The sequence below is a fragment of the Lathamus discolor genome, chromosome 15 (assembly GCF_037157495.1).
Source record: "Lathamus discolor isolate bLatDis1 chromosome 15, bLatDis1.hap1, whole genome shotgun sequence".
Taxonomy (NCBI): Eukaryota; Metazoa; Chordata; class Aves; order Psittaciformes; family Psittacidae; genus Lathamus; species Lathamus discolor.
In genome coordinates this window covers 7,573,443-7,645,531 of record NC_088898.1, presented here as the reverse complement: position 1 = coordinate 7,645,531, position 72,089 = coordinate 7,573,443, and the positions used below count along the sequence as shown (strand labels likewise).

The 72,089-nt window shown below is 43.3% G+C and overlaps 1 long non-coding RNA gene across 2 annotated transcripts; it reads left to right on the top strand.

The window, feature by feature from the left end:
• The first annotated feature begins 22,811 nt into the window (after positions 1 to 22,811).
• LOC136022468 (uncharacterized) lies at positions 22,812 to 60,627 on the top strand. Of its 2 annotated transcripts, XR_010616179.1 has the most exons (4): positions 22,812 to 24,042; positions 35,500 to 35,668; positions 52,406 to 52,787; positions 56,690 to 60,627. It is a non-coding gene; the product is annotated as an uncharacterized LOC136022468 (long non-coding RNA). The 2 variants fall into 2 exon arrangements; XR_010616178.1 differs by lacking the exon at positions 35,500 to 35,668.
• The last annotated feature ends 11,462 nt before the right edge of the window (positions 60,628 to 72,089 follow it).

The window sequence follows — 72,089 nt, the reverse complement described above, 5'->3', positions numbered from 1 at the left end:
GATTCCTTCAACATCAGACATAAAAAGAAAATCGTTGAGGCTAACAGGCAAAAGTGTCTTCCATGTTGTCGTGGTTTAAACCCAACCACAAAGCTCGTTCACTCACTCCCCCCCTTTTTTTCTCCCTCTTTCTTTCCTTCCCCCTGCCCAGACCCTCCCCACTCCCGGAGGGATGGGGAGGAGAATTGAGAGAATGTAACTCCCACGGGTTGAGACAAGAACAGCCCAGTAACTAAGGTCTAACACAAACCACTACTGCTACTGCCAATGATAATAATGATAAGAGAAAATAACGAGAGAAGAGAATACGATACCAATGCTAAGCGAGTGCAACTACCCCCCGAAGAGAGACCGTGCCCTTCCGGGTAACTCCCGGTTACCTCCCTGGGCATGACGTGCTGTGGTATGGAATACCTCTTTGGCTAGCTTGGGTCAGGTGTCCTGTCTCTGCTTCCTCCCGGCCTCCCCTCATCCCCGGCAGAGCATGAGGCTCACAAAGTCCTTGGCCAGAATAAACATTACTTAGCAACAATTAAAAACAATCGGTGTTATCAGCTCTCTGCCCAGGCTGGAAGTCAAAACACAGAGCTTGCAACAGCTACTAAGAAGGAGAAAAACGGCTACTGGTAAACCCAGGACACATATGCTGGGAGAAACACACAGAAGAAAGGGAGTTAGATCTCTCAAAGACAATTGTTAAACTGAATAGTGTAATACTTGTTAGTTTGCCATGCAAGTAAGGCTAGCATCACTACAGCAACTCAGATGATGGTCCAGTCCCTCAGAAGAGGAATTGATGGAAGAAACTCAGAACAAGGATTTTGAAAAGCAGTTTAGATGCAGTTCCCTGCTCTACATAAAATGTTCTGTTGGAGGGTGTGTTGTGAACGCCTGAAGCTGACTTCACTCAGTCCCAGGCTGAGACACTCAGTTTAAGTGAGACTTTAAAGTACCATAGTCCTACTTTGCTCCTCCACTTTCAGTTCTGACTTCACTTTAGGCTTGGGCCTCTGTCCAAGGATCCCGGACACACACTGTTCTTCCCCTTCTTATTTTGCCATTTTCCATTTGGTCAGCACTGATTGCTTTTCCCTCTTGTGTTTCTTGTTATGGTGCTGGCTGATCCATCTTTTTCTTGTGTGCCAGCCTCATCAGTAATGCTGTCAGTGAGTCGCTGGCACCAGTTGTGAGAGTAAGGCTTGTGTTTAGCTTGTGTTAAATGAGAGAAGACTGTCCCCAGCCATCCCATAAATCCAGGACTCTCCTTGCTTTGAGATCTCAAACACATGGGAAAAGCAGATGTTAGTGTCCAAGAAGTTATAACCGATGTAGTTGGGAAAACTCTTTCCTCCACTCTGAAAGCAGATACTCATAGTGATGAAGTCACATACACGAGCCAAGTTTGTTAGATTTTTCTGTAGGCACATTGCCTCTGCATAAAGCAATATGTCCTATAAAAAATAAAGTGCGTTTGGCTTTCTAAGTATTTTATTGATACAAATGTGGACTGGAACAATCCCATGTGGAGAACCCTGAGCCATGTGGAGAAACCTGAACTGGGTAAGATGAAGTTTGAAGGCAGCAAATTATGATGGGAGGTTGTTGTTTTATTTTAAGCTTCAAATCCCATGCTCGGAGATGCGTAGCACAGCTCCTTTTTATGATATAATTAATCATCATTCCATTCAGTGTAGTAAGAGGATCTAATGGGATATATTGTCCCATTTTAATGATAAGCACGTCAGATAACATAAATAGGTCAATTGACGTAATTGCAGTAAATACAGGAAAAAACCCTCAATATTTCAAGATGAATTATGTAATTTACATAATTATGGCTAAAAATGGCATGTCACCACTGAGTGTACCCATCTAGCCCTACCCTCTGCTTCCCTCTTTCCCGTTCGGCAGCAATGCACTGCTAGATGTTGTCATATGTGACTGGAAATCTCTCCAGGTTCTCCAGCTTTGTCAGAGCTGTTTAATGTTGTTTAGACAGGAGCATTAGCTGGACTCACTGCATGCAAGGACATGACAGACTCCCAAGCAGAGCTTTCAGCCCTTGTGTGATGCGTCAGGGGGCTGAGTGCAGGCGGTGGCTGTCTGAAGCATGAAGGTGCACACTGGAGGATGGTAATGAGGGATGGCACTTCAGCCAAGAATGGGATCTCCTCATAGTACCTGGAAGAGCGGAGCACTTGCGACATTCTATTTTTCCAAGCCATGTCGCTTACGCTGATGGGAATGAAAGAAAGGTGACAGGGAAGCACAGAGCAGCCTGTGGCTGAGCCCTGCAGTGGAACTCGCTGTCTTCAACAACTGCAACCACAGCAGCCCTGAGCAGGGGAGTTCCTTTTCATGTGGTGAAGGTTTCTGCAGGAAAAATAATGCAGTCATGTTAAAATATTAATTTGCTGCAAAGAAAACAAATGGATCAAAATGACTGATGCCGAGGTGCCCAGCAGGAAAGACTTCATTAAACCCACTTTGTGGACAATGTCCAGGCAGCTATCGACAAGCTTGGGGTGCTGCCAGCCTGCTGTCCCCCCAGCGCTGTTAGTTCATGCTGTGTGATTTCCATGATCTCAACAGTCTTTTCCAACCTAAATGATTCTGTGATTTGCAGCTGGTTACAGACCCCAAATTCCCCAGAGGAAACAGGAAAAAGGCTGCACCAGACTTCAGTGTGCTTCTCTCCAGATGAAATTGCCTTGTGCAGAATAGGGAGGAAAAGGCTGGCGAGTCTCTGTTATTAGAACAGCTTCCCCCACGTTATTCCACACTTCGGTTCAACAGCACACTGTTGAACATGCAACACCTCTAGTACCCCACTAAGCCTGGATTTGTCTCCTTCTCCTGCCTGGGTTATTCAAAGAGGATTGACCCTCATGGATGTTTTAGTTCAAGTACATCCTTAAAGCCAGAAATCCAGGATTTGGACTAGTGGGAGACCCTAATGGGGGAAAGAGGAAATTTTTTACCTGTGTAAGAATGAAGATAACGTGATTCAGATCTCAGACTATTTAGAGAATTAGTTATCTGGGATGAAAAGCCCCTAAATCATGTTTAAAGCTTAGGCAGACAGGTTGACACAGTCTGCCTCTTGTAGCATGTACAGCTGAAGTCTCTCTCCTGAAGGAAGAGAATGGGGTGAATGAAGCCAGCATCCACCCCCCTTCCCTATTTGCTGCTCCTGTTCGCTTTCTCTTCCCCCTGCCAGTCTCTGGACTTGTCCTTGTTCAGTTCGCTGTGCAGAGAAAGCCATTTTCATTGCCCCTGTACCTTTTACCCAGGCACGTCTGAGAATCAGGAGAGAGAACTCCAGCTGCTGAAGTGCACAATTTGCTCTTAGCTACAGTCCAGTAATTGAAAACTGTCATTCTGTGGGAAAATGGCAATGCCGTGCCGGAGCAGGAGCAGCCTGGGCTTTGTCACGCTGCTTCTTGAGCTGCTGGAACTAGTTTGAGCTGAACTTTTCCCCCTCTGGGCTCCAATAGCTCGCCTGCTATTTACCAGCCCCTAGGAGAATTGCTTTAGTTATTTCGCTGTTGAAATCCTTCGGAGGTTGTTATGTTTGTTTACACTTCTGTTTGTTTTCCAGGGCCCAGGCAAAGGCAGGGGGAGCGGAAGCTGGGTTTAAAGGGGGGAATTTGGGCTAGTTCAAGATTGCTGTGAAGTTCAGCATTTGTTTCTAAGTACAGATGGACACTGGAGGTGCCAACGAGCCATAATACAGGATCAGTTATATGAAATACCTTTGATTTTTGTTTGTGTGATGAAGGTTGTATAATAATATGAAGGCTGTATAATAATACAGCATAATAAGGCTGGGGAAGCAGCGACATCTGGGAAGCGCCATAGCTCCAAGGAATGTGAAGTCTGAAGACATGGGTCCTGCAGAGCAGCTACATGATCCTTGTTTAGCTACTTCTTACGCTAGACAGTAAGAAAATACATCTTTAACAGCAAAATAGAAACCTCTCCCCTTTTGCTTGCTCTGAGGAGCAGAGGGTCTGATGTCTGATTGACTTCTGTGATTATGTTTTCTTAGGGTTTTGCTAAGATGTCTTTCTTGGGCTCAAAACAGAAGCTATAGAATATGCTGTGACAGCGGGAACTAAACTGGTAACTCTGAGTGACAAGTCCTCACACATCCTTTACAGCCACATGCTTCCCTTAGCCACCATCAAACTGAGGATGCTTAGCTGGGCCTTCTTTTCAGACTCTGATGGTTGTTCTTACACTCCTACAACCTGCAGCCCATGACGTTCTGGGACCCACAATGACCTTGTCTCACCCTGGAGGTGTCCTAATGTCCTTCTCCTTCTCCTAAGGGATCCTTTATCTTCCAGAAATAAGTGCTTTCTTTGCAAGTTCCCTGCATTCTTGAAGATGCTGCTTGTTGACATGCTTCCTTCATGACTGTTCTGCCACAACACTTGTGTGCTTTTGCATACTTTATCTCTTCATTCTGAACCAGTTATGTTATGAGAAGGTCTGGGTCTCACAACTACCTGCTTTGAGCTGTATTTCATCTGGATCATGGAATCATAGAATGGTTTGGGTTGGAAAGGACCTTAAGATCATCCAGTTCCAACCCCCCTGCCATGGGCAAGGATGCCTCACACTAGACCATATCTCCCAAGGCTCTGTCCACCCTGGTCTTGAACACTGACATCATGCTTGTTATTTAAACAAGAAAGTCATATTCTTCTGCACTATAGAAGCAGCTTGTAAAAGCCACTATAAATAGTATCCCTGAATGAAAAGTTACCAATTCCAAGTTGAGATGGAGCAGCTTTATATTTTCTTTCTTTGCTAAATAACTTGGGGTGTTTGGTTTTAAATATTTGGCTGGAAATCGGTTTCACAGCAAAATTTCATCATTTAATTTTTCAAAGTGGAAAAAAAAAAACAACAAAAAAACAAGAGAAAACTTTGAAACAGAACCATCTTTCCTACCTTTAATGATAAGTGGCCACCTATCTGGGGAGCTGCCAAGCTATGACACCAAGTGCCAGGCGATGTCTGTTCAATTCCACGCAACACTCGTGATAATGTCATTTCTCCAGCTTGAAGTATTGATCACAATTGATGTTGCTTACAACTTTCCTGCCTTTTTTGATTAAAAAGCAGAAATTTATGATCTGATCCAGATTTTTATACAGACAGTTATCTTTTATTTTTTAACTTTGGCAAAGAAGTGGATGAATAATTTTCTCTCTTATTTTGCTGAAACTGACTCAGTGCTGGTCTATGGTAACATCATGGGTTTTAGTCAAACAGTCTGGCCAGTCCCCTCTGTCATGGGAATTCGTCTCAGTCCCAGAGTGTGTGGCAAATATTATAAGTGAATAATGAATAGTTAATATTAACCTTCTGGGTTGTCTTCTCACATGAATACTCATTGTGTTCTCCACAACCTGTCCATAGTGGGGCTGCCTGTTAAACCCCTTTTGAGTTATAACCATCTGCTCTGCTTCTGGCAGAGGCAAAACACACAGAAGCAACCTGAAAAGCCCCCCAAAACAAGGCATGAATCTACCGTCTGGTACCAGGACTGGTGGACCATGAATGTTACTGTGTCACCTTGAAAACCTGTGTATTTTCCTGAAAACAGAAGGGAAAACTCTCAACAGTCTCAAATATTGGGATTAAAGGGAAGTGCAGAAGGGAGCAGCCTTAGCAGGGACCTCATGTCTTGCTAAGATGGTTTTCTGCATTTATATCAGAGCTGCTCTGTTTTGGTTCACAGGTAGGGCTGGGCTGAGATTTAATGGGATTGGAGGATGTACCTTCCTGTACATACCAAAGAGAACTGATGAAAGAGCTACAGATCTATTAGGTCCTCCATGTAAGTCACCTCAGAGCCTGACTGGAAAAGACTGCTGGGCTGCATGAAATGGCTTTGGGCTGAATCTCTCACTGAGATGTGTTCCTCTTTAAGACATCAGGGTTAGACCTAAGGATAAAAGTAAGTAAGGAATATAACCCCACGTACACAAACTATTTGTAAGATCATTACCCTTAACACATGAAATCTGAAGCTTCTAGCCTGTGGAGGGAATAGATCTAAACAGGCTGATCTCGGCTACATGGTGCCTCGGGCTGCAGAAGGTTGGAGCCTGGGGGAGCAGTGCAAGTTTTGGATTATCAAAAACATTCCTCCAAGGCCAGCTGTATCAAAATCCAGGCTGCTGCAGCTCCTCACGTTATTTCCCTAACTCTCAACAACTGTTTTCTCCCTGCTTCTTGGAGCGCACTCGTGGCACATAGGATGAGGACCAACAGGTTGCCTTCTGAAGTGTCATTCACTGTGAAGGAGAGATATGGCTGGCTAATGCGCGATAGCTCTTCTCTGATAGAATAAAAAGGCTTTGCCAGCTTGCTAAGCAGGGATCAGGGAGAAGAGGTTTTGTACAGCCTTTAAAAGTTCCCTATCTTGAGAGCTAAAGTGGTCCTGGTTGCCTTCTACACTGTTTTGCCATCTCCATTCCCCACATACTATGAACAAAAATTACTTCTAGTGCTGCAGTTGCTGTCTGCATGCAGGTGAGTGCTTTTTCCTCTATCAACACTTTCTTCTCCCTGCAGACCTGAAGTGGCCCTTTTGTTCTTCACCGGGGACAGTAAGTAAATCCTACCTATAATCAGGGGAAGGAGGCAAGACAAATAGAAAGGCTCTGGCAGGAACCTGGAGGAACAGAAGGTGATGCTCTGTGACAGATGCCTTTTGTGATGCTGTTTGTTAAACACTCTGCCACTTCCTTTTGTTCAATTCCCAACTTACCTGTGTGCTCCCGACATCTGCATGGCCCAGGCAAGACAACCACTTTCCAGAGCTAAAGAGAAGAAAGGGACTTCTTGCACTCGCCTCTCACCATCCCATCCCAGTAGCTGAGTTAATGCAAACTTCCTGCCTTCCTTATCATCTCATGTGGTCTATAGGTAGGTACCCCCCCCCACCCCTTTTTGGTAAAACCTCCTCTCCTGTAAATGTTCTGCTATTTAGTTGCACAACTATCCCCTTCAGGAGAAGTTCTGCCTTTGGATGTGACTATATTCCGTCCATGCGTGTCTCTTTCTGAGCTCTAGCTCAGAGGATGTTCAGTGCCTCTTGCTGCCCCATGGCAGACAAATCACTGCCAGCCAAAGCAGAGGTGCTGGGAAAAGGCGCAAGTGGCTGCCTCTGTCCTTTCCTTCCTCCTCCTTCACACTTTGGGGAACACAGAGGAAAATAGCCACTGTGGCTGGCACCAAGGCAGATGGCAGCACTAAAACTAAGAGCATTAATTACTACTATTATTTTTAGCAGAAACATATTGTAAGCAGCGTGATTCAGAGCTGTCCAAGCCCCTGCAAGAGGCTGAGCACTCAGAGCTGAGCAGGAGGCAGCTGGCAAGAGCAGGGAGAAGGGAGTGGTTGCTCCTCTGAAACTTCGGGACACCATCCTTTATCCACACTGGACCCTCAAACAATTTCTAGGAACAGATGTGCCTTGGATCTGAATTCAAAATGGGAAAGCTCTTGTATTCCCACTGTTAGAAAATCAAAGCTTGGGTGGGATCATGCTGCTGCTTTCACTGGCATGTTTCCATGGGCATCAGCAATGTTCCTTTAGATGTACAGCTTTGGTGCTGTAAGTGGGAGACAAATCAGTCCGTGTATTTTAATCTCTAACATTTTATTGGCTTCATAAAACACGGGATGAGGTGCTGTACGAACAAGAAGTGAGCAACAGTCTTGGCTTAAAGAATTTACAACCAGAAAGATAAGACAATGGTTGGTAGGAAAGGGAATGCTCATTTTATAGCTTGAGAGCTGAGGGACACTAGGGATGGTTCAAAGACATTTGTGCAGCTCCTAAGCACAGGAAACATGGAAATCATCTGCAGCTTGTGCTTCTAATATGTGTGTGCTACTGGAAAGGTCATAAAGAGTCAACAGCAAAGCTGGCAACTGCAAGTAAACCACTGCTGCAATGATTCAAGCACAAGGTCAACCTTATTTCTAAAGCCATGGTCCAGCAAATATGTGAGGTCAGTTGTGAACATGCGTTTAAAGCAAAAACTTGTTTAAGTGCCTTTCTAAGCAGAGATGAGTTAAAAACTATTGTCAAAGTTGTGTTGTTCAAGGGTCTGCTAAACTGAGACACAGAGTTGGTGGTGGAGTCAAAGAGAGGAGTGAAAGAAAATACTTGTCAAATATATTACCCTGGGAATTCTGTGTTCGCTCATTAAATCATTTATTAATGACTCCTCCCGGAGAAAAAAAGAAGAAAAATATCACCAGAGAAGTTATTTAACAAAACCCCACAAATTCAGCATGTAACACATTCATCAGAATCTATTCAAGCAGCTTCAATGCTTGGACAAAACCCTGGTTTTAATCTAATTTCCCAGGCAGGAAGACTGCCAAAAAGTGCAAATGATGCTGTAAGAATGAAGAGAGGCTTTTCAGCAGCCAAATACCTAAATGATGTTTAACACAGACACTTAGCATCTCACTCCCTAAAAGACACATTCCTATGTATCATTTGGACACAGGATTTAGGTTTTATAATACTCATTTTGGAGTAGGGGGGTGACAGGGTATATTTGTCCATGGGACTGAGCATATCACACTGGATTCATTAACGAGGGATGGACTGGAGGCAGCAGCTCCTCTGTGCTGAGCCATTGAAAGTGAAATGGGATAATTGCCACAGTTACAACTCGACTGATCAAGCTGAGAGAAACAAGTTTCAAATTGTACCAATCAGCCCTAATCCGAAGGAGTTATTAACAGAGCTCTATCCTGGTGAGTCTGCATCTGCTAACTTGAGATAATGATTTATATCACCCTTTATGAAAGTTCCAATTTATCCTAATTCAATAAGCGACAGCCAGGGAGCTCGGAAGGAGTTGCAGACAAGGATTCAGTGTGAGCCTCTCAGCTGTTCTCCTCCCTTCAGGCAGGGCAGGCAGCTGCTGCATGATGCCATCCACCAAGGAAGCCATGGGGACAAAAGCAGAAAGAAATATCATTTGGAAAGGGTTTTTTAATACCTGCAGGCAGTGTAGAATTGCAAGGGGCATACATAGAGCAGGGTGATGATTTACCCTTCAAAACTCCTGAATAGGACCAGCAGGGGGGATGTGGTGCAGGAAGGGAAGATGACAGAACAGGTTGCCCAGAGAAGCTGTGGCTGCCCCATCCCTGGCAGTGCTCAAGGCCAGGTTGGACACAGGGGCTTGGAGCAAGCTGCTCCAGTGGAAGGGGTCCCTGCCCGTGGCAGGGGTTGGAGCTGGATGAGCTTTAAAGTCTCTCCCAAAACAAACCAGTCTGGGATTCTATGGTACCTCCATCGGGACAAAAAAAGCAATCCTGAATGCATGGACAGGGGAAGTTGTTAGGTTCTCAGTACAGAATACAAAACCATGCTGCTTTAAAGACCGTGGGATCACCTACAGTAGGAGATCTACCTGGGATATGCCCTTTGAAGCCTGAAACAGCAATGGGAGCAGAAGCTAGGCACCTATTAAAAGTTTTGAGATAGTATATGGGATTTTCTAGGTTTCCAGCAGATGGTGACGCTGTAGCCCCAGTATCACATAACACACTTCAACCATCCCCGGCCCTTTGGTGAAATCCTTATTACAGCCTAATTCAGAGCTGCCAAGAGGCTGCTGTAACTTGTATAAGTCCAGTGTCACCACTGGGGTGGTGGAGCTCCGCATGTCCCTTACAGCCTACACACAAATCCATGGTAACTGGTTCCCTCAGGAGTTAAAATGTATATAATGGTGGGACACAAGCATTTTCATTCTCGGTTGAGTCCTGCACTGAGTGAACCAAAGCATCAAGATTTCTGCATAGTGTTCTTCTCCTGAGGGGAAGCTTTCTGTTATTTGCTGTGTTTGCGCTGTTCTAGTATCTGCAGTGTTTGCTTGGCTTTCTTTTATTCAAACACATTTGTTCCAGTCGTGTTTCTGACCTATTTTACTGTTATTTTGTGAGCTCTTATTGAGGGATAGGTTTTGCCTTTGTTTCAAGAATATTCCAAGAAAGTAAAAATACCACCAGCACTGCAGTGACTATTTATACAAAGGTTCAAAGCAAAAGGGCTTTTCTCCTTCCTTTCTTTTTAAGGTAACCTCAATATTTGATTGACTTTCTTCCAATTGTAAAATTTCTGGCCATCTGCTTAGAGCAAACACCAGCTGACAAGTGAAGGGGCTAGTGATTCCCCATCAGGAGTGACTGTTACATAGCTGGCTATAAACACATGTTTGCAAACAGGCAAAGAGATCCTGTCCTCTTCCCTCAACATAATACTGCATTAGTCCTAATTTCACACGTCAGCTCCAGACCATATAGGATTTACTGCTTTACACTACTTTGGAGGCTACAGCATCTTCTACCACCCTGAGGTCACTGCCTTGATAGCATGTTAGTTCATTAGCTGTTGAACAGGGAACATGCTGCTTTTCAGGATCAATTCAAGTTTATGGCACTAACAGGTGCCTTCCTAGCAGCCTGTTGAACTACTGACAGAAGACTCTTTCCCATTGATGTCAAAACCGTCAGTCTACTTGAAACAGCATTTGAGCGAGTCCTCACTGCCATTGATGCTTACCTTACTTGTGTTAGACTGCTAGGGAGCATGATATGCTACCCCAATGCTGGCACCTCTTAATTCATAGGTAGAGTTAGTCCTGAATTCCATCTGAACCTGGTTTTCTGTAGCCTGTAAAACAGGGTGGCAAAGCTTCGACAGAAGAACAAAATAATAACTACAGCAGTGGCGAGGGAAAGGAATCACTGTCAAATGTTAATGACATGCTCCTTGCAATGTGAATGAGATGAGGATTGGGTTGGAGAGAGGAGGCAGGCGTGCACAGCTTGGAGTGTAGCTGGATTTTTAGAGGCACAAGTTGAAAGGAAAAGAGTAAAAAACCTCATGTTCCATCTGAAAGAATACAGGAAAGTTATTTGTTCAAGTCCAGTTTCTACTCAGCACAAAACCAGCATCCTGAAAGGTCTTCATGGTGCTAAAGCGTGGATCTAAATTGGTCTTGCTGAGTTTGGCTGGGATAGAGTTAATTCCTTCCATAGTAGCCAGTGTGGGGTGATGTTTTGGTTTGTGCTGGAAACCGTTGCCAATCCCGGGATGTTTCGGTTCCTACTGGAATGCGCTGTTGCCAGCCCCCGGCTGTTGGGCTCCTGCTGAGCAGCGCTTGCACAGCCATTCACACAGCGCTGCTCCGCTCCTCGCACCCCACCAGGCAGCCGGGGGGGGGCACAAGGGGTTGGGGGAACACAGCCGGGACAGCTGATCCCGACTGACCCAAGGGGTATCCCAGGCCATATGGAATCGCGCTCAGCGTATAGAGCTGGGGAAGAAGGAGGAAGGGGGGGATGCTGGGAGTGATGGTGTTGGTGTTTGTCTTCCCAAGTCACCCTTACACATAATGGAGTCCTGGTGTCGCTGAACACCTGCCTGACCATGGGACGTGTGAATGGATTTCCTGGTTTGCTTTGCTTGCATGCACCGCTTTTGCTTGACCTGTTAAACTGTTTTTATCTCAACCTATGAATTTTCTCACTTTTCCCTTTCTTATTCTCTCCCCCATCCCATTGGGAGCAAACGAGCAATTGGCCGAGTTGCTCTCTGGGGTTAAACCATGACACTGGGCTATCCTGCCTAAAGTAGGACCAAACGCTCCAGTGCAGAAGTGTTTGTGATGTATAGCCAGGCTGCTGCCTTGGCGTTTCTCATCTGCTGTACAAAGACTCAGGCCATGCAAAGCAGTGAGTGTGGAGCTGGATTCTCTTTCTTTTGTCTCATTGATTCATTTGTTATCTAGGGTCATTAGTTCTTCCCTATGGAGATCCATTGCTGCCAGCGATTTCCAAAGCCCAGTGTCATGCTCCATACAGGATCTCATTAAGTGAAAATGATATCAAGACCTTGTGCTGCACAGTCTTGCAGAGTGGAGTGTCTAAACCATGTTCCTCTTTCTCAGAGCACTCTGAGTTTCCTATTGATCACAATGAATTAATGCATGGACAACTGAAAAATTCCCACAATATATTAAGTATTCATCACTGTGCAAGATGGATGATTTCTTACCAGCTACTCCAAGGAAACATACACTTCACTTAATTGCAAAGCAATCCCTTAAAAGCACAGCCTGCATTTGCTCTGCCATAACTACTTGGCTGCTTGATAGGCCTCTGAGGTCAACAGCGTTATCATCACAAGTCTCATTTAATCTCCCTATGACTTGCTTCAGCCTGGAAATAGCCCAGCAAGAACCTACTGGGACAGAAATCATTCTCCAGTCTTGTGATAAACCCATTGAACCAAAGACTACCTCTAGTGAATGAAGACCCACAGTCACACCAAAGCCACTAATGATGGTCACAGCCCATTTACCTGCGTGCAGACTATTCTTAATGACAGCTAACTCAAAGAGTGATAAGAAAACCCTGAGTTCTGCCACTTACTGAACTGCAGTGAGGCACCACTGAATCAAGAAAGATGGGTCTGTGCTGCTGGTGGAAGAAGCTGTTCCTGAGCAAGCACCCAGCTCTGCAGGGCTGATGGAGGTGGCCGAGCTGGTGGCAGCAGCTCCATAGAGGCTGTCCACTCCATACCCTGACACCTACTCCCCCCGCACCAGGCAAGGTTGTACATGATCCCTTCCAGATGTCACGAGTGTTAGACATTCAATCTGTAACAATAAGGGAGATGTAAACCCAGTAACTATTAAATATTTATCAAGATTATCTGTTTGACCTTTATTTTTACAACTATTTGCACGCTAGCAGGGAGCTGTGGAGGAGGCTGCAAAGAGGGGGCTGTGAAAGCAGCTGTGCCTGGCAAGACATCCCAGCTCTTCCTTTCTACCTCCCGTTTTCCTCTCCCCTCCTCCTCCTCTCACCTTCCCTCCTTCCTCTGGGTGTGCTGGGAATAAGCCCACAGGTCTGATAAAAGCCTGAAATAGCCACTGTGGTTGGTCCAGAGCAGATGGCAGCGGAAAAGCTAAGGGAGGTTTCATTATTACTATCAGATTTAGCCAAAAGCACATCACAAACCATCCAACAAGGCACCACTTCCCAAGCTCCAAGTTGCATCTTTAGGAGGCAGAACAAGAGCTGAGCTGGACCAGGGAAAAATATACCCCTCTCCCTGGTGTGTATTCCCCTTTTGTCCTTTCCCCCCTCACTGTAGTAAGCTGCTTCTGTGTAGGTAGAATCCTTTTACCATCCTTACCGTGCATAAACTACCCAAGATGGGGCTGAACTCGTGTATCTCCAGGCTTCAAGATGAAATGGGGAAGGAGCAAAAAAGAAGTTTCAATTGACCCTCGGTTTCTGTTTGACCGTCACAGCTAATTGAATTGCCTTCAGTCAGTGCCAGACTTTGATGGCTGCCTCAAGAATAGGGCTGGCAGAGTAACAGAGGATGACAGCTGCTTTCTGCAGCTGGTTCCAAACCAAGGAGCAGGTGAATGACCACAGATGAACTGGGGCTTGAAAGCAAGGGAGTACATAAGCACTTGCCTCCATGGCATGGGTTGAGCCAGGGCAGAAATTGCCATTTCTCTCTCTTTTTTCCAGTTCAGCATAAAATACCTGGACAAATGTCACTGCATTATGACTGGTGTTGAGTCTGAGTTGTGTTTTGTTGGGGTTTTTTTTCCCCTCTTTCCTTCCCATTATTTTCCTATGCCCATTTATCTGCTCAAAGGCTGTGATAGAATCAGTGATCAAAAAGCAGCACTGCTGAAATGAATTGAAAAAGTCATTAAGCAGCTGTGGTTTAAAAAAAGCCTCCTTTGCACTGAACTCTGGAGCTGGCCCCATTCATCCACTCACTCCTCCTCCCCAGCTTGCTCCGGCTGCGCAGCTGGGACACCGTACCCTGAAGATCCATGGGCTGCAGCCAGGCATGGGGGAACCAGTCACCTGTTAAATTTAGATTTCTTGACTCTGCCAACAGCCTGCCACATTGATAAACAGCCCCAGTCCTGAGCAAAGGTTGGGAATGTTCACTCACTCACTGTTAATTACCTTGTGGTACCGAACCACAAACCCTGCTGTGACTCAAGCCTAAGCAACCTCCCAGTGATGCTGGTGGTGACTAACCCTGGTGAGATCAAGGTCTCTCCATCACTCTTCGCATTGTGGGTCAGTTGATGGCTCTCGGAATGAAACATCCCAGATTTACAACTGGCCAGGCTGCTGTGTCAATGGGAACTAGAAGCTGTGGTCACCAGGCTGTCACCGACAGAGATGGACCTCCCAGCCAGCGGCCACCGGCCTGCTACGTGATTCACTGTGCTGAGGGCAAAGGTGACTCAAAGTACAGGGTGCACTCATGGTGCTGCGTGATTAAAAAGGAAAGGACTGCAAATGTGCTCTGTGTGCTGAGCAAGGTCAGGGGCTTTGAGAACTCCTTGCTCAGGCATCTCAAAATGATTGCGGCTGTACGAGCTCAGGGATGGAGCAAAGGAAATAAAGTAGCACTGGTGGCTGGAGTTCTTAAAGAAAGAAGAAAAGGTTTTGCCCTAGCCCAGATCTGAACTCTGGTCCTGAATACTGAGGAGTCAGACTTCTAGTTTTGTTTTAAACCTGGCTACAGATATCTTGGTAGGTAATGTGAAGACAATAAACCATCTTATTATAATGGACTATTCTGCCCTAAGCAGATGTTCAAATATGTTACAGAGAACAAAGATATAACGTACAGCTAACTCATATGTAAAGGAGGAGAACGACCTAACTTGCCAACAAAAGTTAGCATTGTTTTCTTTACCAATGAGTATTATTTCTAGCTCTCATTGCAAAAAAGGGGAACAAGAATAAATCCACTCTTAAAGGCGACAGCTTCCTTTTCCAACTTTTTTTTAATGGGATATACCACATTCTCTTTCTGATTGAGCCAGTTTAATCCTTGAACGGAAGAAATTAGCATGACAATCAGTGACTTCTCCATAAATAGAACAATTATCAGGAGGAAAATAAGGTCAAAATGTATTTACTATTAATTCCAAATCTTAGTGAGCCACTGAAGAAGTGATTTGCTAGAACATGGAAATGCCCTGGGGGTATGAATTGAGCAGCAGAGCTATACATGTTACTGCCTGCAATTGTATAAAGTAGAAGTATTTGAAAACGCTGCCTTGCAAGGCTGTGGGCATAAGGCCAGCTATTTTTCTGGCATGCAAATGGTGTATCTCTTTAAAACTCAAAGGTATTCCTCTCATCAGGGGATAATTCATTAAAGAGAGGATAGAGACTGGGCAACAGCAGAAGACACTAGTATAAACTGAGCAATCTCTTCTGCTTAAGCATTGTTTTTATTGTCCCAAGAAGTTTAATGGGCTCAACGGACTTTAGTCTCTCCTGATGACAGCACTACCATGTCCTTAACACGTGTCCACATGGTCCAATGATGTAAAAGGACAAGCCAAAAGATCCACATTTCACTCATACTCCCCGTGACCTATTACTATTTGTAATGATTTAAGGACTAACAGACTATAGTTATTCATTCTACTGGGATCTGCAAATAATAGAGGTTGATCCAGATATAGAGCAGATTATTTTTATAACAGGCACTTATAAGGCTTAAGTTTCACCTGTGTTTATGTCCATGCATGCAGATGTTGGCAGCTATGGAGATGAGCAAGAAGAATCTAGAACTGGACAAAGAACTCCTTATGCCTCTCCCTGGGAGTGAAAAGTGGTCCTTTGCAAGATGCTGACTCTTTCAAGGTGCCCTGAAAGTTTCTGCACCAGCGGATGGTGTCTGGGAAAGATTTAAGGTGTTGGTGGTGGGGATGGAGCACCCATTCTACTGGATAAAAAGATAAATTTTCCTTACCCACTGTTAACAGTGGGCTCCTTATGGTATGAGGCATTCATCTCAGGTATCTTGTGGGGCTCTGTAAGTGCACTCCTGTGTCCATACCATGCACATGCATGGCATCTTTGAGGCTCTGAGATCAGAGTGTTCACGAGTCCTCAGGGGCACTGCTGGTCTATGACCAGGCTCAGTCTTGGCGCTCAGGATAAGTCTGCAGCTCCACCACAGTGCTCACACAGGGGACAGCACTTTGTCTTCCCTCTGTCCTCCCTGTCACCGTGCCAGATCAGAGACTGTGCACAGCTCCAGTAATTAAGCCAGATAAATAAAATCACATTGCTCATAATTACTGTGGACAATTTTGTGTAATTAGATGTTAAGTGTAGTAGCCACTCTCCTTTACAGCCCTAGATAAGTACCTGCACCTTGACTTAGAAGAAGCCTTGTAGGAAATAGAACTGCTTTGTTGCTCTCTGTGTAATTAACTACCATTAAAACCACTAATTAGATCATAAGTTTTAAATAAGATGCCCTAATTATCTTTGGTACACGGTGAACTGATTTGCTGGGGCAAAGCCTTCCAAAATGAAAATAAAAAGTCTTTTGGCAGCTCGCAGGGTTATTTTTATTGTATTACGTTAGTCTATCTCAGAGTCTGCATGAGAATATGTGCAGGTGCACTGCACACTTGCCAGCAAAGAGGTACATTTGCTGCCCAATTGTTCCTATTGCTCTGGAAGACCCAGCCTCAGGGCAGGAAGGCAAAGGAGCGAGTAGATGCTCCTAGCACACATACTGGATGTTCTACAAATAGGTGCAAATGTGTGCAAATAGGTGCACCCATTTCATAGGGAAAGCTTGTCTTTCCAGAAAGGGATGCAGTGTTGCTGTGATGAAGGTGCTCTTCATAGAATGGTTTGGGTTGGAAAGGACATTAAAGCTCATCCAGTTCCAATCCCCTGCCTTGGGCAGGGACACCTTCCTCTAGACCAGGTTGCTCCAAGCCCCATCCAGCCTAGTCTTTGCCCGTTTTCTATTTTGCTTTTATTGGTAATGCTGTACCACCGAATAAGTTTAGAACCCTTTAGTAAAGCAACTTTTTACCTTAATTCTGATTTGTTTTAAGCAGCTTTCTATGAGTTGTCCAGTCAGCAAGCTTTCTGATCTCCCAGGTCCTAGGAGCAGAGAACACAGTGTGCACAGCAAAGAGAATACCACCTAGCAAACACCTGCATCTGAACCCTGATTATAAGAAGCTTTTTTTTCCAGTTGGAGAACAAATATTCCACCTGGTGTAGGCTTCAAAGCTATCTGACTTTGCATTTCATGAGCTTCTGATGTTTGAGCGAAGGTGAGCAGAAGCCAAGGCAATTCGTGGGGTGAAGACCTGCACAGAGATTTCGTGGTGTAAATACAAGAGATACAGATCCAGCGAATATTCTCACTGAGCTTTTCATCCAGTCTAATTGGGAGCAAAATGTATGCTAGGCTGGCACTCTACTGTTAGCTCAAGGTTTTAGTTCAATCCTGCCTTGATTTTGAAGAATGAAAACTGCAAAAAGGCAGAGAAAGCTAAAGAGTGAGGCTGAAAAGGCACAGAAGGGCAGAATTGAGCAGCAGGAATCAGTGGCAGCCCAGGAAGAACAACCACATCTTTCCTGTGGCCTATTTTCTGTTTCCAGGGTCAGGTGAAGCTGGAAACTCCTCAGGGTAGGACTGAGTCAGGGCAGAGGCAACTGCTCTGAGGAAAGCACAAACCCGTGTGGCAGGAGAGTGTTAACTAGAAACTAAGGCATAGACACAACTCTACATGCTTTCATTATTTGGTGCTCATAAAATGAGCCCTCTGCTTGGATACAAGTGATAAGAAATAAGGTTTGATGCCAGCAGTTTCTCTGTGGCAGAGACAGAGTTTGCTGCTTGCAATGGAGCTGAAGAGCCGGGTTCTCCTGGAATCCATGAGTGAGGCAAAGTTTTGCAGACCACTGACCCTTCCCTAAGGCAGCAGCCCTCTCCCTAAGTGAGTCCCAAATGAGAAGTGATCCTTTGCTCTCAGAAAATCCTGGAATTCACTTTCCCTTCCCATCACATCAAAAGAGAACTAAACTCCATTGCTTACAGAGCTGGTGCTACCTGAGATTTCACTCATGCCATAACTTGGTATTTCCTAAAATAAGGGAAATATTAATTTTCTTCCCCTCATCTAATACATCATTTGATTCCTTTGCAGGGACAGCACTCTGTCTGTAAATGAACCTTCAGGTGTTGAAAGATGCAGAAAGACGGAAGCATGTTAAGATAAATCAGACTTCTACTTCCAGATTTGCTCATGGAGGTACACTTTCTTGTATCTAATCTGTTTATATTGAATTAAAGGGAGTATTTTAGCTTTCGGAAAGGTCTTGAGATCCAGGGCCATTTCTAAGAGGCCTGGGTATTACCTGCCATTGCTTTCTGCAGCTGCCAGCTACCTTTAGAGGCTTGAACCATGACATCCAGGTTGTCATTTCCTTCCCGTGAACACTTTTGGGTGGCAGAAACACTTTGAAAAGTCAAAGGAAATATTAAGCAGTCCCTTACCTCTGTTGCTGCATCCAAAAGTAAGAATATCAATAAAAATAAGAACAGTCCCCAGGTAAAAATAGTCTGTCATGTCAAAGACGCAGCACATTATGGTATTTACTGTGGGGATAGGGAAACTGTAGTTTTCCCTTCCTCCCTTGTTTTGTTGTGTTCAGATGTCTAAGACTGTGCTGATCTTTTCACCCTTTAGGCAGCTTCAATAAAAGTCAAATAAAAATTACTCTCACCCACTCCAGAGCGGAACAGTCTTCATCACCATTCCTTATTTCACTGAGGAATGTAACTAACCCAAACCTGTTACCTGGCTATTCTGCTTTAATTCTCAGTTGCTCTGTTCCCTTTTCTCTCCTGTTCTTTCCGCCCATCTTAGACTGCAAAGAAAAGGGTATTTCAGCAGGCAATCTGCGGAGTGGAGCAGCACCTGATGCTTCTGCGGATGAGTGAAAGGAGATGGGAGTCACCGTAACTGCTGCAGCGAGGCTGTACCTTGTAACTTCAGCTGAAAGAGCTGCGGAGGTAAGTGTGATTGCTGACTAGATAGACTCATCTGCTCTGCGATAGCACTGACATGCTCATATGCACTAATGTCTTTCTGATCCCCATTAAACGTAAGGGAAGACTGCCTTCCTCTTGCTTCCCTGCCCCAGGTAACAAAGCAGTAGCCTTGACACTTTGAAGAGAGCAAGCATCCGTGCCTCTCCTTTTACCTGCTGGCTGAGCACAGAACAAGCAGAAGCTAAGGAAACACAGATGGAGTGGGAAGTTGTGCAATAGGTAGTAAAAAGGAAAAAAATCACTTTATCTCACAAGTTATTACTTACATCTTTAATTCCTAGATGAAGAGAGGAAAAAAATAATAGTCCTATGCTCTTATTCTCTGGTACCACTCAATCCAGCAGCTTAATCTCTCTCATACAGACCCAAAATAATGCAAGTGATAACGTTCTGTTCCCCTGTAACCAACAGGTAGCTGTACCAAGGAACACAACACAATAGCAGCAATTATGGCCCCTTCTTCATGACTCACTGCAGGAACTTAACTGCTGTTAAAGCAAGCTTTTTGACACCCTCTCCCCAGCCTGTGCCCACCCACATGCCTCCTAGAATTTCAATTTAAGATTCAATTTGAAATATGTACTTAATTGGCTAAAAAAAACCCTTCTTCCACAATAAACACCAGTCAGCTGCAGGCCCTCACTGGGTGTCCCTTTTCTGTAACTGCTGCCGTAGCTCTTCTGCCTTTATTTTGGGATAAGGTTTAGGACCTTTTGAATAGATACTTTTTTTAATATCCCTAAGTGCTAATAATAGGCATCATTATTAGCACACCTTTTGAACAGGATATTCAATGAAACTGGTTTGTACAGGGACAGAAGTGAAGGAACAGCATCAGAAACCACAGACCGGTTTGGGTTGGAAGGGACCTTGAAGAGCATCTAGTTTCAACTGCTGCCATGGGCAGGGACATAATGTTAACTTTTGAGAAAATGCCTAATGAAGCCTTTTCCTATGATTCAGTAGAAGCTTCACGTGCAACACAGAAGTTAAGCCTCTGCATCTCTTAAATGAAGCTTTTGCAAAGATGTACCACTTTGCGAGATTACCAAACAAACTCAAGCATTTTAGTCAGAAATAAGATGAAAAATCACAACAAAGTAGTCCAGTTTTTCTTGAGAAACCACACAGAACAATTTGGTGCGGATCTATCTCCAGCCGCAGATATCACAATGCAGTCCTTCCATAAGGCACCAGACAGTCACTTGCTGCTCCACCTTCCCTTCCTGTCCTACCCACATCAAGGCTGCTTGCACCTTTTGGGGGCTAAACTAATCCCTTTCAAGTTTACTTAAAAGACTCCCATTGAGTTCAAATAGGTATCAGATCAAGCTTCATTGACTCCTGCTGTCACAGAGGCAATCACTCGGCAGGAATGAAGGGAGGTGAGCCTTGTACATATGGTTTATAACTCTCCCAGGGACAAGGAGAGCAATTACAGTCCAGCTTGGTGCAAGCCTGGGCAGTGAACCCACTACAAAGTGCTTGGGTCTGAATATCCTTGAACAATTTCTCCTGTGCTATTAAGCATACACCTTCCCTACCACCCAGGGTAGATAAGGATGTAGATATTGCCTCCAGCATGCCCTGTTGTTAGACGGTCTGTCAACTCCTGAGCACTCCCGTTCACTGGAGCGCTCCGTGTAATTACAAAGGAAGGGTAATTGAAATCAGGAGAAAGTAACACTTGAAAAGGAAGCAAATGATTCAGAACATGCAAAGCCATCCACCCACATCAGCAGGGTCAGGAGGTCTGTGAAGCTTGGAAGCAGAAATGCTTTTGTCTGGAAGGAAAGAAAAAGAAACCCTAATAGGATGTATTTATAATCTAGAACTTCTTGTTGTCTTTTCTCTTAAAGCAACCCCTCTCAGTTTGTAAGATGGGAAGCAAAGGATGTATTTGAAAGAGGAACAGCTTTAAACAGCTGACAGCCAACGTGTGACAGCATGAAAGAGACAAGGGGTCTGGTGCAGAGCACGTCAAACAGGCCTGCCTCTGCCCAGGATTTTAAACAGGAATCTAATCCTGCTCCTTCCAGCCATGTAAAGCCTGGTCAAGAAGGTATCTTTCCATCTGTCCCAGTCCTAACAAGCAGGAGCTCACTATGAAACCTATTCCTTCAGGATTTTCAGGCCAGGTGTTTCAACTCTTGTGCATTAATTTCTGGCCCAGGTCTGCAGACTAGCAGGAGCCCCAGGAGCTGTAAATCCACATTGCTCCATTGATTTCAGCAGAAGTAAAAATATTTGCACTTGCAGATGATCTATATCTCTTATATACCCACTTTTTCCCTCAATTGCTTTATAATCACACCCGTGCCAAGAATATTTTAGCCTCCTGCACTATCTCTGAAAGATTTGATGCCACCAGCCCTTCTTCTTTTTACACCACTGACACAGACGGGGACAGAAGCTGAAGTGGTCCACGTAATACAGATGAATCTGTGGCAATGCCAGAAAGAGGCACAGAACATCGAGGTGCATCCAGGTGTGGCACGTGCTTCCTAAACACTGCTATGCTCCCATGCTTATTTGAGGATGCGCTTAAATGTTATAGTTGCATTTGTTGAACCTTCTAATGTTGGTCTGGCTTTAGCTGCAGATTTAAACAGAAGAGCCAGATACGGTCTAATTTACTTCATTTTGCTATTAAGATCAGATCCAGGCTTCCCATTCATCCCATTACAGCACAGAGAGGAGGCTCTCAGAAACTGAAAGTTCAAAACAGCCTCCTAAGAGACACATTTATAGCATGTGAAGCACAGATTAGAAAGAAGCTTCTCCATGATTTTTAACAGCTTAGTTCAGACATTCGATTCTGAGCATAGGTTTCCCAGGCAACATTGGATGAATTAGATGAGTGTGCATGCTTACCTGTAAATTATTATCTCTTCTCTCTTTAGGAGAGTCTGCATGTAGGACAGTTTCTTATTAGATACAAATACAGAACCTATTAGGAAATATTCTTTTCAGGTACCACTTCTAGGAAGCACTGACTTCAGGAAGGGTTAGAAGCATTTTTAGTGCTTTGTGAAGTATTTTATGTATTCCAGAAGTCTTCCAGCTTTCCAATCACACCTTTTTCATAGTCTGATAATTTTGCTTTTTAAAAGAATTGATATTTTAGTAACTTTTTTCCTTTTCTTCACCTCAGCTACTTTTAATGCATCTTGTCACGGGCCAAATATTTTCCCCATTCTCATTCTTCAATAATTTGACAGCCCTGTGGGGAATTTTGCCATCAAGATAGATCATTTGTCCTAGAAGTGAGAAAGAACCAGAAAACACCTTTAAACAAAGTTAATCTTTTCTTGATGGTTCTTGAATGTTCACTATACCAAAGTACACAAAGCTGCTTTTCTAACCACACATCTTAGGGTGTTTTAAGACTAGCCTCACACCATGGCAATGGTATCAGATAACAGCTAATACAAGTTTACCATTATATTTCTATAGAGTATTACTTATACCTTAGACTACAAGAATTTCTAACCTACTTTTCAAATAATAACCTGCCTAAAATCCTGTTACAGATATTTTGACTAGGAAATACTAACAATAGCCTGTATAAACTGCCTAAAGAAGAAATCAGCTATCTTTAGCAAACATAATTATCTCCATCATGCTCAACTGCAAAGACTTAGCCTTACCTACCACCAGCTATGTTCTGGTCTCACTAAGGCAAGCAGCTGCTCCTTGGTCAGGCTTATATTAGAGCAGCCTTTCCCAGCAAGCACTTCACCTGAGCATCGGCCTCTTAAATTCAGGTGGACAGGTGAAGACCCTCATGTGTAATCTTTGAGTTGGAGGGATAAGGAGTAGCTGGGTCCTCTGCTTGGACTTTCTGGTTTTGCTGTTTGTTGTTTTTATTCCTTCTAGGGTTTTCTACAAGTGGTACAACTTAAGACCTTCTTAAAGTATTTTCTATGCTCCTCAAGAAGAGTTAGGCTGTCTATTGTGAAGTTAATTTCTGTTATAGTAAAGGCTTTTTTTTTTCCTATCAGGGTTTGGTTTAGAACTAGAAAGTGTTGTATATGGGCTTTGTTTTTTCAAGATCATGAAAATCTAGGGTTACATGGAAGCACATGGAGCAGGCAGCTAGGAAAAGCAGCTTGTGTTTGTTCTTATTTTCTTTCGTCTAAGTGGAAAGTTAAGGGGATATATGAAGATAAGCAAAGAGATGTTAGTGCCTTGATAAACAGCTCATGTTAGCAGCTGTGCTTCTCTAGTCTTTGTTCTGAGGCCATCATTAGTAGAGGCTGCTGCTTTCCTAGGAGCAAGGGTACTTCTAGTATGTGTTATGTTTTCCTTGGGTTATTGAGTTGTGGACTGCAAGAGCTTCCCAAAGAGCAGCTCCTCCTCCTTAGGAGATATCTATCAGTCTGTTTCCAGATAGGAATGTGGGTAGGTGCATGAGTCCAGAGATGTGCTTCAGTGCTGTGGGCTCTTCAAGGAAGGTCCATACTGTTGTGAGATGGATAGCACATGATGTCCCTGCCCCAAAGAGCTGATGTTTAAGAAAGCTCTCTCTAAACTGCAATGAGGAGAGGCAGCGGCTGTGGCACAATCTAGCCAAATTATATTGATAATATGTAGTAATTATATAGCACTTCACATGATCAGAGCACTTTACAAACATTAACTAATTTACAGCATTTACTGAAAACAGATGTGCTTTTTTTTTTTTTCTGGGAAAAAGTGGGAAGCACTGACTGTGCTGGCAGTAGGGAGCAGTGGTCAGGTTGTAGCCTCCAGTTTGTGAAGAAGCTGGGTGATGGTGCAGGGCTCCATGCAAGGATGTTCCAGAGGTCTTGTAACTGCTTCTATCTCTAACTAAACCATGTCAAAAGGGAGAAGTACCTTTCTCTTTGGTAGTTTCTGAGTGCGAAGGGTAATCTTATTCTGTCAAATGATCTTTTAATGTGAAAGAAGACTGCAGGTGAAGGCAAGTAAACTGCTCTGCTGTTGTGATCATCAACCTCTGATAACACTTGGAGCAAGACTTGGAGCAGCAGCAACCTTTCTCCTGTGGAGCAGCAAAAAAGGTAAGACTGCCTTGATCTAAGGCTGTGTTCTCCCTTCTGATTCTTGCTGCTTCTTCCTTCTTGGCTTTCTATTTAATGTTCTCTGAATATCTGGCTAGCCTTCTATGCTCGTAGCACCACCAGTGCATCTCACATTGTACCTTGTCTAACTTGTGGCTCTACTTGTAGAGAGTACCTTGTACTACCTTGTACTCTACTGTGAAGTAGAAAGCATATAAGCTGTATTATATGTATATATACGTATAAACTCCTTTAGAGGCACAACAAGGATGTTACTTTGACCCTTCACTATGTGTAGCCTGTAGTTTGTTCACCACATTGAGTAGCTTCTACATTGAATCATGTACAGCCTCTTAGAAGGTACTGGAAGAAAAACACCTTCAAGACTGGGATGTGAGACCGCAAATACCTGAAGTTCCTGTGATAACTTCCTTTCCCTTTCCTGTGCTCAGCCACCATCTTGTTTGCTTCCTACTTTCTTTGCAGAGCAATTAAAAGATGTTTACTTGGCTAAGCATTTTGCTATCAATACCACATGTATTAACCTTATAAATTAGCCTTTTATGTGCTACTGTATCAAAAGGCTCTTGAAGTCAGATTGAATTATGCTTTACTCCTTCACCCTGTCCCTTGTCATTGTCACCTCCTCAAAGGAATTAATCAAGTTTGTTAGGCATGACCTCCCTTTAGTAAATCCAGGCTGACTCTCTAAACAATCTGTACTTGCCAAGTGTGTCCTGACACTCTCCCTGAGCGGTGACAGTAGACTTCTGCACAAACATAGAAATGGTAAAGCTGTGCTTAAGTGCTGGTGAGAGGGATAAGCCTTATTATGGGACTACAAAGCAGGATCTGGCTGCGGATGAGCAGCATATTGGGGTAGGAAGGGAATCCTTAACACCACATGTGTGGACTATAGAGTATAAAGAACGGTAATAAAAAGCTAGGGGATGCTTCAGCAATGTTGCAGCCAGGTATTGACTGGAAAGAGCAGATAAGGAAAGGGGAGGTTTGATGCTCCAGAGCTGGGCTGGGCCACAGAGAACAGAAGGGAGGTGGCAGAGCCAGAGGATTTCTGCAATGCTGCAGTAAAACGGCTGAACCCTTGAGCAGTGATGTGGGAAAGCAGCGAGGCTATTGAGCTGCTGCAGCAAAGCAGGCAGGCAGCAGAGCAGTGCAGGCTGTAATGCTCCTGAGGGCTGCAGTGTGGGGAAAGAGCTGGGAAAGGGGGCTTTTGGTACTGCTGCAGTGCAGAGGAGCTGTGCAGAGACAGGGGAGGGAGTGCAGGGAGCTTCGTGTAATGATGCAGTGCAGAGCAAGGGAGAGGGAAAGCTGTGCTGCAGATCCTAGAGCTCCGGTAGGATTTGGGGAAAGAGCAAGGACTGTGCGGATGCTGTGATGCAGCAACACGCCAGCTTAGCTCTGGGCATCCACTTGCTTCTACCATTCAGAGCTGGAGGGAGGCAACATTTTAGAGCAGGCAAAAAATTGCTCATTTTATAAACTAGCTTTCGTTTTTGAGTCTTTTAATGATGGCTTTTTGCAAGCTCTTTTTCCTCCCTAAGAAGGGGGTGAAATTTTATTTGACAGGTCATTCTTGTGTCATCAGGAGCTGGGATTTCAGGAAATGATGGATAATAGGATCTTCAGGTCTGAGCTTAGGAATTGGCAGCAGGAGCCAAACTGTGCTCACTTGCTACTTGAGTGACTGATTTCTTTCAATCTCAGTTTTTCCCTTGCATTGCAGGTTTTGCTCAAGAAACTCCTTTTTTTTTTTGCTTAAAATTGCTTTAACCTAATCTTGGGTAAGATTCTTCTGTCTTAATATGGGGATAGAATGGATTTATTGAGCAAGGAAACATCCACAATTCTGCTACAGAAATACATGAGGCCCTTATCCATCAGATTCTTTTTCCAGTTAATATGTATTTGTTTTGCTTGTTATGTCTGGTGCTAATAATGCTTGAGGAACTCCAGCAGAACTTGCAAACCTTCTTGAAGCCAGGAGAATGTAATTATTCTCTTCCACTTGGTTTCTGCTTCCTTTCAAGTTTCTACAGGGTTTTTTCTGCATTAAAGACTAATAGCTTACACGTTGCAGTTTAGGAGAGGAAGGCTGTGCTTGAAGGACAGGAACAGATGAAGCACAAGAATGTTGCTGCTTCCTGTAGCACTTGTCACAAACTGAGAAATTCATTGAACAAAAAATGCTGGGGCTTGGAAGTTACTTTTCATTTTAAACTTAGAAATGAGAAGTGTGTACAAAAATACTGCAAGCGTTCAGTGTGAAGAGAAGATGTAATTATGTGATGGGTAGGAGCTCCACTGAGAATGCAGAAAGGCAAGAACTGCTGACAGAGCTGGGACTGTGAGCATCAGTTCCAGAGTAGTAGATGAATATGGAACTCTGAAAAGACTGTCACCTTTTCCTTATGTCCCAAGAGGTGTCAAGAAGTGTCAACCCATTGCAGAAATCCCAATCTGCACCTGAAATATCCCACAGTTTTAATGGAAGTTCCTAGCCTTCCTCTGTATTTCTGGAAATGGAAGGGCATTCTCCCTTGTTAATTTCCTAATTCTGATTCTCTCAAGTTCTAGCTTAATGTGCTCATGACTGAGATATTTTCATCAGGGTTCAACACAGGTGTAGCACAACTCAAGTAACACCCTCAGAAGCAAACCTGTATGTTGCCAGAGAGTAGGTCTACATAACCAGCTGGGAAAAGTGCCATCATCTTTTTGATAGTACTGCTGGAGCTGTTATTACTCCCCAGTACAGTGGCCTAGATTGTCAAAGAGGGACCACTCCTCCAGAGCTGTAAGGCTGTTCTTCAAGGAATTACATAGGGCTTTTTCAAGAGGTTGTAGCGTGAAACACTGTCATCTTAGTCAGCCCTTCCTTAAAGGGGAGCAAAATGCAAGAGGAAATGCTTAGTTGTTTATCTGGTTGGATCTCTTAGTTGCATATTCACTGGTTTAAACATTACCTAAGTCTTTCCTCTATTCCACTGCCTGCTTTCCTTATTCTTTCTTCACCAGGATTAGCAGATAAGAAGATGGAGTGCTCAGTGGGAAGTGAGAGGTTTTGTTAGTAGATCTGTTCATCTATCAAAGTCCAGACTGCAGCCTTTTCTAAATTGACTCTGCTACTTTTCTTCTTTCATAAATTACTTTAAAAAATAGAGACAAAAGGCTGCCAACTGTGTTAGTTCCTGGAAAAATCCTTCTTCTGTTTAATATACAACTCTTGAGAGACATTTCAAAGTGAGATGCAGCCATGTGTGAATGCCTGCATATATACAAGTGCCATATCGCACTGAAGAATTCTGGCATCTCACATGGTGACTTTGCTGCAGATTGTTTTTAACAAGAAAAGCCTGTTTCAGGTTTGGGGGGGGTATCTGTGGTCAGAGGCACACTGACTGCATCATCCAGGGTGATATTGGTACCCAGATCAACCGTCTCATCCCACGTTGTTTCAGCTTGGCTGGGGACAGGAGTCTTGGAGCCGTGTTGCCATGTCTACAGCCCTTTCTTTGCATCATCTGTGATCTGTAGATTTTGCTATAGAGATCAAGATTCTGAATTAATTTTCGGTATTTATCTATTTCCATTTCCTAGGTTTTAGGAGCTCTGTGGGAGTCACTCATTCTCCTGTTTCTAACCATATGCATGCCTCTGCAAAGTTCTATTGCTTGTGGTTGTGGCACTTGAGGGTATGGGTTTGCTGCTGTACTTCAAGTTGTTAATAAAGAATGATGTGTGAAATTCGGATAGTAGTGCCTCTGGAAAAAGCTGTTGTTCAGAGCATGGGAAATCTGGAGGTTCATTGATATAAAAACCACACCTCCTGCATGTTTGTGAACCACTCTAACCTCCAAAATATGACTCAAACTTGTCATATCATTTCACAGGAGTGTATTTTCCTGATATTTCTCCTCTGCCTTTCCCTCCTATTAAGTCACTGCTGCTGTCAAAGCATCCACAGGGAGATCAGAGTACCGAATAGCTCATCTCTTTTCTGAAAGAGGTGGTGATTCACATCATCTTTAAAACTTCGAGTCACTATTTCTATTTTGCCTTTCTCTGCCAGAGAAGTTCTTTCATACCTGGTATTTTCCTATTAAGAACCTTCATTCACTGTCATGGCATCACCTCTTAATCTTTCAGCTTAATATATTAAACTTCTTTAGCTGCTCTGAAAGTAGTCCTTTAAGTGAGAGCTATGACCCCTCTGTGCCTTCTCCATTTGCTGCAGGGCATTAACATGATGCCAGTATCTCAGTGACAAAACATCAGGCATCTGTGATACCCCCCAGTGAGGGTAGGGGTGAACAGAAACAAAAGTCAAAGCCAGAGCATTTTTATATATGTATCTATATATACATACCTATATGTATACACATGTATATATGTATACACATATATATTTTTTACATATATATTATATATACTCCATGTTTTCTAATGACACGAGGCATACAAAAAACTGTTAACTAGAGGCAAGTGGAAACAAGCATGTTTAGTGCAAATACTTTAAACTTCTGCAATATCTGGCAGAACTGGTCCTAGGACATCAGTTTGACTTTGTGCTGTGCATCAGCAGTGCCCTTATTTGAGATATCAATACACATTAACTTCAATTCACTTTAAAAATTAAGGGATGGGGCCACATCCTGAACCAAGACTTACCATCTGCACTAGCAGGTTATGTCCTCATGGGTACCAGCTTTGCCCCATGGCTTCAGCCTCTTTTCCTGAACAGCGTTGTAAAGACTTTGCCAAGATTGGTTTTGTTTTGTCCCTTGTGAGGGGCACAGCCCTGCCCAGCTGGCCCATGGCAGCTCTGGGGGGGACAGACTTGACGTTGTTCTGGTTTGGGACTGTGGAGTAAAAGTAATAAAATCAGCAAAAGGTACCAAAGGTGGCCAAATGAGTAGAAAGTAGTCAATGAAAAGCTACAGATGGGAAAAGAAAATTCAAGGTAGCATCTTTTGCCTTTAGAGTAATAGCAAGAGTTAAGTGTTTGTTCCCTCAACTTTGCTTTCATTAAAACCCACTGCTTGAGGGAACTAAGTGAGGTTCAATCTGCAGTAGATGTACAGGAAAAGGTTGGCATTTGAACTGACTGAAGAGTTGGCAACTGTTTGACACCAAACTCTTGCAGACTCTGCTTGTGAACACTTCATAAACCGGCTGAGATTTTCTTCCTCACAAAATCACTTTATCCTTCAAAGCTGGTCAGCTCTCTGCAGCCACGGCTGCCCAGGTTCCTCATTGCCAAGCTTCCCTCTGTGATCACTTTGTGAGATTGGTCCCCTCAATCACTCGGTGCCATTTCACCCACTGCTGCTGAGGAGTGACGTCTGCCTGGGATGAATTTTGTCACCAATCTTGATTGTATTTTATGCTCCAGTGCACTCTGTTTACAAGGGCAAAAACCTCTTCTCTTGGCACTTTACACCAGGCAACCTTCCCTTGTACAAATGGCTTTTCCAACAGGAATAAACAGATGCAAAGTCAAAGTTGTTTTCTATGCAAGAGTCCCTGGTATGAAAGTAAATAACTTTCAGTCTCAGCAGTGCAGGGTGACAGAGCAGCAGAGCTATGAAAGTGTTTGTCAGTTGCGCAGAGTATTTCCTTTCACTAAGCATTGAAAGCCTTGCAAAGGTGAGCATCAGAGTGGGGAATTCGTCTGTGTTACCAATGAGGAAGGTTCAGACGTCTTTTGAGTTGTCATGAAGTTTGCGAAGTTGCTTATGTCGGCTTTGGTTTCATTGTCAGACGACTTAGTTCCAGTTGAGCTCTTCCATTTAAGCTGTTAAACAAATGAAAAGCAAAATTGTCACTTTTAAATAGAGTCCGCATATAATCACATTTGGAAATGGCCCTCTGTGGTGGGAGCAGAAGTTGTGTGCATTAAAATATTGAATTTTAAATAATAGATTACACAAAATAGCTTCCAATTTGATTGGGGGGGGGATATATTTTCATGAATTATTGAGTATTTGATTATTGTAGAAAGCCTTTACTGTTATGCACTGAAACTGTCACTCTCCCAGGCCTATGATAGATGAGTTTGGTTATCAATATTTAAAGTTACAGTCAGCCTGTGTGCACGGCTGCTGATACTGGAGACACGGACTAATCAGTAGCAATGTATATATGCCTCCTGTCTCTTGTTTGCCAGGCAGAGCTGGAGCAAATTGAGTGTAGAAGATTCCCAAGTGATTTGTGGACTGGTTTGTCATTCTGAGCAGAAGTCCCTTTGACAGTGCTGCATAAAAATAAAGTGAAAAGCTTGCTCTGCTTTCAGGAGAGGAGGTACATGAAGCCCAGCAGGCAGCAGATAGGAGGCTTCCTTTGCCTCTGTGGTGATAAGGACCAGGCTGAGTAGCAGTTTAGATATGAGTATTTAATGCGATAGAAGTGCTGAGGGGAGTCTGATGACTGGGGAGTAAAAGTTTACTGGCAACAACCAAAATGTTCTGAGTTGTTGCATATGAGCCCAAGTCTTTTGGATTGTTAACCCCGGGGACACATTAGAGACTTGTGTGCAAGTAGGATGTAAGCTAGGACTAAAAATCCCCATTTTTATGTAAAGAAGCAGCTTATGTGTGCGGGACCTTCATTTTAAATAGTGTGGCCACATGCAGTGTGTTGGGTGAGGGTAGAAATACTTCTGACGCACTTTATGCAAGGCAGTTGTTATGCAGAAGTGAAGTTACTCATCTGCCAATGGCAGGTGTTAATTCCCTGCGTATGGCAGGGGGGTTGGAACTGGATGATCTTAAGGTCCTTTCCAACCCAAACCATTCCGTGACCTGTTACTTAAAACACAGGAAACCAGAGCCCAGTGCTGAGTGACCTCTGTCTTGTCCCATGTAGTGTGGAAATGAAGATGATTGCACACAGGTCAATGATAGTAAGCCTAAACTGACTGAATCCATTGGGACTGCTGCAGAACTGATTTACGCTCAGGTTTGTGGTGGTGTGCTGTGATTGCAGACATGTGAGAACCAAAATAAAAGGAGCACTGCTGCAGCTAATGTGCTGCCTTGTGCTTGTCTAATTGATGCTGGATGTGGCAGTGGGTAACAACAAAGCAGACTGCAAGTACTGTGTTAGCTGTCACTCCATGGAATCCCTTTATGAATTGAGCAGCACTGGTTTGGCTAACTGCTTTGCAAGTGGGTATTCAGCTTGAATTCAATGATTTGGCTGTTTCATTAATTCCACTTATTCCAATATTAAATTAATATTAATTAAATCCAATTATTCCTATAATTTCATTCCTTTAGCTCTTGCATATGACTGGCTCACAGTTCTGGTTTCAAAAGGGAAGGCAGAGGTAGGAGGAAGGAGTAGGAGCTGCAATGCAAGCATTTAAAAAGGTGGGAAAAACAATACAACTTTGTTTCTTAGAGCAGGAGGCAACTGTTACGGTATGGAACAGAGGAAGCCACAGACCACCCTTTGCTTGTCCTTGTATCGCTCATGTATTTAGTAGGTGTGTATTAATCATAATCAAGTGTATACAGCAGCACGCAGAACCACCCATCCCAAGGCCTGTGTGTCCTTGACAAGCTGTTATATTTAGCCTAATCAAAAAGACTCCAGTAATTACTGGAGAAGTTGCACTTTGGCAGCTGCTGAAAGGTAGCAAAGATGTCACAAACCACATCAAAATCAGAATTACCACTTTTCTCCCCTGGAGCCTTTTTGAACATCAGCTTTGATTCCTCAAGTCTGTGCACAAGTAGGGGAAAAGGGAAGATCTCAAAGAAGGTTGTGTCCCTGCATTTGTGGGTGAGCAGTGAACTGGGACAGAATGGCAGAAGCAGTGTGGTCTAGTGGGAAATGATGGCTCAGAAGAGTAAATAGTCATATTTTTTGCTTCCATTTCCCACTTTAGAGAGTCTCATCTCTCCTGGCCCCTCCCTTGAAGAAAGGGATATCTGTTGGCAGAGCTGTAAAACCTTTATCCTTTCTGCTGACTGTGCCGTTCTCCAGTGATGTTTTCCCTCTTGACACTGATTACAGAGTTCACAAAAGCTAAAAATGATTCTATGATGCAGACTGGGAGGTTTAATGAATCAGAAAAGCTTGATGTGGTCAGAGGAAGGATTCTCAAGGCATGCTGCACTATATATTCTTCCCTATGAACTGCACACTGTACTAGTCCAGATCCTTCCCTCGCCTCCCCCTCCTTCCTTATAGAAGATGGATTTATTCTGTGACTGGGGTCAGTACTGCTGGCTTTTATTTGGTCAATTTGCATAAGCCTGCAGTAAGTGGAGAAGCTGACAGGGATGCGTTCCTTTCTGTTGCTCTTACTGTCGTAATTCAGCTCGTATCTGTGCCTGGCCTTTGTGGATGGCAGATTTCCAGCTGATGTGCTGTAATAACATGCACACAGGTTTCACATTTAAATATGCACAGAAGCTGAATAATTATAGCATCCTGCCTAGCAATATGTTTGGTGACACGTCCTGAAGAGCCTTCCTGACCTGAGACATTTTAGACACTTGGAAGGGCAAAGATGTTGTTTCCTATTAACTTTGTGGGCTCAGAGGCAAGGTTGTGTCCCCAGGTGACTATGAGAGGCAGAATAAAACCTGGCATTTCTCAATTTTCTTCCTCACATCCCTGACCTTCACAAAGGCTTTAAACAAGACCACCTGCATCTATAACCTGCTGTGGTTTCTCTGTGGCTTCATCAATAATATATTTCTACCTATTTTCCTGACTTTGGGGAAACATGAGATTTGCCTCTTGGATGCTTGAGGTTGAACTCATCTCTGGTTCCCAGACAAGTTCTGGGACAGCTTTTATCTTTACTTCATTACCAGGGTTGTCATTCATGTCTGAGAAGTGAGAAAACCATCCTTTTCACTTTAGCTGTGGCTGGTCCCTGCTGTCAGTGTGCCCTCAGCAGATCAGCAGCTATGTTAGGCGATGCTTTTCTCCCATGCTTTTAAGAAGTCTTCCTTCCCTGCTGCAGTTTCCTCTGTTGTGCTGGGACTGCTGAGGTCAGTAAGGTTTCAAGAACATCTGAGCAGAATCTTAGTCCTAAAGTCACATGCAAGGACAACTTAGAGTTCCTAAAGCATCTAGGGACTGCCTCAGCTCTCCTAATTAAAAACAGCCAGGTTAAAAGAGCATCCCTTCGTGTATCTTGGAAGAAGACTTCATAAAGTCCTATCAGAAACATAAATCCATTAAGTGTTTGAATACATACATAGACAGTTCACTAATGTGCTGATGCTGCTAGATATTATGCTTTGCCTTGGAATATGGGAGAACTTGGGCAGTGACTTTCTGCAAATAATGTCTTCTAGTATTGTTCTAATCACTCATGTGCATTCAGCTTAGTCCTGTATCTATAAATATTTTAGCCCTGTTACTCTTACCTAGCTTCATTAAGCGCTTAAAGGCTCATAACTGAAGCAGCAGAGATGGAAGCAGACTCCCATGCTCTAAAGAGCACTAGAACTTCTGCACAGCATGAATAAAATGTCTTGCCTGGGTGTGGAGATGGCAGTGGTGGAGGAGTGTTTAGGACATCTTAACTTTCTTTCTGTATTTTAGTAGATCTTGCTTTGGGGAACAATTTCTTGCTGCCTTAAGAGGATTTTCTGCCATTTCTTTTCTCTTGACTTGTCTGACATATGCACAACTTTAACTACAGCTTAACGAAGGCTTTGGGGCTATCTGGCTGAGTCCCCAGCTTTATGCTTTTTCTGCACATGATAGATCTATAGAGATTTAAACATAGATGTGTCAGACATGTTTTAATGCTCAAGGACCATTTCCTAGCAATTAAGGCAGAGAACTGAAGGCCTGAGAGTTTTCCTACAGGCTGTTAACCATAGCTACCCTTTGGCTATTTGGGAATCAAGCTGAGGTTGATGCTGTTGCTATATTAACACAGCTGCAAGGGACAGATGTGCTAAAACAATTAGAATAAGTACTTGTATCTCCTAAAATGTCTTATTTTCATATGCGAAAGCATAGAGTGATGTTCTCTATAAACTGAAGCATAGGTGATATAATGAACCCATCCTGCCAGCGGAATTTCCTAGGATGGTCTGGAGGATGAGGCTGCTGGAGAAGTCATTCTGATTAGCAGCACACTGGTGGTGGTTCTAAGGAATGAAACCTCTCAGGATAAGCCACAGCCATAAATCCATGTTGCAGAGATCATATGGGATCACTCTCCAGTGAAGTGTCTACTGGGAATTCTCCTTTCGGCACTGGATTTGCTTCTGAGAGAGCAGAAGCATGCCTGGTGCTTTCTCTTTGAGAAGAGACAGACTACTGATGGCGCAAAGTGAGGAGAGCTTTATTCACTGGGAAAGTGCTGACTGTGCTATCAATCAGCCCTCATACAAGCCTTGAGTTATTAATAAAAAGCCTGGTAATCTAACACCTGCTCTCAATCTTCCTTTCTGAGGGCATAAAAAGCCACAAGATCAAGCCTCAGCAGTTTTGTGCATCTCCAGGACTTGTTAAATCTCTCTCCCTTCCTTTAACCCACTTCCTGAAGTCTTAAGCATCGATGCTTTATGCTCTGCCTTGTAAATGAAGCCTGTTATTATCACTGAGATAGTGTCTTTATGGCATAAATAATGAGCTGAAACAGGGGAAGAGGCGTTGTGTGGAATTACTGCCTGAACTGAGATGGAAATAATCAATATGTCCTCACTTACAAATCTCATCTGCATGTCGACTCCATCTCCCTGGCTGTCTCACTACCAATTCATTGCACAAGAGGCCCAATAAAACTTGCTGGTGTCATTGATCTGTTTTATTCACAGCTGAAGATAGAAATGCATCATTCAGAATTAATGGGAAGGCTTCTCCTTGCTGCCCCATCCAGCTGGAAGTGTCCTGCAACCCAGCATGGTTGGAAGTTAGAGGTGGAATTCAAGCAGGTAGCAGCACTTTCAGATCCATCAAAGATAGTGTGGTTCAGGGCTAAGCTCCAGTGCTTGGAGCTTGTGTTGCATCACCATGTTGGGCTCTATCATATGGGGTCGAGCAAAAGCTAAAAGGTTTTTATCTTGCTTCACTTCATCATATTCATCAGTTCTCATTGCTGAGAAGTTTGCAGTGGAAACTAGACAGCTTCAGTAGTTTTGTCTGGAGACATCTGGGAAGTTAATGACAGGTTACACAATAATGGCTTAATTTGGGTATTTGTGGCATCCGTGGGAAAGAACTGATTTGTGATGTATCGTCTGTGCTTTTCTTAATATGATCATGGAATGCAGTATTAAAGACAGTGTTTATCAAATAGCAGAAATTGTGGCAGGTTATCTGTTTTACATGAACAAATGGAGGGAAAACCAACACTGAAAATGTTACCTAGGGAGAGATAAACTCTTACCTCTCTACACTTGCAGCTACATCTGTGCCTGATAGAAGCTTCTTTCTCTCTTTATGTATGAACAGCTGGAGAAAGTCAGTACTCTGTCTTCCTGTATTGCTAAGAAGAAAAGCAGAACAGGAGAGTGAAAACGATCATGTGCTCTGGAAGACCTAATGATGCTGGCAAAAATCCTTGCCTAGACACCTCAGAGGAGCACTCGTACTGCTGCCGTGGAAGTCTCTTAAAGAGGAAGTATGTGTCTGATCTGAAGTTCAGCTAGATGAAAAAGATTACTTGGGATGTTGCCAGTGGTCACTTAAAAATGGATTTAGGGAAAAGTGTAATTAAAAGGAAAAGAAACTAAGCTAGTTTTCCATTCCTTACCCAGTCAAAATGACTGATCAACCTGTGCTGCTGCTGCTTGGCCTCTTTAGGTTCATTGGCAAAGAAACTGCCAATTATTTGTTGAGGAGAAAATATTCCTTAGAAAGCAGTTTTGTTTTCCAGGCATCGCATTTGTGACCTAGTTAAAGCTTGCCTATCCATCTTGGAGCTGAAAAGCAAAGGAAATAATCTACTGGATCAGCTGCCTCCTAAAGGGAAGGAAGTCTGGTTGTTCAGCACAGCTCTAGAGGAGTTTCCACTCTTGTTTGCTTTGCTATCCCTTTTTCTCTCCTCAGCCCTAGTCACTGTGACTGCTGAATGGCAGGAGTCTTTTTACTGTGATAATTCAATATTGATACAGAGAAAAGGTGCTCCTGCAGTGCACGAGATCTTAGCTCACGCTGTCCTTTGCAGCTAGTTTTGAGATGCTGCAAATCTGAGTCTGTCCAGACAAGATATTTTTACGAATAGAGTAAAAGGAAAAAGGAGATCAAGGGAAAAATGGTTGAGGAAAAAACAGTTATGTTAATAATACGTGTGCTAGAAATGGTTCAAGTTTCTCTTTCAGTTGAGAGAGAACAAGACCTGAAAATGGTACATGGAGCTAAAGACTTAAGTCAGATTTATAGGACAAAGCTGGTTGACAATGGACTGTCACAGAATAAAGTCTAATTGCATCTGCAAACAATGCAGCTCATCAATGACCACCAAGAAGACCGAAGTTCTTCAATCCTAGGCTGAAACCCAGCCTGACCTACCACAACAGATCTGCTCCCAGGTTCAGATTTACTGTGGCTCAGTGCTAAGAAGCGAGGCAAACCCTTGGTTTATTGGAAAATCTGCTTCCAGACACAAATTGAGTTCAATAATTGCTCAACCAATTGTTCTTTCTGTTAATTTACTGCATCTAGTACATATAGAGAGTGTTTTAAGAATGCCTCTCTAGCATCTGTCTTACTGGGAGTCAAAACATTGGACTATATTGTAGATCTTAAGCTAGAACAAAGCAAGCAACAGTTCAGCTGGCTTCACGGAGGACTTGGTATGTGAGGCTGATAACACAATTCGGTACCCAGGCAAGTTCTTGTTTCATAGATTTCAAAACATTTTCTGGTTTAACCTCCTCTCCTTCAAGCTCCACTGACTTTGATTTCCACTGAACTTCCAAATGAAATTAAAGCAGAAAACTAAGGGTAAGGACTAGCACTGAGGACAATTTCCCCATCTCTGTTGTCTGAGAGCTTGAATGCAACAATACAAGAGGAAGATACAGCAGAGGGGGGAAGGAAATAACTGTTAATTGAAGAGCTTGTTCTTTCCCTGTTTTTATTTTAGTACTTGTCAGAGTGAATCAGAGCCTTTGCTAGGTCTGCTGGAAGGCAGCCCTCTTGGCTGGGGCTTGCCTCTACCATTGCTCCCTGCAGAGTGCACAGGATCCATTAAGGAAGTGAAGGACATGTTCTGAGGGAAGCTTCATCCATCCTTTTACATGTTTGATATTGCTGCAAGTTTCATAGGAAAGCTGAGTTGGAAATCTTGCTTCTTGTGTTCTTTTTTAAGCAATTTTCTCCCCTATTCCCTTATTCAGGTTAAATCACTTTGTCATCCAGAGAATGGCTCACTACCAGCTGTGACTCCATTGCAAGTGTGTATACATTATGGTTTTGAGGAGTTTTAGCAAAGGTGAATTGTGGTCAGGCACCAGCTTTAGCTTTCCTCAAAAGGCTGGCTTTGTATTCCAGCTTGGCATCCAGTCTGCCCTGTACCATAGACCTGACAGTCTATGGTCCAGTCTGAGACTATTTTATAGGAATGGTGGCTCTCAAAATGGTTAATTTTACCTTTTTTGTTGAGGTTACAACTAACAAAATGTAGAATCCTGTATTTATGTTCTACAAATTCCAAGTTTGTTCAAAGTATTTGGGAAAAATGAAGGCTGGCAGGCCATACTGTGAGATGCTAGTTTAGACAGGACAATTAATCCTGTGTATTCTAACATTCCATTCCCTTTAACTTTATGAGCCACTCTGAAGAAATAACTTCGAAAGCAAACCTTTGACTCATTTCCTTCCTTCCCCTGAGTTCATTTTTAGTATTGAGAAAACTGCCTTTTATGAATGTTTAAGCACGAGAAAACATCAGGTGAGGTTGTATGGATATTTAAAGTATAATCCTTTGGGTTGTATTTTGCTTCCATGAAGCTATCATAACCTCTGTAAATGTCAGTGGAAATTAGGCATTTATATTAATGGAGGCTCCCCCCCCTCTCCTCTCTCTGTTCTTAAAGGTGGGATTTTTGCTTTGCATCAGTGATTCAGAAGGAAGGCAGAATTTCATCAGCATTTCCTTGGAAGGAGGTTTTGCTTGTTTGAGACCTGCTGGCAAGCAGCAATTGTTTAGAGGGGCTCTTTAGAATCTATTTTGCACTGAAACAAATTCAAATAATATGCAAAAGTAAAATTAAAGAGTGTATCAATTAACATACAAAAGTAGAACTACAACACATGTTCAGCTTAACAACTCCTCGGAGGGGCCAGCAGACCATAGAAGGGAAACAACTGCTACGCATGCAAAGCAAACAGCTCCTTAGGGAGGGGAAAGGGATTGGAAAATAAACTCAAGGTTCCTATTAGAGAACCAAAAGCAAACAAGATTTGAGAGTGAACTTTGTGGGTGAAGGGCAAACCCAGCCTAACAGAGTCTTCTGAAGCTCTTCTGTGCCTGAAAAGCAGTTTGCCTTTGGGTTGCTTTGGCTTGGATAAACATAATGTTGTATCGGATGTGGATGGGGTTGTTAGTAGGGATGGGCTCCATGTTAGCAACTGAAGATCACAGCTGAGTGTAGATCCTATTATGCTTGGTGTCGTTCATCTTCAAAGATGTGCTTATTGCACCCAGCAGCTAATGGACTTGAATTTGGATGCATTTACTAAAAGCCGGAGTGGTAAAGGAGACTTCAGTATTGCCCCCTTGTGCAGAGCAGACTTCAACTCATCTCTCCCTAGTCCTGAATTAGAAGCTGTTGCTCATCTATGCCTTCTCATGGTGCAAAAAGCAGGAAGATCGCATTATTCTGTAACCCTGTAAAAGCAGGAAAAATCTCTGGTTCTGTGTATGTTCCCTCAGAAAACATGGTGACATGGTGGTGTGGGCTATGACCATCTCTATAAAGGTAACATCTGCTTGTCACAGCCCCAGAGCTATAGAGAAAGGAGGGAGGACTCTGGATGATGCTGAAATGTGGGATGCCTGTGGAAGTGCTGTCGTCTTGGTGTGAATTCAGCTGTTTGCACCACCTTATTCCACAATGAACTGAATTCACCCCTGGGGTAGCTCATCCCATCAGTGAAAAAGCAGCTGCTGAATTCAGAGGGATTATACAAGCATGGGAGCACAGGATGGTTGACTTTGCAAAGTCTTGGGGCTAAGAAAAGGGGAAGGATTTCCCCATTGTGTAGCCAAATCCCAAAGGAAATGCATCAGTGATTGTCTGAATGCTAAGTTTGTGACTAAGTGCTTCGAATGAAAGCTTAAATCATTACTGTAGGCAAGGATTGTGTCCATATTTTTATCTCTATCCAATAAATATTCACATGTTCTCTCAAATTTCAATAGATATTTATTGGCTGTTTTGGTATTACAGTGCAGTTTCTAGGGATCTTGAAATGTCTTGTATATCACTATGCAATATATATACACACAACAAACTTTAAGCAAGAGATAATTAAAAATGATGTTACATTTATATTTCCTGCAGACCCCACACACTGAGCTGTTGTCTGCACTCAGAGCTGGGGTGAGCCAAGTCAGCATTCAGGAAAGGGCCCCAAAGGGAACTGCAGGCAGAAGAGGGGGAAATGGATGTCTTGGGTTCCCCTCTCCCCCTTTGGCATAGTACTTATTGACCATCTGACTGCATGGTAGTAGTTAACATGTCCTTGCAGGTAAGATGCTGCCTGGTGAGAGGTGGTTTTGAGTCTGTTCTGTGGTTGCTGCATCCAACTTGGGAATCTCTAGTAGCTCATGCCCAGAAGGTTGACAGATATCCTGGGAGCTGGAAGAGCAAGGACTGTGTCCAGCAACTTCAACAGCAAATTCTCTTCGCATGAATCACTGCTCAGCCCTGTTCCTTCTCTGCCTTAACAGACCCTACACTGACCACTTTGGACCACGAATGATCCAATACACTTCAAGGTTGTGGGAGCATCAGAGTAAATGTCAGATTTCAGTTTAGGCTATTTGTTTTATTAATTTCTGCCACTTCTAATATCGTAACTCAAATCATACTTTTCTCTCCCCTTCTGCAGTATGTGATGTCTTATAGCTGGTATAGAAATGGGGTTCCTATTTTACTTGCAGGTGCCTGCAATTCACTGAATGACTGGAGTGGTCCTTATATAAAAGGTTTTCAGCGGGCTTTAGGATCTGTCCGCTCGAGAAGCGCTGTGTATAATGTGTTGTTATTAATATTGCTCATCACGCTGAAATTGTTACCTTTTCCAGATGAATCATCACTGGCATAGTATTATTCAGTATATTGAAACTACCAGAAAATAGTGGTTTTCTAGGAGTAATATTCCCTCAGCACATTAGTTAGTAAATGTCACACACAAATTGCTCATGATTTCCCTTAGATCAAAGGAATATTTCATAACAGGTACAATATGATTTTTTTTTTTTGCCTTCAAAAAGAATGTGAGTCAGCATGAGGTACATGGAAGAAGTTGTCTGGGATAAATTAGATTATTATGAGGAATGTGGAAAAGGAAGGAGAGCTTCTATTTGAGATCATGTGTGTTGTCCATGGTCTTGAAAGATGAACTATTCTCCTCTGGTGTATACTACATGAAGGGCAGACTGAATGCAGTGACTGCAGCTGTTCTTGTGAGCAACTCAGGAAAGCTTTCTACTTCATACCTGGTCACACATCAGCGTAGGGCTATTGATGCTGTTGCCTTTTTCTTCCCTTCTTACCCCATCAGCAAGCAGTGCTAAATTGATTGCCCCATTATATTGTGGGGTGCAGCTGAAATGGCAGAATACGCTGTTTTGGGGTTTTAACAATGGGAGTGGCGCTGGATACTGCTGTATCCAGTGGTCTTTAAAGATGAGGCTTTATGAGATGCTTCTAGCCTCCACGTCTCCATGTAAAATCCTGGACTGCTACAACACAACAAGGTAGAAAGGAAGAACATGGTGTCTGGGTCAAACTACCAGACCTTTGGACTGGTACGAAGGATAGATATTCCCATGAATATCTGTGAAGGTGGTGAGGTGCTGCTGTGGCTGCCCCATCCCTGGCAGTGCTCAAGGCCAGGTTGGACAGGGCTTGGAGCAAGCTGCTCCAGTGGAAGGTGTCCCTGCCTGTGGCAGGGGGTTGAAAACTGGATGAGGTTTAAGGTCCCTCCCAACCCAAACCAGTCTGGGATTCTGTGGTTCTATGAATAAAGAAAAGGTTCAGCACATTTCATAGGATGAAAAATGAAATGCAGAATTTCTGGAAGTGATACAACCTGGCTTAGGACCCAGTGGGAGGATGCGTCCACCTTGAGCAGGGTCATTCACTTTGTGTGAGAATCTTGGCACTTCAGAAGTTTGGGGTTATGCCTGCCAAGAAACATGAAGCCACATTAGAGCGTCTGCAATGAACAACCAGCAGTGAGAACAGGTAATCTGACCATCATCTGGGTTTCACAGGTAATGTAAGCACTCATTCATTCAAGGTTGGATAGTGAAAGCATAGCAGGGTGAAATGGAGCCAGCAGTCTGAGACCCAGATCAGCTCCCTCTGCCCCCAGCAGAAATCATCTTCCCACACAGGTCGTGAAGTTATTAGCAGCTGCTTCCAAACTGAAAGCTGCTTTTAAAATTGGAGCATAAAGATAATCTTTTTCCTTCTACTCAAGCCTGCCACAAACCTCTGCAGATAGAAGGGAATGGGGAATTAGGGAAAGCAAAATATTCCTTTTTATTTAATCCTGTAGCAAAAATCCATCCTTCTTAAAACCATACAACAAACAGAAAACCTGTGCTGCTATAGATCTTCTTACTAAAAAGGAGTCTATCCAAGCAATCTGTCCGCCTGCCTTTCTTGCTGTGCTGGTACTTTTCTGAAACTGTGGAGTCTGCATTTTTATTCCTCCTCACACTCTGTATCCAGAGTAAATGATGCCAGACTCTATCAGCTATCTGGACATCTTTCCCATACCATTTTCAGTCTTGGCTGGGGGGAGAGAAGGGGGAAGTTATCTGCTTCAGCCTAAACACTGTGGAAAAAACCAATTCCCTACAAGAAAGCAATAGAGATCATCTGAATTTTACATACTTCGGGTGGAGGGAGCGTAACTTTACTGTCATTGAAATTACTTCTTCTCCTTTCACATGAAGGGATGTTTGTTGTCAAAGGATCATTTACCAGCCTAAAATGCAGGTAAAGCATAAACACTTCATCTGAAAGCCTGTCAGGGAGGAAGCAAGCATGATTGCTTTGCTTATGTCCTAGAGTCTTCCTCCATCTCCCCTCCTTATTTCTTTGCTTCGCTTGTGAAATCCTGACAATGGGACTGTTAGAGCCTCTGTTTGAGTAAAAAGAGTCTCAGCTCAATCCTGAGCAGGGCCTGGGAGGTGTGACTATTATAAGTAGTGATGAGATGCCAATTGGAGAGGTCATAGAAAGCAAACCCGTCTTTTATCTCTTCAGGATATTCTGTAGCCATGACAGAGCAAAAGATCTTTAGAAAGGAAGTTTAACTTGATTACTTAGCTTACAAAAGTAGAGAGTGGTGTGCATCATGTGGAGTATTATTAAACCACTAGGTATAAATAGTGATTTATGTTCACCTAGCACCATGCCATTACTGAAACTCCCAGCCTGTGATCAGCCATAGATGCCTTAAACCTCCGGGATAGCAGAAACCCTCCCTATTTCCTCATTTTAGCATCAAAAGCCTCTGATTTTTTTACCAAAAGGAGAAAAGACACATGTGCTTCCCTTTAGTTGAAAATAACGTTGGGAAAAGTTGCTTTCCTTGAAGAGAAAAGGTTCTGGAGCCATTCTCAGAGCTCACATGCTTTTATGGCAAGAAGAGCCCATTTGTCCATGTCACCTTAATATTTAGTTGTTACTTTGCTGATATCAATTAAGGAGGAAACTCATAAAGGTCAGTTAGTGGCCTATAATTCACGCAGCCCCAGAAGTTATGATATTATGGGTAACTCCCAGTTAGAACAGCTTGTTTCTTAGCTCACATCATAGCTGATTGGGCTTTGAACTCTTTTGCTTTTCATTCAGACCCTGACATTTTAGCCAAAGCGAGTTCTGTCTCGTCTTTATGCACAAAACCTAGATATCATCCACCCAGAAATCAAGACCATATTCTTGTTCCCACTGGGAATTGTTACCCATGCTGCCTCATGTTTCATCAACTTCTGTATAAATCCAAATAGACTAGAAATATCCAAATAATGTTTTCCTGCCTCCTGATGGGCAAGTGGCACAATCTTAAGGAGATTAAAGGCTTTCCTTCCTCCTCAGAAATAGTCATTTAATTCTAGTTTTAGAGGTGGACACTGTCTATATCTACCCAGAGAACTGTACTTTACCCAACACACATAAATAACAGCCAGCATTAGAATGCAGCCTCCTGAATTCTGTACAACTGGGGGGACACTTTCACAGCAGTGACAGAGCCCTATGGTATAGAGAGTATTTTCTCCTTCTGGCACAATGGCGCATCGGTGGTGTGCAAGGCACTTGATGCATCCATCTTCTGCTGAGTTTTCCAGCCTGTACTTCAGCAAACGGGCAGTCCTTGTAATCATTCGCCTCACGCCACATCACTGTCTGGGAGTCCCTCATTTAGCAATTTATGGGCCATGTCAGTGTAATTTAGTGTCTTAATACTGCTGGTCAAGGACCATCAGCATCTTCTAAACCTCCGTTGTCCTTGGTAGGGAATGGAAGCAGAACTCACTTGGAGTCAGCTTTCTGGGCAGCTGAGGGACAGTTGCGTTGAAGGCAGAGCTGATATACATCCTTGGAGATAAAATTATTTCTCTGCTGAAAAAAGAAATAGCTTAAAAGCAACATTAAAACAGGTAGCAGGAAAGAATGAGGTTTAAAATAGCCACTTTGTGGGGCTCTGCTATTCCCTGGAGGCAGCAGTGCTCAGTTGTGCTGCGGAATAGGCAGATGAGAAGGTAGCAGCTCTTGAGCAGTGTTATCCTCAGACCTTGACTGACCAGATGGACAGTCATTTCCATACTCAATGACAGGGAGAGAAATGAATGCTGAAGTGCTTTCAGCGGCAGCTGCACTTTGGGGTAAAACATTCATGGGTGTATATTTGGGATGAGCCACTCTTTCAAGGCAAAGAAGTTGTAGAAGTGATGCCAGCTTTCTTCTTCATCTGCAAACGAGCCTTTCAGAACTTGCTCTAATATAGCCTGGTTGGGTAGTATAGTAATGAAAAGATACTCCCTTGAAATTTGAAGGTCCACTCACTAGGAAGAGTTAGAGGTGGCTTTCTGCAGGTACAAAGAGAGAATACAAGAAGCAACTGTTCAAAAATCCACTTTAAAAGAGAATAGTAGCTTGAATAGGAGGTTGTAAGAACAAGTAAGGACACAGTGGACTGGGCATTACCTGAGTGTATGTCTTCTCTTGCAGGGGGAAATGGCATATTCTCTTTGTGAAGGATTTGGAGGAAGGTTTGCACCTTGTTTTTCTCTCACAGAAAGAAGTGTGTCTGCCCTGGTGTTAAAGGCCTGTGCTGCAGGACTCAAGTCCCTCAGTGCTTTCTATCAAGTTCCCAGTGGGAGGCTCTTCCCTCTCAGTGGGTTTTTACTTGTTTGTTTTCCTAAGTGGGTTTTTGTTCTGTTTGGATGCCAAGTGAGTTTTGCACAGGATGCAGCACAGTGGAGGCTCACATGTGATTGCTCTTAGTGACGTCTAATAAAAACCCATAATCATGATTGTCATTATCTGCAGCATTCACTGGAGAAGCCTTTTTCTGTCTAATTCCACTACTTACTCCTCTGGTCCTATCTCCAGCTGTTGCTCATAGAAAGCCCTGGAGGGAATCACTTTGCAGGTTTTCGGAGAGGTTTTTCTCCTGTTGAGTCTTGCTCTTCTTCTGCTGGCTTTCTGCAGGGACTCCAGGCCATGTCCATGGAGTGAAACAGTTTGTTTTGCAGCCAGTCTTCTCAAGCTGGGAGTGCAGGGAGGAAAAAGACCAACTCTGGCTTTGAAATTCCCCCTGCACTGAGAGCAAGGTGCTTTTTGTGTCTTTTTCTTCCAATAAGAAATTCTCGAGGAAAGGAGTGAGGCGCATTTTATCTTGCTGATAGGAGAATATTAAAAACACAGGAGGATGCCTTGTGATGGGTAACCTTCATTGCTCTGAATCTGAAGAGAGCCGAGAGATAAAGTGCCAGTGCCTTTGTCCTATTAGCTGGGCCTGTTTACTCTCCTGTGCAAGTCTGTTGAGGTGTTTAATGACTTTTCACATCACTATGGGGACACTGAGACAAGAGAAGCATTCATTTCCAGTGTTCTCTTACTCCTCCCTTTTTCACTGCTCTGCCTCAGTCTTTGATATTCTTCCACGGTGTCTTTGCTGTCCTCATTCATGCCTAATGCTTCTATTTGCTGTGTATTTGTTGTAGGCACCATATCTGGGGCAATAGTGCAGGCACCAGTAAGCAAGGGAAAGAAATGGCTCTGTTTTGTGGCAAGAGAGCACAGGGGAAGCATCAGTTGGTGTTGCTGCATCAGGAATATGGATGTACAGACAGCGCATCCTGGGTTTTGAGGATTTCTCCAGTGCTGCCATGCTCCTGGTGAGCTGGCTGTGTTTGCTGAGGGGAGCCCTAGGCTGGCTGAGCTGCTTTGCAGTTACAAACAGCTCTGCGTTCAAAAGTTCACCAGGATTTATAACGTGGTGGTGCTGCGTGAGTCATCTGAACCCACAGACCTCTCGTGCTAAATCCAAGAGCTGCTACAGCCCGAGGTAAAAGGCCACTTCGGTGAGATGGAGGTTGCAGGAGAGCCATAAAACACACTGTGGACCCCTCTGTTTGGTTGGGAGGATGGTGCTGGCTCTCCCCAAGAGGTAGCCTGTGCCATGGGGAGATGTGGGGGGCTCTGCCTGCCCTGCAGAGCTGCAGCTGCTGCATTGCCCACGGTTGCTCCCTTGTGCTCTGCAGCCCATGGGTCAAAGCAGTGACTGGGAGAGGGGGTAGAAAATGAGGTTAGGTACAGAAGGGGGGGCTCTAGGAGGTCCTGTGTGTGGGATGCGGTGGCTGGATATAAAAAGCTCCTGGTTGTTGTTTCAGCACCCAGCCAGGGCTTGCTCTCTGTGCTACATGCAGAGCAGCACACAGAAGCAAAATCTAACCTGTTACAGGTCCTTTAATTGCCTTCTCACCTAGTGGGTACAGGCAAAATGGATGTGTGCGCTCACTCCCTTCACCCACAGGCCCCTGGCTTTAGTTCTACAGATGCGATTTAATAGCAAATGCTGAAGAGATTTTACTACAAAGGTGATTTTTTTTCCTACTAGCTCCCCACTCAGCCTTGCCCAAAACAAACAGCATTAGGGGCATGGAGACAGGCTGCTCCAGAGTTAAGCAACAGAGGTCTGTAGCCTTTAAGGTGTGTGGATACTAATTTTCCTGCCTGTTGACTCTGTCAGTTTAATAGAGAGAGGCTGAGGAGGGAATGGGAAGGGAATAGCCCCTTTGTTCTTGGTGCATGCATCCAAACCAAGCAGCAGACATAAGCAGGACAAGCGACAGTGTATTACATAAAGAATATGTGAATTTTAGTGGTTCCTGACTCTGCTTAGGAGAAGTATCATGCTTGGCTCCTCTGGACCACTACATAGACATCAATCAAACCATGGCCAGTATTAGAGAAACAAAGTGGAAAACAGCAAAAACATCTTGAGAAAATGGTTATGGGTTCCAAAAAGTGTGGTTCTCTCAAACCCAAAATATTTTGCTGGAGGGAGTCTGTTTCAGTGATAGTTCCAGCTGGGAACTATCAGCTCCCGGTTGAAACAAATCAGTTCACATTTGTTTTGATATCGCTTCACTATTTTGATCAAATAAAGTGCCAACTACATTTATAATGACAGTTCACACTGTAATCAATGCAAGTGTCTGTGGCTAGTGTTTCGTAATATATTATGCCGCTTCGTTGTAACCCAAATGGACCATTTTCCTATTGAAATGTAGTGCTGCAACACAATTGAAATAAAGTACTTAAAGTAGCAAATCATCTCTAAAATTTTAATTCAATGAGAAATATAGAAATCTTTTTCCTGAGCTGGATATAAAAAGACAATTTTCTATACAATTCATTCTCCCACCCAAGTAATTTTGATTCGGAGAAAGGAGGTGAGAAATAACCTACTTGACAATTCTGAATGAGCTTATTCAACAGATTAGAAACTGATGGAACTTGTTCTTCTGCAAAATTAAGTGATAGAATAAGGCCATATATGTGCATGTGAATATGGGGATGAACGTGTGTACAATCAGTTACGGTATTTGACATCAGGATCAGACCCTTTCTGTGCTAAATATTGTGCATTCCCACAACTGAAAATCTCAGATAAGGCAAACAAGATATAGATGCATGGCCAAATGCAGATGTGCTTATGAAACGCTATAGACAACCTTCGCTTATGTGGGCTTGCAACAACAGGTAGGAGCAGCAAAGATATGGAAGCCTTGGCTTTAGCCAAAGTATTGGCATCGAAAGAATCAAATTGGAGGTGCTTGGGGTATTTGCTTTGTCCTTTTAACAGGTAACAGCAATGTGTAGAGCACTGCAGTGGCCTGAAGTCTCATCAGCTTTGCAGCAGAACAAATAGTGGCTTCACATCACCTTGCTGCGTACCTTAGCCATGACATGCCCCCGTGCACATGTTTAGAGGCTGCTGCTCTTTAAAATGAAACGGGACTTGAGAGTTGGTTCCGCTATCTACCAGAGACCACACTTATTTTAAATGTTCTGATTTTCTCATGGCACGATGGTGACAAAGTTACAAGCCCTTTTCAAAGAATAATCCCAGCAAACAGTGGAGTACAAAGGTTTCCTAGGAAAGAAAAAGGATGTTGTTACTCCCATGCCTTTGTATAAGCACAGACTTTGTGTACATACATGAGCTGAGCCAATGTTATTCAAACGTAATTGTCAAGCCCATTGCTGAAAAGACCCTGAGTCAAAACATGAGCGATTTACCCATACATAAAACTAATCCTCAAATGATTAGCTCAAGAATGCATGTCCTGCAAGGAATTGTTGGTAGTATTTTAATAACAAGAAGTAAAGTCAGGAGAAAACTCTGCTCTTAGTTATTCTGTTAGAGAATGTGCTGCCAGTAATGAAATAATAATTAATTGCGAGTTATGCATTTGCTGTATTTATGGATTTATTCTTTACTTCTACTTTTTATTATTGAATATTTAAAATGCTCTAAGGGCGTGTAAGATGCGGTAGCAGAGCGCTTGTGCTCCTCAAATCCTTTGCTGTGGAAAAACAGCAGCATCTCCATGTGCAGAAGGGGTCAGATCCCTAGGATCTAGCGCCTGCTCAGCAGTAGCCTGGGAGCTGCCTTGATGGAATGATGGTGAGGTTTTGGATCCCACTGGAGTCAGGAGAGGGTCAGAATATGGTCCAAAGCCAGACTGCTTGTCTGGGCTGACAGTGATGCACCCCTACTTCAACGCTGCCAGTCCCGAGCATAGCAATATTGTGGTGTAAAACATCATATTCCTGAAGTGTCCCAAAGCAAATACCAGCATATGAAAGATCATTTTTATTTGGCACACTTGCTTTTGACAATTTAAGAGCTACATTTTAAAGCCTTTCCCCCTCCTCTTATTGAAGCAAGGGGGGGTTAGAATTCTACTCTTAATTAGTTTGCAAGAGAGAAAATCCTTTAATGCTTTAGCTGAAAAATACCAGGTTATTACAAAACGTGTGCTATGAGATCTCTGTGTTTTCTTTTGCCCACATTTGCACCTAAAGTACCTAAATCTATTTGTACTATAGGGTTGCTCAGTTGGATTTTTTCTCTTTTAGAGAGAAAATGAGATAAAATCTATCTGCAAAAATTGATAGGAAAACAGACTTTTTTCCTCCCTTTTTATTCCCCCAGGAGGTTTACAGTCTGATCTCTGTGTGAAAACAAATGGGTGAGGCCAGTAGTCTGCAAGCACTGCTGAATGATGCAATGATGTGGCTTTAAGCAGTAATATTTCATGGCAAATCATCTTGCTTTAAAGCAGATACAAGATGCTGCTGTTTTTCTGTGAACTGTAAGTGTTTTCTACCTTTTTCACTTTCCTTTTCCAGAAACCTGGTTCAAATCCTACCTCGGGCTTGGTGGCTGTTCTTAGCTGACTCTGGAAAGTGATTTTAGTCTTGGTAGCATAAGGCACTCAGCTGCAGGTCACTTGCTCAAAGGAAAGTCACTTATGGTAGAGAAGAGCAAAAATGTGGGGTTTTGAATCCCAAGCACACGGTAGATATAATCTCAACACTTAATGCTTAAAGGCACAGTGAAGATCTCTGGTGTGCAGGAGGTCAGGCCTGCTTGCTACAGGAAAAGCCATGCAGTTGGGTGGCATGGATAAAGAAGTGATAAATGCTCCATCCCTGGCAGTGTTCAAGGCCAGGTTAGACAGAGCATTGGGTGACATGGTCTAGGGTGAGGCATCCCTTCCCATCGCACAGGGGTTGGAACTAGATAATCTTAAGGTCCTTTCTGTACCACGTCCATCTTTAAACTCAGAATTTCCTGATAATTTCAGGTGGGGAGAGAATCCACAAATATTATCACTGATTCTCTTTCCTTTTCTTCCTCCAATTTGGTCTTTTCTCAACACTTTTTTTTTATGACAAAAACTTTCATCTGCTTCTTAAAACACCTGTAGGTTTTGGGTTTTTTTTTTAATTTCTCCTCAATAATCCATTTTATTTTTAACTACTTCCTTTGCGGAATTATCCAATTAAATAGAATTGGAAGGAGGAAAAGCAGTAGTCATGCCATTTTCTTCTGTAAATATCTTTTTATAGAGACAAACAACTAAACAAAAAGATTTCAAGAGGAAAAATGCTTAAACAATTTTTAATTTCCATGATGGGTAATAAAACCCCTCATCGTAGCCTGCAAACTTCCGCTGTTGGGCTTCTTAGTGTGGTGCAGGCGGATGATGTCCCAGAAAGGAGATAGCGGCTGCTTTTGCGTCAGGTTTGCTTTCCTAAGGCTGTGATTCTTGCAGGGATATTACCAGAGACAAATCTTCCCAAGCCAAGTTACAGCATCACACAGCTGACTTAAGTGCGTTATGGCTTTATTTTCACTCTCCTCTCAAGTGTCAGATGTAAGGCCATCACCTGAGGCAGCAAACCAGACACCATGTACCGATGACCTTAGCCTGCACTGAGAACCCTATGAGCTGAACACACAGCTGTTTTCTGGCTCAGGAATTGTATTGAATTGCTCCAAACCTTCTCCTTTATTATTATTGGTTTTAGATGAACACAAGGGAGGTGTGTTAGGACTGGGCATTCTGGAGCAATAAATACATGGGCTGCTGCCTGCAGCTGCGGAAGGGAGGAGAGGGCTCGGGTCTGGCAGGAGGAGGGTGAAGCTCCTTCTCATTGAGCTCAGCAGAGTGCTTTGTTGCAGATGGATTCAACACCAGTAATTTGTGTGCATATGAAACGTTAGTGTACAGTAATATGAGAAGCAAGCGCCTCATGGGTGTACCCAGAGCTGTGACACCACTGAAAAGTGTCAGTGCTGGTTTTATCCTTTTCCTTACCTTGCAGTGGGTTTGTTCTGATTTGCCTGATCTAGGGGTCCTTCACCATCCTGCCCACCCTGGGCAAACTGCTACCACGCTTTTCATTGCCCCGTTGCCTCTGTGTGACTGCTTGCTATTTATCATTCAACTTTGGAAAGGAATCAGAAAAAACAACCCCCTAACACCGTGATCTTTATCGTCTCCTGCTTCCATCTAACACTATTTATTAGCCTGAATAGTTGCAGCATGTTTGGTAACCCGGGTAGAATACATTGATCTTTCCTGCTTTCTGCAAAGAGGGGGAAAAAGGGAGAAGCAGGGGAGGGAGAGGCATTGACTGGCCTGCAATGGTGACTCAGCTGGAACTGCTTGGCAGGGCTGTTACGTGCTCGGGAGAAGCAATTGCAAAGCAAGCTTTGAAATGGGACTTGCAGGAGGGCTTCCTTTCAGCCTGGCAGAGCTGTTGCTGTGTTGATTGCTGTGGGTTTTGTGTTGTAGCTTTTGCAAACCTGTCTCGTCTCGAAATAGTCCAAAGGGTTTATTTCACCTCCAGCTCCAGCCAGAAGGGGTCTGAGTGTTGGTGTGTGCACGTGTGTGTGTTTTTATCTCCAGCCCTGCAGTGTTTTCCAAAGCCGAATGAATGCTGAACACAAATGCTTTAAAGGTGTGGGGTTTTTTTATATTTAATGCTCTTCTGGTTAAAAAAGAAAAAAAAGGTAAATGGGAACAAAAGCAGAATAGAAGAAAACTGCTCCGTGCACAAAGGAAAAAAAATGTGAAGAAATAAGATGCTGAAAATGAAATGCCCCAAACCAGCTCCTCTGCAGACAGTAAAGTATCTACATCATAAGCCTCTTTTCTTCCCTTTCTCTTTTTGCTTTCCTTTGATTTGTAGATGACAAATTGATGGTTAATTATACTTACTTACAGTCTGCTAGAAGTGAGTCAAGGTCAATTACAATGATACCCCCGTTAAAGTTCTTTATGCAACCAGAGCAGTATAGAGAAGATGTGGTGATACAGAAAGCAGGCTGGTTTGCAGCGCCTATAGGAAGTGGCGCTGCCACCGTAGCACAGTCCTAAAAGGTCTGGCAAGGGCTCTTTGGTGGCTCATTGCTGAAAGTTAGCATTGCTGCTTCTAATAGCCATTGCTGCCTTGACATATATACATTTGGATAAGCTTTGGGTCCTGAAGCATCCACCTCTGGCTCCACAGGTTCCAGCTTCATGGATCTGTGGGTTTTTTCCTCACCCACCAGAGCAGGTCCAAAGGGAGTAATCTCACCAGATGTCTCACCCCATCCTTTCCTTCCTTTGACTTTAAATAATGAGACGAGGGTCTCAGTTCACAGTGCTATGTGCTGACATTACCTTGTAGGCAGACTTGGTCATGTTTCTTGGAGTGAGTTCATTCGGTTACAATACACATAATCAGGAATAGACCCGTTACCTGTCCATATAAGTTAGCAGGAAGAGGAAATCCTCAAGGATTTCACCCCTGGAGTCAAGTTGCTCCATACAGAGCAAATGCACCCTTGAGACACCTGTTTTCTATTACCCCACAGGCTCCATGGCTTTAACTTGAAAGAAGGGAGATTGAGATGAGCTCTTAGGCAGAAGCTCTTCCCTGTGAAGGTGCTGAGGCACTGGCACAGGTCCCAGGTTGGGCTGTGATTGGGGTGTTGGGTCTGGACTGGCTGCTGGTGGCTGCAGGAAGGTATTCCACTAGCCTGGGATTAGGGAGAGAAAAGCATCTCCAACAGTGTCATCTTGTCTTTCCAGGTTAGTCTCCTACAAGCCCTGCAGAAGACCTTTAACATCAAAGGATTTTCCACTGCAGGGAAATCCCTCTGAGACCACTTTGGATGGGGTTACAGCTCCTCTGCATTGCCAAGAGCATTGCCAAGAGACCAGATGGCATTAGAGAACCAGGCCTCGAAATATTGGTCAAAAAGCCCGTCTCCTCCTCCCCTTCAATTCCTTATTTGGCTGTTGGCACAGAGAAGACTTCGTGTTCCCAGAGCTGGACGCTTGTCAGCATCCTCACTGCTCACCCATCCACCCACATCCATCCTCCACCCTCTGAACAAGCTGCTCAGACTACAGATGCGATGTGTCTTTAGCCATTGAGTACCCGTTACGAAGAGATTTGTATTCAAGAGGGGTGAGGTTATGTATTTGTATTGCCTTTTTTTGTCTTTTTCTTTAGTGTACCTTGTATTTAATTTGGCTGAAAGCTCTGTTGAAGCTGCTTTACCTTCACTACATTACTATTCAATTGTATTTCCCTTGATGAAAAACCTGGCAGTGTGTTGCTCAGTGACAGATGCGCTAGCTTTGGTTGAATCACCACCACTAGGCTTATTATCAGTTTTACTAATGTTTGCTGTTTTACACTATAGCAGGTAGGGTGATTCATTCAGTCAAGGCAAACACACAGACATACATATGCATACACAGATTTAGATACAACCCCACACACATACACAGAGGTGAATCAGCCTCAAACAATCCTTCTTTTATGAATTTCTTCACAAGCTGGTCCTGAATCCCCTGCCTGTGTGTCTCTTCCTTACCGAGCAGCAATCCATGAGTAAATTATCGCTTCCAAGAGGGGTAGGGCTGCAAGGTGTCTGCTATAGTTTCAGTCACCAGCACCCAAAACATCCTTAGTAACCACAAACAGCTCTGACAAGTGGTTAGGTCATGTATGTATAAGATTAATGGAATGCTGCTTCACTTAATTCAGGTTGTAGACATTCCTATTATTCAATCCAGAAGTCCTGAATTTGCTTTTTGCAAATGACTTATCCAGCACACCCCCTGTACACAGAGAGCTTTCCCTTTCTTGCAAATGTGTGCAGCAGGGATTTGTGAATGTTGAAGTTAATTGTGTGGGTTAAGACAAGTGTGAGCCTGAGCCTGCCTGAACAAACCCGTCTCCCCATCCCCTGCAGTGTAAATCCAATGTTCCGCAAAGGTGTTGCTATGCCAAGGCCTCTGGGGGAAGCAATGCTGCCTGCATATTGAGCCCTACTATCGGTCTGAGCTTTTCCAGTCAACAGTGTGATGCTGTGCTTCTCACACCCCACAGATGTTTTGCTGCAGGTTTTCCTTCCACAGGGGCAAATCCTGCTCTGGAATCTCATAACAAGAGCTTTAAATAATATCATTGGCTGTCCTAGTTCTTTAAAATATCTCTGGTGCCTCCCAAATGCAAGTGTCCTAGCTTCAGAGGAGCTCATTGCTAGTCAATGGACATCTCCCTGCAGGAGATGGAGTTGGTGGTGGATCTGGGAGGAGGATCAATCCAAACGCCTCAGAAACTGCCATCTGTGTCGCAATCCGATTCAGTGCTCCAGAGAGCTGCTTTATTCATCGTGATTTCTCAACTCGCGATGTCAGGGAGGCTGAAGTGTTTGCAGATTGAATTCTATACATCCACACGCTGAAATCTCTGCTGGTTCTGAATTATGTAAATCTCTGGAGGCTGCAAAACTGGGCCAGGAGTCTCCCAAGAGTAGGTTTTCTTATGACCCTGCATCCTCCAAACTGCTCTGGTCTCCCAGCTTCCAAGGGGGAATTGGTGGTGGAGTGTAGTGATAGAAGGAAAATGTTTAAACTAGGAAAACTTTGGCTTCACATTTAGTGTTACTTTTAAGGCAAAATATCAGATAGTTTATACACAAACTGCTTGGTTTCTTTAAAACTCACAGGGACAAGCTGTAAAATAATGAACGTCTCGCTCTGCAGCATTGAAACTTTGTCTAATGAATTCTTTGCCTTGTCTGCCTCTGTTTCCACCTGACATCCTGTATTCATCCACAAGGTGTTCCTCTTAATGAAAACAGTCACTCTTTCAGCACTTGATGGCCAAGAAGGGAAAAGGTGATAGAACTGCAGCCTTACAGAACGTGTTATTTCCCCCCCCCCACTTCCATAATTGCAAAGAACTTCCATTAATGTCAACAGGACTTAGGCTTCAATAGCAAGAGGAGAATAGGTGACAGATCGGACCATAGGACAAATTGGAGTTCACTCCAGATATTCAGTTTCTTGCATTGATTTTCCACTTTTGCTTGTCACTGTCTTCAGGGACAATAATACCAGTTCACAAGAAGGAAGCATTTGTTCTCTGCTTATAGCTTGATGTCTAACACTTATTAGCAAGTAATATTGATGCTGCATACAGAGACTAAACTTGAGATCTGAACCTTGCGGTGCTGCCCTCTGCACGGAAACTGAATAGCAGAAGGTGCCTGCCCTGACAAATATACCAGCCAAAGAGCACAGGAAAGGAAGCTTTATAAAGCTTTATATATACATATGTCCCTTGCAGACAGGGAACTGGGGAAGAAAGACTATTTTTTTCATGATATGCATGGGTCGTGTGGCAGTGATAGAGCCGAAACCCACATCCCTCTGTGCCTGAGGCTGCAGTTGGAAGAAGAGGAGTATAATTGATCCTGAAGTTTCACATCTCCTTGGCCTCTAGGGTCATTTTCTTCCCTACTTCTCAAAGGGGAGTTACGCAAACAGCAGTGTGCAAACACTTCGCGCTGTGGATTTTGATAACCTTCTGCCTGTCTCTGTGGCCTCCTGTGAAGCCTTTGAGCATCTACCCCATACTGCTGCTCTGTTGAGTCCGTGATCCCTTCCCAGCTTCTCTTAGTGTCAAAGGTTGTGCTCACCTTCCTACCACAAAGCACTACCCCCAGAATGGTTTCCCACTTGAATAAGGTAGGATAGGATAGTAAGAACTATGCCATTGTTTGTTATAGTTCCTATCTACCGAAGTGTGTGTGTGTGAGGTTGTGGCACAGAAGTCCCATGCTGAAATACTACCCCATGTCTGCTGCTCTGAGGTGCAGAACAGCTCCTCCTGGTCTGCCCAAATGAGACCTTTGCTGGGGGGTGGTTGCTCATGCAGTGAGTAGTCCAGAAGGTGATAGCTTCTCTCTCTTATCTTCTGGGGCTGACCTATCACATCATGATCCTGCAATGGCAGAATCGCAGATCTGTGATTTCTTTCTCCCACTGTATTAAATAGAGAGGGAGTTGTCTTTTTCTGTTGGCCTGTTTGCGAAAGCTTAAGGCTTTTTTTCCTAGTTCCTTGGAAACCTGTGGCTGAAGAAGATTATTATTTAGCATAAATCAGCATAGTTCCCTCATCCTGGTCTTAAGAAAAGTAAATGGCAAGGTTTTCCCCTAGAAACATCCTTGAAAAGAGCTTTGAGCAGCACATGACATTGGGGTGGCGGTGAGGGGGGATCATAGTTCTCCCTCTGCAAATATTACCCCAAAAAGGGGCAAAAGTCACCAAATTATTCATTATGAATCATTTTCTGACTTCTATGGAAAGGATACAAACACTCTGGCACCTTCAGAAAGCCCCAACGTATAGCCCCTGCTAACTGTAATGAGTCTGGAAGCTAATCTATCCAAGAGGTGAGTGTCAGTGCCAATAGGGACACATTAGAGTTCAGCTCCTAGTGACATCCACCTTCTGGGGACACTAAGCCAATTTACCTAATTCCAATGAAATTTCAGTAATAATAGTAAAGGTGGCTAGCTGAGCAGAGGCTGGGGAAGGATTAAAAGCATTTGCATTAATAAATAGAGATGTTATCATGGAGAATTAATGTTCTTTGATATAGATCTTGGCAGCATTAGATGATGCTAGGTACAGTGCCTCATTATCTCTCACAGGTTAAGGGGTCAGCCTGGGACAAGGGAAAGTGATTTATGCAGTATCTTTGTCAGTGATATGAGAATATGTAAGAAATAATAAGACTTGCAGAGAGCCATTAGCAAAAATCTCCCAGGATGCCAAGGTCTCTCATTGCACTAGATTCCCTATGTCTCTGTTGCACATCATTCTAGCACTTTCTTCCTCTGCTATGTCCCATATCTCTCTCTTCTTACCCTTTTTATATCTCATATTAGGGTTGTTCCTTCCCCTTTCAGTATCTAATAAGCAAATATTATTTCAAAGAGGTGGTTAATCCAGAAGACAAGGCAGGATTCCTTAATGGGAAAATATTCCTCTTTTCTCTCACTCCTTAGGAGAATACTGGCTTGGGAGGTGACATTAAAATGAAAAGGACAAATGAAGAGATGAGTGATGAAATGCTCATTATCAATTAAACCATAAAGGGCAAATGAATGGATATGTGGATCTCTTCTGCCTGGATGGGAACTGAGAATCATGCAGATACACATTGCAAGGAAAGTTCAAACCTGCTGCCCTGTGGGTCTTACTAGCACCGTAACCTACTGCTAGCAACGGTCAGCCCTGAATATGTCAGAGAACTCCCCTCCACTCTGAATCCCATAATTTCCACATATCTCTGATGTCTTTTTATAGTATCTGAAGGACTTGCTGATAGAGGGAAAGAAGGACCCCAGGCAACGCTGACAATCTCACAGGTGACACGATATCAACCAGGTTCCTAACACTGTTTGCAGTGAAGTATATCTAATGGAGTATTGTATACTTTCTGATAGAAAGTGAATCCTTCCAAGCAGCAGTGAAGACCCAGATGTGCACACAGGTGAATCCTGACATTGCCTGAAGCTGAGCATCTCAGGATGCCAAGTAAAAAACTCTCTGTTAGATGCTGCTTTCCTGCGCAATCTTCAAACACTTCTTAGAAGGGGTTTTCTGATTGCTTTTGGTTATTATGTCTCTCCTCTGATCTCATTCAGGAGCTTTTCAGAGAGGGTCACTTCTGTGAAGCAGGGACTATTCATTTCTCGTTGTCTGTGATGGGAGCGAAGTCATGGGACAAGTAGCAAAGTTATTGATGAGTTGTAGATGCACAATAGAGCAAAGAGAACTGATGAGGATGGCACTGCAGACCACACTTAAGAAGAGGTTGCAGATCAACATTTCAGACAGTAAATGCATCTTAGGAATCACTGCAAAGGGACTCAAACTAATCTTCTTTTTGAAAGCAGCTTTTGGCCAGGACAAGCAAAACGATTTTAATTCCTATATTGTAAGAAAAGCATAATAAAATGGGACCTTTCTAAAGCTTATATCTCTAAGAAAATGAAGCTTAGTTGAGCGCATTGTCTGGCTGTGTGCTTCTGATTATCATTTGAAAGTGTCCCATTTAAAGAAAAAAAGATGACAGGAAGATGGACTCCTAAAAGCTATTGATTTTTTACGCATTTTCTATAAAGAAACAAGAGTAGCAAAGAGAGATCTAAATAAGTGAGGGACTCTATTGATGGAGAGCCTGAGGCTGAGCTCGGATCCAAAGAAGCCATAGGAAAAAGAGGGAGAAAACAACAGTTGTCACCACTTCCGCTACTGTGGGACATAGGTTTCCCTGAAGTGCACAGAGCTGAGGATGCCCATTAAGGAAACATTTCAGTAATCTCCACTTCTGTACTCAAGAGATACTAGCACAGCAGAGGCCCACTGCAATCTTTCCTCCTCTGTGTTACAGCAAGAAGCCAAGATGGACTTCAAGCACCACCAGCAGGAATTAAGCATTTAATTCTCATTTATATTCTAAGGGAATTGGGCCCTGGAATACACCAGCTGCTTTGAAGCCTTCCCATCCTCTCCCCTCTACAGCACTAGACTTGTCAATATCTTTTGTTATGAAGAATCAGGATAACAGGGTAAAGTTAAGCATAAATTGGAGTGCAAGGGAAATGGACAGGAGTTGGATCAGAGGAGACAAAATACTCTCTTTGCACCTTTTCATATTTGGTTCTATTTTCCTTCCCTACTTTTCCCCTACATTTCAAGAGAAATGTAGTGCTTTTGAGCAAAACACTTCAACTTCTCTATTTAAAAAGTATAATTCTCTGTGATCACATCCCATTCACTGCTATTTGCCTATCAAAAGGTGTTACTGAAAACTTGCTGTCCAGCCCTATAAAAGTTATCATTTCTGTTAGAGACTATCCTGGATCTTTCTTGAGCCTTATTTATGGACTCATTGATTTTCCAAACCGAATGCTGTCAAATTGAGTGTTTTTTACAGTCAGTCAGTGAAGAAAAGGATCATAAAGGAAAATAAGAATGGAGACTATTATAAAGTAAAAAAAGCAGAAGCAAAACATAAGACTGTATAGGAGACAGGAGACAGAAAAATACAGCAGATTTTGTTATAATATAATGAATGTTTTCAGTTTGGGCCAGTCCACGGAGGTTAGGATTTCTTTGGTTCGTGTACCAGTCCAGTTCATAGGAGATAGAAAACACAGTGCTAGAGTGAATGAAATTACACATTTTGTACCTGTCATCAGCATAAATTTGTGCAGGAATGAGCACAAGATCAGTAAAAATGTGTGTAATGAGCAACCTCCATCTCCTGGGCTAACAGAACAACTGTAGCAGCCCAAGAGAGATCATATGTAGTAACTCTGTATAGTCTGGGTATTGAGAGTGAAGGGGAGGGAGGCTCACCAGTATGTATTCCTGCACTATGTCCCCCCTCTCCTAACTGGTTTGCTGCATGATAGAGAGCAGCCTTCCACGGTGAAGGATAACACCACCTTGAATATTTGCTTCTTGACTGCTGACGGCAAACAGGCCTGGCAGGGAACTGCAGGTCTGTTTTCAGAGATCCTTTGAATACCTGGGAGCTTTAGGAGTTAAGAACTTCTGCTTTTAACATTCCAGTTTTTTACCTGCTATGTTTATGTGTGACAAGCTTGTGCTAAGGACCCAATTACAACCTTTTTATCTCTCTCCCCTCTCTGTTCTCCACTTTTTTTCCCAACTATAACCAGGGATACCTGGAAACAAAGAGTTGTTTGGTTCATCCTTCTCCCCCTTATTTTCCTGTATATTTAATGTTGTAAAAGGCTGTTAGAGATCCGTTAAGCAGTGTTGTAATGGAAGAGAAATATTCTATCTGGTTTGAGGAAGATAAGGCACATAAACTGAACTTACTTACATCTAAACATTGCTGCAAATAGCTGAGGAGACAAACACGGTTGCTTTTATTGCGTGCTGCATGCTCCATCTTGCCGCTGTTAGAAGCCAGGAGAGCTTGAGAACTGAGATCAGAAACTTCAGACCAGACTGATCAACAGCTTTCCAGGCTGGAAATAAGTATTTACAATAAAATAGTTAACTTGCTTGCTTTTGCCTTGCTAATACAAGGAGCATCCACCATGTCCACCCAGCTAGTGAGGCAATTCTGCAATGATGATCCATTTGGTAACTGCTGCTTCTGGCATTAGGAAAAGGCTTGCTCATACCAACTGTCTCTGTCATGGGCTGGAGACAACACAGCATTGTCCTTAGTCAGTAGTATGTATGGAGAGTTGTTTTCACAGTCACAGCAGTTAAACCGGGTCTCATCTAGGCCATGAGTCCTGCCTTCATGAAATACCAGATGCCTTTGAAGCATGAAAGAGATGGAATATGCAGCTCAACCAAGCTTTTGAAGGTCTGCCCCATTCTTCCAGTTTCCTCAGTGCCTCCTTTCTCCTATCTTGGCTGGCTTTGTGCATCCTCCAGCCCATCTTGAGACCTGTAGGCCACAGCAGAGCAGGGATGTGCAGCCATTACATGTGTTACAGTTCAACACAGATGGAGGAACAGAGTCTCTTGCTCTAAGCAACCTTCTGCTTTGTCTGTATTTATATCTGTCCTGCAAGCACAGATGAAACCAACTTGATCATGCACATCCTTCTGGGATATCCATGCCATTTTGCCTCTTTCACATATTGAAGATTTTCTTCCCAATAAATATTCCAATTTTTTTGTTAATAATGCAGTTCACAGCTCATAGGAGAAGGTATGTGGAGGGTCTTTCTTATGGTTTATCCTGGCCTACTTGGCTTAAATGATACCCTTTCCTTTCAACAAACTTATATATGGAATAGAAAGGCTCTCACCTGTAAAATGTGTGAATTAAAACTCTCCTGGAATGGTAAAGAATGAGAATATTTATTCTGACTCTTGTCCCAGCATCTCAGAAACCCAGGTCAAAAAACCATCCCCTGCTTCTGAAGGAATGGATGAAATGTGTGTGATAGCCCTTGACAGAGAGCATCTTTATGATTTGAGCTCAGAACTGAGTCCCCAGGTAGACAAATCAGTCCTCTGCTGAATGATAAATAGTCCTTGGATTTAATCTGTACTGGAAGAGGCGTGTAGGTAGTTAACAGGGCAAAGCCTCCTGCTGAATACTCAAGAAATCTCTCCCTTTGGGCTTCTGGTAAAATTGCTTAAGGAATATATTGCTCTTGGGTGGGCACTCGGGTGTAGCCCTAACTTAATTAGGGCCTCCACAACTAATCATCATGGAAAGCAAGGATGCAACTGTGACACGGTAGTGTGTTTGCTTAAGCCCTTTGTTCACTTTGTTTTCTGCACAAAAGAGCTGGATGGAAATGGGCCAGAGCAGAAAGAAGCCGAACTAACAGGAGTCCTACATCTTTCTCCAGATACCACTCCATGGTGCTGAGGGTCATGTTTTCGAACATCCATCTGCAAGTTATTATTGGGCAAAGAAGAGATTCAGAGCGGCCCTGTAGAGAAGGACTTGGGGGTGCTGGTTGATGAGAAAATGAACATGAGCCGGCTTCAGTGTGCGCTCGCAGCTCAGGAAGCCAACTGTATCCTGGGCTGCATCAAAAGGAGCGTGACCAGCAGGTCGAAGGAGGTGATCCTGCCCCTCTACTCTGCTCTTGTGAGACCTCACCTGGAGCATTGTGTGCAGTTCTGGTGTCCTCAACATAAAAAGGACATGGAACTGCTGGAACAAGTCCAGAGGAGGCCACGAGGATGATCAGGGGACTGGAGCACCTCCCGTATGAAGACAGGCTGAGGAAGTTGAGGCTGTTCAGCCTGGAGAAGAGAAGGCTGCATGGAGACCTCATAGCAGCTTTCCAGTATCTGAAGGGGGCCTATAGGGATGCTGGGGAGGGACTCTTCATCAGGGACTGTAGTGACAGGACAAGGGGTAATGGGTTAAAACTTAAACAGGGGAAGTTTAGATTGGATCTAAGGAGGAAATTCTTTCCTGTTAGGGTGGTGAGGCACTGGAATGGGTTGCCCAGGGAGGTTGCGAGTGCTCCATCCCTGGCAGTGTTCAAGGCCAGGTTGGACAAAGCCTTGGGTGGGATGGTTTAGTGTGAGGTGTCCCTGCCCATGGCAAGGGGGGTTGGAACTGGATTATCTTGAGGTCCTTTCCAACCCTAACTATTCTATGATTCTAAGTTATCCTGTGTTCTTCTCTTAAAATGCAATCAATCCTTAACGGACTTTTACATCCCTAATCCCATCCTCCTGAGTGAGAGGCAGAAGCTGCACCATTACAGGGACTCTACTTTGCCAACTGGTCTGGTTTATTATTATGTAGGAAAATATTTTGGAGGGGCAAGGGGGGAGTTTGAAAAATCATAAAGAAATATCTTAGCAAAAGAAGTAAGAGCTTGAAAAGCCAAACCACCCCATTAATCCCTTCCTAAAGACAGTTTAATACCCATTAGAAGCTAGATATAGGGTGCATTTCCCAGCATGGACTCACAGAGTCAGCTGGGGAGTTAGAGATGCCAACTTACTACTGCAGAGACTGACACAAAAGCGAGGAGTCCATTCCCCTTTGGGGTGTAATTTCTTAATATATTAAAAACAAAAAGGCACAAAATGTTAAAGATGGCTTTAAAAAAAGCGTTACTAATAACTCCCTGGGGTCAAGAGCTCTACCAACACTCATCTATTTCTGACGTTGAGCCACAACTACCGGGGTTTTTCACTTTAATATCACTGGTCTCTGTGACTGCAATGTGCTGCCTATATATTAACAAGAGATGCTGACAATTTTGCCCTCTGAGTCTTACAGATATCTACTGTCCCAGAGGAACGTGCCCTTGCTGAAGGTTTAGACTTAATTTGTTTTTCTCCTTAAACAGAAACACTTTCTCACAGACATTTGCTAGGCAACAACAGCGGAAACTGTACTTTCCTGCAGAACATTTGTGCTAGGCCTGGCTGGAAAACCTTCAAATCTCTGTGAAGAGTCGCATCGTGCTGCTGTTCCATAGCGTACATAGGTATGTGAAAATCCAAATGAAATGTTTCATAACACTTTAAAAAAGGAACCAAGGAAAGCTCCAAAACATCATGTTCCCAGGATATGTTCTCTAATTTGGGGCTCATTGAATTGGTTGTGTGTATTTTTCATTTTGCTAGGTGCATGAATTTTTGCTTCAAACCAAAATTGGGGATGCAATCCGTGTGTATATTTTACACTGCTCTCCAGCTTTTGATACCAGCTCCAAATTCTCACTTGGCAGTTTCCAAATCGATGTCATGAAGATATGATCCGTTTTCATTTCACAAGAATTTTGCCTGGTGTTTCAGCAGCCATCTCTCTAAACATCAGCTCTGCTTGCATGAGGCTGCTGAGGTCAAGCCTGGGTGAAATGGCATAATTTTAAGCCAGAGCTGTCATTCTCATGCAGCCTGGTCCATTTTAATGCTGACATTAAACTGATTTTTTTAGAATTAAAGGTTAGTCATAGCCACCAAAGAAAAGAAAATTCCCACCAGACTATGAGTTGGAGAGAAAAATTAAAATGCATAATTTAGTGATCTCACACTTCCTGGTTAATTTTTATGCCAAGGAGATTATTGTTAGGCATCTCCATGGACTTTGTCCTCTTAAAATCTTGTTCTGGACATCCTGTACCCTGAAAACATGGAACTGTGCACTTAGTGGGTGCTAGAGATAGTATCATAGAATCATAGACTAGTTAGGGTTGGAAAGGACCTCACGATCATCTAGTTCCGAACACCCCCCCGCCATGGGCAGGGACACCTCACACTAAACCATCCCACCCAAGGCTTCGTCCAACCTGGCCTTGAACACTGCCAGGGATGGAGCATTCACAACATCACTGGGCAACCCATTCCAGTGCCTCACCACCCTAACAGGAAAGAATTTCCTCCTTATATCCAATTTAACTTCCCCTGTTTCAGTTTTAACCCATTACCCCTTGTCCTGTCACTACAGTCCCTGATGAAGAGTTCCTGATGTGGGAATGCTCAAAGTTGCATCAGACCACGGGACCAAGGGCTTTGTTTCAGATGTCCTCAGGGCAGTGCAGCCGCTCTGCTGGTTCCCATGGGAATCCTAGCCCAGCAAGACCAGGGAGGATCTTTGTCCATAGCCTCTGCCTGTAAGGGTCTCTGAGCAAGGTAGGTGAATATCAACAAGGAACTTGCTTCATGTCCTTTTCCTGAGTGCCTTGCTTAAAGGGTCAGGGTTACACTGTCCAGCAAGGTTCCTTGGATCTCCAGCAGTTGTTCTCCAACGTGAAGGTTATTAATGGCATAATCCATCACATAAGAGACTTGAGGAAATGAGACTGCAGAAATGCACCTTTATGACTTGTGAAAGCGCAGTTGGCTGTTGACAGGGCCGGGGAGTCTTAATAAGAGGGGTAAGGGAAAAAAAAACCTTTATGAGGAATTAATTTCCTGTCCCCATTATGAAGTGCTGGGATGTTCATTTAGCATGCAGTAGGTGGGTGTTAAGATTAGAGCTGTGGAGGAAATAGATATCGGAACGTGCTAAATCTTCTTCAGTGCCACATCAAGAAGCTCTGAGAACATGCTGATGATCCTTCTTCATCTGAGCCCACCCTAACTATATCTTCTAGAAGCAGGAGGCCAGTGGTTCCCATAAAAACCTGTTCTATGTTCCAAACCCTCAAAAGAAGATGTACAATATGTCAAGACACAGAAGAAGAAACTCGTAGATGTTACCGATGAGAAAACTTTTAAGCAGTCTTTACAAATCACTCCTTAGCACTTTGGGATTCACTCTATTAGGTTAAACCTGTATTTATAGCTTCCTTCACATTCTTTATTGGATGCAATGCATTTAGTCTTTGGTAAGAAAATAGAAGGACTGAATGTGTACTAGAGAACTTCTATTTGGACAGAGCTCTGCTAATCTGGTCAACAGACCAAAAGCTGATCTCATCTAGCGACATTAGTCACAATGTGCTTTGAGAAATCTTATTTTAGATCTAATTTAAAGTAGCAAAAGTGTCCTTGTTTTCCTCAGTGAAAAAGAGAAGAGATTTTGGGTTATCTCATGGAAAGCCATTGGCAAGCTTAGCACTCTAATTTCTGGGTGCTATAAGAAAGCCAAACTCATGCAGTTTGGATGTGGAACCAGGAAAGACAACACACAGTTGTGCATGAAATTGATCTTTATGCAGATTTTCAACCACGCAGATTTTCAACCACACAGTTTTCACACCACGTAAGTGACACTCTCTTTGTTGAATAAAACAGGATGCAGAGCTCACATGCACTGTGTGAGGACAAATATCACCTTCCATGGGTATGCAGACAGGGCTTTCAGGGACTTTGAGCGCACTCTCGGATCTTTGTGCACTGGATGCTTTGCACTTTGTAAAACATTCCCCTCCTTTCATAGTCAGGGCTAGTGCCTGCTTTGACTTTTGCAGGGAAGATTAGATTTCCAACAGCTTTAATGTCATCACATTGCTGCCTTGGACTGTCTTGTCTGTTGATAACATTCACCCACTGGGAAACGTTAGATATATAGGGTGAAAGCTCCTTGAAGCAGAACACGTTTATTTCAGAGTGCCTTTATCCAGCACCTGGCACATTCCTAGGTCTGAGCTACTACTGCGACAGAGATGATAATCAAGGACGTCCACCTTTATAGCTGCTGTACCATCTTGTTGCCATCAAAGCTCCATCCCTTATGTCTCATGCAGTACATTCACTCTTTCTTGTTCTCTCTTTGCAAAGAAAGACATTGTGTTTAGTGTGATAATGTAACTTAAGGTCATATTTTGCCTTCAGCCATTGGCATGTGCAAACGCTGTATGACTAATGAGGCAGTCTCAAATGACTATCTTGCACTGTTTTTCTACAAGACACTTTGTTGTCTTTGCAATCCCTCCTGACAGGTGGTGAAGAGCTGCCTTTCCCCTGGGCTTCTGACTTGAGCTGGAAAACCAATGGCGGTGCAGGTTTCTGGCCGTAAGGGACTTCTTTCCCCTGCTCTTCCCAAAATGTGCTAAAAGGAAAATACGCCTTTTTGGTTTGTCTGTCTTGCTTTCAATTTGTTTTTCAGGCCCATTTCTTTTCCTTAGGGGACTCTTGCCAACTTGGGGAAGCTTTGTTCTTTCTGAGGTTGTCAGATGGTGGCTTGGCCAATTCACATGCCAAGGATGAGACAGACAGAGATGCGGAGAAAATGGGACAATGGCAGGATTGGTGCACAGACACTTCTCTGAGAGGTTTTCCTCCCTAGCCTGCTCTTTCATGGGCAGAAATGACTCAGCTTGACAACACAGAAAGCTTTCAGACAAGTGAGATTTAAAAATGATGGATTATCACATGCAAGTGATCAATGACTCAGCTCGTCATCGCTCACTACTTGAACTCTGACCCTTCCTCATCTGTTCTAATGCTTTCTAGCCCTGGACCATTGCTGGGGATTAAAGGGGCAAATGGACAATATTTTCAGACACCGTGCACACTTTTGGTGTGTGCACTCTAAATGTGTGCTTTAACAATGGTGCTTTTAAAAGGACCTGCTTTTCAGCAATCACTGACTGTCTGATCTGAAAAATCAGGTCTCATTAAGTACATCTTCAAAACATGAAAGCTATGGAAACCTAACCAACTCCTCAGCTTACTTTGGAAAAATACCTGCAAGGGACTTTTCAGTCATCTTGCTGGGTCAGACCTATGCTTCTGGTGTACACATTGACCCAAACGGGCAGGAAAATGTTCCCTTCCCCCTGTTATAGTATGGTTTGCAAACTTTCTTTATCATTCCACCTTGCAATTCACTCCATCTCTGACATCCAAATCCACTCTTCTGCATTGCTCTGCACTAGTGAGAAATAAAAAGCACTGATATGATTTTGTTTTGATCGGATGCCTGACCCTTTCTCCTCCTCTCTTTATTTTTGGTACATGTTGAAGGGGATCCATCAAGATAATTTCCTGTTATTAGGTTTGAAGTGTTTTGAATTTGAAATGCCTTTTCACTTAGAAAGAATTGATGCCTATAACTTGTAATGTGTTAGCAGTTTCGTATAGTGCCTGACAGCCCAAACTACATTACGGGTAGCTAATCCCAGTTGCTGAACTCCATTAAAGGCTAGATCATATCTGTTAATACAGCCATCCTGTTTGGGTCATTGTGCTGATGTGAGGAGCACAGCTGCTGAAGAAAGATTATGATAGGAGAGGACATCTTTATTCTATTTTAAACTGGGAAAATATATGGGAGATACACCAGTCATGACTGATTAAAGATATGAAAAGGATTTTACGAGCTTTCAGTGTTTCTCATTCTGTTTGTCATTCCTCCATGTTTGGTAAATAAATAAATACATAAATCCAAACCTTGAGGGCAATAGTGAAGACAGAGACTTATATCTGTTCTCCTTATGGTCAGTGGTTTTTGTTATAGTCGGCTAAATACTGTGAGTCTCAAGAACCAATTCCCAGCACTGGCACAGATCTGCTATGTAGTCCTGGGCCACTTCTTCCCCTTGTTTCTTCTCCCACTATTTATATAAACATATATATATTTATATATATGTGTGTGTATTTATATATATATATATTAAAATATATACGTTTAAAATTATAAACACAATATGGCAGTGGCTTTCCTATCCTCTTTGTATGTGCAGTCCCTATTGGACTGGCTGCCCAGTCCCAGCTGGTTTCTCTGTGCACCATCCAAGCAATCTCTAATTCCTCATCTACTAGATCTCAGAGCTGTGTACCATTTTGCCAAGAAAATATTGATACCTCATTTCCAGTGCTGGCTTTTCAAGGGACACTCTCCCCTAAAGACCTTCAATCTCCTCATCTTCCGTCTCCTTACATTATCAGTAACATCCAGTCTTGTCGATCCTCTGCACCTAGAATAACACTTTCGATCTTCATCCTTCTGTGTGTTGAGAGGTTTCTGTGCGTTAAGCTATAGCCGGCGTTCATCTGACTTCCTTATCTACGCAGAAGCATAAACTGTGCTAGCTCTGTCCCATCTCACCACAATTACCATGGCTGTTCATGTCTGAGGTTCACGTCATTGCACTCTTGACAGTGCAATGTATTCCTTGACAAGCTTGGAAAGGAAACAGTCTTAAAAAAAATCACATTAAGCATAGCATGTGTTTCATGCTCCTTTAGCATCTTATCCGGCTACAGAGTGTTGTAATTCCCCTGGCTGATATTGAATTGCATGTCACACTTTTAAATGTGGTTTGGTACATTCTTTACATGCTCTGTCAGTAGAGTTCTGCCAATAACCTCAGCACATAAGAAATAAGAAAGCAACTACTGACTGCTTGCTTGCGTGCTGAAGTGTGTGGATGCCACAAATGTAGATATGTGCAGCATGGGAGAAAACATCTTCCTACTGCTGGAGCCACACAGGAACCTCTTCTCAACAAGGCAGGACTTGTTTTAACTGGACCACTCATCTGCAATTCTGTCTTTACCAACAGGTAACAATAGGAGATGCCTACAAGATGCCTTGGGTATGTTAGTTTGAATTAACCTCTAAAGCAAATGAGTCAGAGCTTCTTGTTATGTCATGTGAGAATGTTTTAAACATTCTCACCATGAATTATATAAAAGTATTTTAAATTTCAACAGGGTTTGACAAACCCACTTTGAAAGTTCTTTCACAGGAATGCTCTGGAGTGTTATCCATGGAGACAGACAGACTGTGGCTGTCCTTAAACCAAATCAAATCTTAATGATTGTGTCTTTGCTAAGAAACAAGAGACTGTGGAAACCAACCTTTGAAACCCCCAAAGTAATGATGGAGTTGGAGTTAACCACTGAGACCAGTGACAAGAAGCAGAAGACAAGTAGGATCTTTGGGAAAAGATGGGAAGTAAAGCGCTGAAAATTGCTTATTCTCAGAGAAAGGTGAGGCTAACAGAGCTCTGGTATAAGAATAATTATGTTTATGACCTTTAGCCCCTCTTGGGGGAATAAAGGGTTGTATTTTTGCTTGTTGTCTAGCAGCAGCCTCATTTATTCTGTCTTCCCATGCTCTCTTCGAAATTTATTCACCGTCTACAGATGTGCCCAGTGTGCCAACACATTGCCTGTAAGTTGATCACATGGGTTTAAAGGAGCCACATTCAACTCTTCCCTCTTACTTAACTATATGTTTGATTTGAAGACAAGGTAGACGGTAGATTTCAGAACAGTCTTTCAGACATGCGTTGGTTCTTTAAGCCAAGAAACAACAATCAGAAATGGTTTGCCGAGAAAGCCAGTAAATACCATCCTAAGGAGAGAGAAAATGGGTTTTTAAACTGAAAAGTTGTAGTTTAGCTAGAGCCATTCTTCAGGGCAACATCACAGCTGCAGATGCAGTATGGATACTTTGAGGTGCTTGCAAAGATTAATTAGCTGGCTAAGTGGGAAGTGAGCTCTGATGAAAGTGTGGCCCTTGTGGGCACTGAGCCTCAGGCTTGGTGTGCTGTGAAAAATCTCACCCCAGTGGACCCCGTGAATGCAGTTTTCTGACCTGAGCTTGTGCATTAGAGAACCTCAGAGCTATTTCAGCACTTCCAGTTCAGGCTCATTCTTTAAAGCCAACAACCTCGTGCTTTCCTAGTTTACCAAGAAGTGGCAAAAATCCGCTGAGAATTCCCTTTTCAGAGGAAGTTCATCTCGGGTAGGAAGTCTGGATAGACAGGAGATTGTCTGGGTACAGCAGTCTGTAGTCTGATCAGTATAACTACCAAGTGGGAACCCAAGAGGCAACACTTTCCTCTTACTGATGCCCTCCTGCCCCCACCACAGCACAGCCTGCCTGGCCCTAAGCTCTCTTCCTCTTCCTCCCTACAGGCAGCTCTATGAGCCAGGCGCCAACCTCCCCTCCCTGCTTTCCCCCTTCTTTTACTTCCCTTTTACCATGCTGCTGACTTAGTGCATTTTGTAAACTTGCAATTTCACGCTGCATTTATTGCCATGGCAACCTAAAGGAGGGAGGGGAGTTCAAAGTAGGAGGGGGAAAGTTAAAAACTCCTCAAAACCTCTTAAATCAGCCCCTTATTTTGTGTTTTACCTGTACGAAGTTGGACATGCACCTACATTAACAGCTTAACAGCAGTGGCTGTAAGCACCTCTTTAATACCCCCAGGCACTTTAGAGACCTGGATGCCCAAATTACTTGCCCCTTAGAGCTGCCTTCTCCCATCTCTCTCTTTACTGGGTAGCCAAGAGACTGGTAGCTTCAGCTGTATCCCCAGACATTCCCTACCTCAGTGTCAGCTTTTACAATGAGTCTTGCTGTCTTTGCAGCTCTAGAAGCAGGCACTAGCTTCCAACACGCATGATGGCAATGTAGGCAGCACTTAGTGGCAGCACTGCTTTACCTTTATCTTTCATCCCAGCAACAGATCCACCAGCGGGGATGATGGAGCACTGGTCTCAGCTTGCTGATGTCCCTCCACCCCCTCCTCTTTCCACTCACCGTGGCTAAAGGAACAGCAGCCCTTAAATGAAAACTTTACGGCGAGGAGCTGCTGACACTTTTTCATTGTGAAGATACATGGGGTGGCTGGTAGCTAATGAATGTCAGCACTCAAAAGGATAATCTCTGCTTCTCTCTGATACAATTTAACATCGTATTTCCCTAATTTGAGGCTGATTTAGTCGCTGGGGTATTTGGATGCCTCTTGTATGGTGCCGATAGTTAATTAAACAGATGTTGCAGAGGGAATCATTAATTTTAGTGCTGCAGATGGGAGCGGAATGACTTTGTGAAGTTAATGTTTCAGCAAAACAATAGGCTTCTGTCATCAGTTGGTATAAACCAAGTAAATTAAGAGAACAAGTAGAGTAAAGGAGATGGCTTCGAAAGAACATCAGTTACTCGTTTTAGAATTATACTTTTCCTTCCATAAATCATCACGGGAGGCGAGGAGGGGAAAAATCTGCAAAAGCTGGGAAGAGGGAAAGAGAGGAATCCCCAGGTTAGCAGCCTGCAAGAGAGTTTAACACTGCTCTTGCTCGAGTGCTGAAGGGCTGCTGGATGAGCATGAAGAGTTGAGGACCAGAGGTTGCAGCGCTGAGGGGCACAGCAGGGCAAAGGCAGGGCAAGCCTGGGACCAGGAGGTGGGGAGAGCACCCGACTGTTACCACAGTGCAACTTCAGGCAAGTCCAGAAACAGTTTCAAAGGCACCTAAAGTCATGTCAATAAGGAGAGATGTCTTTTTCTGTGCTCGAAGAGCAGGTAGGCACAAGCATCTTCCTCCTTTCGAAGGCTGTAAAGCTTTTTTCACTCCAGGCTGGGTATCCCATACCTCCTGACAGGGCTTCCTAGGGCAGCTGTCTGGATTTTCCAAAGCATCTGGGTATGGTGACAGCTTTCTAATCAGAACTTGACATGTTTTGTGACTTTCAGGACCCTCAGGGCCACTGTAAAAAGCCCTTAAACACTTAAGGAAAAATTGCTGTAGGGCTGCACCTGCATGTCAGACATGGTTGTTCCACCATAGAAGTGGAAAAGCTTTAAAATCTCAAGGTCTTTATGAGTTTCTTGATGGCATCAAACATCACTAATTTCTATTGAACAGAGGTTCTTATTTTTGGACTAAAAACAACAGAGGGGAAAATTCCAGCCACTTCTGAACCATAAAAGAGCAGTGGCAGAAGAGGAGCAGGGAAATAAATGAAGTCCATCTATCGTGTTGGAGTGAAAGTGCTGGTGGCTTGCTTGAGTGCCTCACAACATGAAAATTATGCCTTTTTTTTTCAGACAGATGAGTCATTTGACCACTCAGACATCTATACGAACACATCTATGTCCATTCATATTATCTTCCTCATATGTGCATGTTTTTTCCTTATTGCCAGCTACTTCCTTCTCCAAAAACAATAATCAGTGGTTATTCTCATTTATTTGGTAAGGCCAAACGATTTTAGTGCCCAGAAAGTAATTATGAATTTGGCAGTTCTGATTAATAAATCTTTCATGAAGCGTGCTCCGTTTTGTCCACAAACAGCATCTTCCAGAGGTTCATTGAGAATAGATGAAGAAATAGAAAACACACAAAGTACAAAGGCACAGATTCTTCCTGGCAATGAAGTCCTGATCTCGATCTTACATGTATAAAGTGAATATCACCATTGGATTTATTTCTTTAACACTCAGTCTGTACTCAACATTTTATTTTAATGGATACTGTACTTCTACCCTTTCTGGCTTTACAATACCATAAATAAGTTAGCTTCAGCTTCCAAATAATTTTTAAGAGCTAATTTCTGTCCTCAGACTAGCGGCACAGCTTGTCCTGTGTTACAACTGAACTATCGTCAACTGAACCAGCATCAAATGCCTACTAAACTGGCCAAATACTGGCTGCTTTCAGTTGGCTAAGAAGAGGTGTCTAGTACATTTTGAGACACCATCAAGTATCCCAGCTAGCTGTCAGGATGCGATT